Genomic DNA, 72,089 nt, shown 5'->3' on the forward strand with positions numbered 1-72,089 from the left:
TCTTGACCCTGTGCCTCATGGAAACAGTCCAGCCCGAACTGCCAAGCCAAGTCTTCCCTGGACTGGAATCAAGCATCCTAGGACCGGTTTCTGGCTATCAGCCGTCATCAGCCAGGATAGCTTGACTCCAGTGGCGTAGTGAGCACAGGTCCCACGTCTGAGAATACCCATCCCACTTAGGGCGAAAAGCGTTACAACAAACAAATGATGGACGGAATGTTGACAATGCAGACATTCTCCCCAAGTCAAGAGATCTGGGTTAAATTCATCGTTCTTTTGCCCACTACGCCACCCCAGTTCAGACATGGCCATATGAAAATCAGTCTTGACCCTGTGCCTCATGGGAACAGTCCAGCCCGAACTGCCAAGCCAAGTCTTCCCTGGACCGGAATCAAGCATCCTAGGACCGGTTTCTGGCTATCAGCCGTCATCAGCCAGGATAGCTTGACTCCAGTGGCGTAGTGAGCACGGGTCCCACGTCTGAGAATACCCATACCACTTAGGGCGAAAAGCGTTACAACAAACAAATGATGGACGGAATGCTGACAATGCAGACATTCTCCCCCAGTCAAGAGATCTGGGTTAAATCCATAATTCTTTTGCCTACTACGCCACCCCAGTTCAGACATGGCCATATGCAAATCAGTCTTGACCCTGTGCCTCATGGGAACAGTCCAGCCCGAACTGCCAAGCCAAGTCTTCCCTGGACCGGAATCAAGCATCCTAGGACCGGTTTCTGGCTATCAGCCGTCATCAGCCAGGATAGCTTGACTCCATTGGCGTAGTGAGCACGGGTCCCACGTCTGAGAATACCCATCCCACTTAGGGCGAAAAGCGTTACAACAAACAAATGATGGACGGAATGCTGACAATGCAGACATTCTCCCCCAGTCAAGAGATCTGGGTTAAATCCATCGTTCTTTTGCCCACTACGCCACCCCAGTTCAGACATGGCCATATGCAAATCAGTCTTGACCCTGTGCCTCATGGGAACAGTCCAGCCCGAACTGCCAAGCCAAGTCTTCCCTGGACCGGAATCAAGCATCCTAGGACCGGTTTCTGGCTATCAGCAGTCATCAGCCAGGATAGCTTGACTCCAGTGGCGTAGTGAGCACGGGTCCCACGTCTGAGAATACCCATCCCACTTAGGGCGAAAAGCGTTACAACAAACAAATGATGGACTGAATGCTGACAATGCAGACATTCTCCCCCACTCAAGAGATCTGGGTTAAATCCATCGTTCTTTTGCCCACTACGCCACCCCAGTTCAGACATGGCCATATGCAAATCAGTCTTGACCCTGTGCCTCATGGGAACAGTCCAGCCCGAACTGCCAAGCCAAGTCTTCCCTGGACCGGAATCAAGCATCCTAGGACCGGTTTCTGGCTATCAGCAGTCATCAGCCAGGAGAGCTTGACTCCAGTGGCGTAGTGAGCACGGGTCCCACGTCTGAGAATACCCATCCCACTTAGGGCGAAAAGCGTTACAACAAACAAATGATGGACGGAATGCTGACAATGCAGACATTCTCCCCCAGTCAAGAGATCTGGGTTAAATCCATCGTTCTTTTGCCCACTACGCCACCCCAGTTCAGACATGGCCATATGCAAATCAGTCTTGACCCTGTGCCTCATGGGAACAGTCCAGCCCGAACTGCCAAGCCAAGTCTTCCCTGGACCGGAATCAAGCATCCTAGGACCGGTTTCTGGCTATCAGCCGTCATCAGCCAGGATAGCTTGACTCCAGTGGCGTAGTGAGCACGGGTCCCACGTCTGAGAATACCCATCCCACTTAGGGCAAAAAGCGTTACAACTAACAAATGATGGACGGAATGCTGACAATGCAGACATTCTCCCCCAGTCAAGAGATCTGGGTTAAATCCATCGTTCTTTTGCCCACTACGCCACCCCAGTTCAGACATGGCGATATGCAAATCAGTCTTGACCCTGTGCCTCATGGGAACAGTCCAGCCCGAACTGCCAAGCCAAGTCTTCCCTGGACCTGAATCAAGCATCCTAGGACCGGTTTCTGGCTATCAGCAGTCATCAGCCAGGATAGCTTGACTCCAGTGGCGTAGTGAGCACGGGTCCCACGTCTGAGAATACCCATCCCACTTAGGGCGAAAAGCGTTACAACAAACAAATGATGGACGGAATGCTGACAATGCAGACATTCTCCCCCAGTCAAGAGATCTGGGTTAAATCCATCGTTCTTTTGCCCACTACGCCACCCCAGTTCAGACATGGCCATATGCAAATCAGTCTTGACCCTGTGCCTCATGGGAACAGTCCAGCCCGAACTGCCAAGCCAAGTCTTCCCTGGACCGGAATCAAGCATCCTAGGACCGGTTTCTGGCTATCAGCCGTCATCAGCCAGGATAGCTTGACTCCAGTGGCGTAGTGAGCACGGGTCCAACGTCTGAGAATACCCATCCCACTTAGGGCGAAAAGCGTTACAACAAACAAATGATGGACGGAATGCTGACAATGCAGACATTCTACCCCAGTCAAGAGATCTGGGTTAAATCCATCGTTCTTTTGCCCACTACGCCACCCCAGTTCAGACATGGCCATATGCAAATCAGTCTTGACCATGTGCCTCATGGGAACAGTCCAGCCCGAACTGCCAAGCCAAGTCTTCCCTGGACCGGAATCAAGCATCCTAGGACCGGTTTCTGGCTATCAGCAGTCATCAGCCAGGATAGCTTGACTCCAGTGGCGTAGTGAGCACGGGTCCAACGTCTGAGAATACCCATCCCACTTAGGGCGAAAAGCGTTACAACAAACAAATGATGGACTGAATGCTGACAATGCAGACATTCTACCCCAGTCAAGAGATCTGGGTTAAATCCATCGTTCTTTTGCCCACTACGCCACCCCAGTTCAGACATGGCCATATGCAAATCAGTCTTGACCCTGTGCCTCATGGGAACAGTCCAGCCCGAACTGCCAAGCCAAGTCTTCCCTGGACCGGAATCAAGCATCCTAGGACCGGTTTCTGGCTATCAGCAGTCATCAGCCAGGATAGCTTGACTCCAGTGGCGTAGTGAGCACGGGTCCCACGTCTGAGAATACCCATCCCACTTAGGGCGAAAAGCGTTACAACAAACAAATGATGGACGGAATGCTGACAATGCAGACATTCTCCCCCAGTCAAGAGATCTGGGTTAAATCCATCGTTCTTTTGCCCACTACGCCACCCCAGTTCAGACATGGCCATATGCAAATCAGTCTTGACCCTGTGCCTCATGGGAACAGTCCAGCCCGATCTGCCAAGCCAAGTCTTCCCTGGACCGGAATCAAGCATCCTAGGACCGGTTTCTGGCTATCAGCCGTCATCAGCCATGATAGCTTGACTCCAGTGGCGTAGTGAGCACGGGTCCCACGTCTGAGAATACCCATCCCACTTAGGGCGAAAAGCGTTACAACAAACAAATGATGGACGGAATGCTGACAATGCAGACATTCTCCCCCAGTCAAGAGATCTGGGTTAAATCCATCGTTCTTTTGCCCACTACGCCACCCCAGTTCAGACATGGCCATATGCAAATCAGTCTTGATCCTGTGCCTCATGGGAACAGTCCAGCCCGAACTGCCAAGCCAAGTCTTCCCTGGACCTGAATCAAGCATCCTAGGACCGGTTTCTGGCTATCAGCAGTCATCAGCCAGGATAGCTTGACTCCAGTGGCGTAGTGAGCACGGGTCCCACGTCTGAGAATACCCATCCCACTTAGGGCGAAAAGCGTTAGAACAAACAAATGATGGACGGAATGCTGACAATGCAGACATTCTCCCCCAGTCAAGAGATCTGGGTTAAATCCATCGTTCTTTTGCCCACTACGCCACCCCAGTTCAGACATGGCCATATGCAAATCAGTCTTGACCCTGTGCCTCATGGAAACAGTCCAGCCCGAACTGCCAAGCCAAGTCTTCCCTGGACTGGAATCAAGCATCCTAGGACCGGTTTCTGGCTATCAGCCGTCATCAGCCAGGATAGCTTGACTCCAGTGGCGTAGTGAGCACAGGTCCCACGTCTGAGAATACCCATCCCACTTAGGGCGAAAAGCGTTACAACAAACAAATGATGGACGGAATGCTGACAATGCAGACATTCTCCCCAAGTCAAGAGATCTGGGTTAAATTCATCGTTCTTTTGCCCACTACGCCACCCCAGTTCAGACATGGCCATATGAAAATCAGTCTTGACCCTGTGCCTCATGGGAACAGTCCAGCCCAAACTGCCAAGCCAAGTCTTCCCTGGACCGGAATCAAGCATCCTAGGACCGGTTTCTGGCTATCAGCCGTCATCAGCCAGGATAGCTTGACTCCAGTGGCGTAGTGAGCACGGGTCCCACGTCTGAGAATACCCAAACCACTTAGGGCGAAAAGCGTTACAACAAACAAATGATGGACGGAATGCTGACAATGCAGACATTCTCCCCCAGTCAAGAGATCTGGGTTAAATCCATAGTTCTTTTGCCTACTACGCCACCCCAGTTCAGACATGGCCATATGCAAATCAGTCTTGACCCTGTGCCTCATGGGAACAGTCCAGCCCGAACTGCCAAGCCAAGTCTTCCCTGGACCGGAATCAAGCATCCTAGGACCGGTTTCTGGCTATCAGCCGTCATCAGCCAGGATAGCTTGACTCCATTGGCGTAGTGAGCACGGGTCCCACGTCTGAGAATACCCATCCCACTTAGGGCGAAAAGCGTTACAACAAACAAATGATGGACGGAATGCTGACAATGCAGACATTCTCCCCCAGTCAAGAGATCTGGGTTAAATCCATCGTTCTTTTGCCCACTACGCCACCCCAGTTCAGACATGGCCATATGCAAATCAGTCTTGACCCTGTGCCTCATGGGAACAGTCCAGCCCGAACTGCCAAGCCAAGTCTTCCCTGGACCGGAATCAAGCATCCTAGGACCGGTTTCTGGCTATCAGCAGTCATCAGCCAGGATAGCTTGACTCCAGTGGCGTAGTGAGCACGGGTCCCACGTCTGAGAATACCCATCCCACTTAGGGCGAAAAGCGTTACAACAAACAAATGATGGACTGAATGCTGACAATGCAGACATTCTCCCCCACTCAAGAGATCTGGGTTAAATCCATCGTTCTTTTGCCCACTACGCCACCCCAGTTCAGACATGGCCATATGCAAATCAGTCTTGACCCTGTGCCTCATGGGAACAGTCCAGCCCGAACTGCCAAGCAAAGTCTTCCCTGGACCGGAATCAAGCATCCTAGGACCGGTTTCTGGCTATCAGCAGTCATCAGCCAGGAGAGCTTGACTCCAGTGGCGTAGTGAGCACGGGTCCCACGTCTGAGAATACCCATCCCACTTAGGGCGAAAAGCGTTACAACAAACAAATGATGGACGGAATGCTGACAATGCAGACATTCTCCCCCAGTCAAGAGATCTGGGTTAAATCCATCGTTCTTTTGCCCACTACGCCACCCCAGTTCAGACATGGCCATATGCAAATCAGTCTTGACCCTGTGCCTCATGGGAACAGTCCAGCCCGAACTGCCAAGCCAAGTCTTCCCTGGACCGGAATCAAGCATCCTAGGACCGGTTTCTGGCTATCAGCCGTCATCAGCCAGGATAGCTTGACTCCAGTGGCGTAGTGAGCACGGGTCCCACGTCTGAGAATACCCATCCCACTTAGGGCAAAAAGCGTTACAACTAACAAATGATGGACGGAATGCTGACAATGCAGACATTCTCCCCCAGTCAAGAGATCTGGGTTAAATCCATCGTTCTTTTGCCCACTACGCCACCCCAGTTCAGACATGGCGATATGCAAATCAGTCTTGACCCTGTGCCTCATGGGAACAGTCCAGCCCGAACTGCCAAGCCAAGTCTTCCCTGGACCTGAATCAAGCATCCTAGGACCGGTTTCTGGCTATCAGCAGTCATCAGCCAGGATAGCTTGACTCCAGTGGCGTAGTGAGCACGGGTCCCACGTCTGAGAATACCCATCCCACTTAGGGCGAAAAGCGTTACAACAAACAAATGATGGACGGAATGCTGACAATGCAGACATTCTCCCCCAGTCAAGAGATCTGGGTTAAATCCATCGTTCTTTTGCCCACTACGCCACCCCAGTTCAGACATGGCCATATGCAAATCAGTCTTGACCCTGTGCCTCATGGGAACAGTCCAGCCCGAACTGCCAAGCCAAGTCTTCCCTGGACCGGAATCAAGCATCCTAGGACCGGTTTCTGGCTATCAGCCGTCATCAGCCAGGATAGCTTGACTCCAGTGGCGTAGTGAGCACGGGTCCAACGTCTGAGAATACCCATCCCACTTAGGGCGAAAAGCGTTACAACAAACAAATGATGGACGGAATGCTGACAATGCAGACATTCTACCCCAGTCAAGAGATCTGGGTTAAATCCATCGTTCTTTTGCCCACTACGCCACCCCAGTTCAGACATGGCCATATGCAAATCAGTCTTGACCATGTGCCTCATGGGAACAGTCCAGCCCGAACTGCCAAGCCAAGTCTTCCCTGGACCGGAATCAAGCATCCTAGGACCGGTTTCTGGCTATCAGCAGTCATCAGCCAGGATAGCTTGACTCCAGTGGCGTAGTGAGCACGGGTCCAACGTCTGAGCATACCCATCCCACTTAGGGCGAAAAGCGTTACAACAAACAAATGATGGACTGAATGCTGACAATGCAGACATTCTACCCCAGTCAAGAGATCTGGGTTAAATACATCGTTCTTTTGCCCACTACGCCACCCCAGTTCAGACATGGCCATATGCAAATCAGTCTTGACCCTGTGCCTCATGGGAACAGTCCAGCCCGAACTGCCAAGCCAAGTCTTCCCTGGACCGGAATCAAGCATCCTAGGACCGGTTTCTGGCTATCAGCATTCATCAGCCAGGATAGCTTGACTCCAGTGGCGTAGTGAGCACGGGTCCCACGTCTGAGAATACCCATCCCACTTAGGGCGAAAAGCGTTACAACAAACAAATGATGGACGGAATGCTGACAATGCAGACATTCTCCCCCAGTCAAGAGATCTGGGTTAAATCCATCGTTCTTTTGCCCACTACGCCACCCCAGTTCAGACATGGCCATATGCAAATCAGTCTTGACCCTGTGCCTCATGGGAACAGTCCAGCCCGAACTGCCAAGCCAAGTCTTCCCTGGACCGGAATCAAGCATCCTAGGACCGGTTTCTGGCTATCAGCCGTCATCAGCCATGATAGCTTGACTCCAGTGGCGTAGTGAGCACGGGTCCCACGTCTGAGAATACCCATCCCACTTAGGGCGAAAAGCGTTACAACAAACAAATGATGGACGGAATGCTGACAATGCAGACATTCTCCCCCAGTCAAGAGATCTGGGTTAAATCCATCGTTCTTTTGCCCACTACGCCACCCCAGTTCAGACATGGCCATATGCAAATCAGCCTTGACCCTGTGCCTCATGGAAACAGTCCAGCCCGAACTGCCAAGCCAAGTCTTCCCTGGACTGGAATCAAGCATCCTAGGACCGGTTTCTGGCTATCAGCCGTCATCAGCCAGGATAGCTTGACTCCAGTGGCGTAGTGAGCACAGGTCCCACGTCTGAGAATACCCATCCCACTTAGAGCGAAAAGCGTTACAACAAACAAATGATGGACGGAATGCTGACAATGCAGACATTCTCCCCCAGTCAAGAGATCTGGGTTAAATTCATCGTTCTTTTGCCCACTACGCCACCCCAGTTCAGACATGGCCATATGCAAATCAGTCTTGACCCTGTGCCTCATGGGAACAGTCCAGCCCGAACTGCAAAGCCAAGTCTTCCCTGGACCGGAATCAAGCATCCTAGGACCGGTTTCTGGCTATCAGCCGTCATCAGCCAGGATAGCTTGACTCCAGTGGCGTAGTGAGCACGGGTCCCACGTCTGAGAATACCCATCCCACTTAGGGCGAAAAGCGTTACAACAAACAAATGATGGACGGAATGCTGACAATGCAGACATTCTCCCCCAGTCAAGAGATCTGGGTTAAATCCATAGTTCTTTTGCCTACTACGCCACCCCAGTTCAGACATGGCCATATGCAAATCAGTCTTGACCCTGTGCCTCATGGGAACAGTCCAGCCCGAACTGCCAAGCCAAGTCTTCCCTGGACCGGAATCAAGCATCCTAGGACCGGTTTCTGGCTATCAGCCGTCATCAGCCAGGATAGCTTGACTCCATTGGCGTAGTGAGCACGGGTCCCACGTCTGAGAATACCCATCCCACTTGGGGCGAAAAGCGTTACAACAAACAAATGATGGACGGAATGCTGACAATGCAGACATTCTCCCCCAGTCAAGAGATCTGGGTTAAATCCATCGTTCTTTTGCCCACTACGCCACCCCAGTTCAGACATGGCCATATGCAAATCAGTCTTGACCCTGTGCCTCATGGGAACAGTCCAGCCCGAACTGCCAAGCCAAGTCTTCCCTGGACCGGAATCAAGCATCCTAGGACCGGTTTCTGGCTATCAGCAGTCATCAGCCAGGATAGCTTGACTCCAGTGGCGTAGTGAGCACGGGTCCCACGTCTGAGAATACCCATCCCACTTAGGGCGAAAAGCGTTACAACAAACAAATGATGGACTGAATGCTGACAATGCAGACATTCTCCCCCACTCAAGAGATCTGGGTTAAATCCATCGTTCTTTTGCCCACTACGCCACCCCAGTTCAGACATGGCCATATGCAAATCAGTCTTGACCCTGTGCCTCATGGGAACAGTCCAGCCCGAACTGCCAAGCCAAGTCTTCCCTGGACCGGAATCAAGCATCCTAGGACCGGTTTCTGGCTATCAGCAGTCATCAGCCAGGAGAGCTTGACTCCAGTGGCGTAGTGAGCACGGGTCCCACGTCTGAGAATACCCATCCCACTTAGGGCGAAAAGCGTTACAACAAACAAATGATGGACGGAATGCTGACAATGCAGACATTCTCCCCCAGTCAAGAGATCTGGGTTAAATCCATCGTTCTTTTGCCCACTACGCCACCCCAGTTCAGACATGGCCATATGCAAATCAGTCTTGACCCTGTGCCTCATGGGAACAGTCCAGCCCGAACTGCCAAGCCAAGTCTTCCCTGGACCGGAATCAAGCATCCTAGGACCGGTTTCTGGCTATCAGCCGTCATCAGCCAGGATAGCTTGACTCCAGTGGCGTAGTGAGCACGGGTCCCACGTCTGAGAATACCCATCCCACTTAGGGCAAAAAGCGTTACAACTAACAAATGATGGACGGAATGCTGACAATGCAGTTATTCTCCTCCAGTCAAGAGATCTGGGTTAAATCCATCGTTCTTTTGCCCACTACGCCACCCCAGTTCAGACATGGCGATATGCAAATCAGTCTTGACCCTGTGCCTCATGGGAACAGTCCAGCCCGAACTGCCAAGCCAAGTCTTCCCTGGACCTGAATCAAGCATCCTAGGACCGGTTTCTGGCTATCAGCAGTCATCAGCCAGGATAGCTTGACTCCAGTGGCGTAGTGAGCACGGGTCCCACGTCTGAGAATACCCATCCCACTTAGGGCGAAAAGCGTTACAACAAACTAATGATGGACGGAATGCTGACAATGCAGACATTCTCCCCCAGTCAAGAGATCTGGGTTAAATCCATCGTTCTTTTGCCCACTACGCCACCCCAGTTCAGACATGGCCATATGCAAATCAGTCTTGACCCTGTGCCTCATGGGAACAGTCCAGCCCGAACTGCCAAGCCAAGTCTTCCCTGGACCGGAATCAAGCATCCTAGGACCGGTTTCTGGCTATCAGCCGTCATCAGCCAGGATAGCTTGACTCCAGTGGCGTAGTGAGCACGGGTCCCACGTCTGAGAATACCCATCCCACTTAGGGCAAAAAGCGTTACAACTAACAAATGATGGACGGAATGCTGACAATGCAGACATTCTCCCCCAGTCAAGAGATCTGGGTTAAATCCATCGTTCTTTTGCCCACTAGGCCACCCCAGTTCAGACATGGCGATATGCAAATCAGTCTTGACCCTGTGCCTCATGGGAACAGTCCAGCCCGAACTGCCAAGCCAAGTCTTCCCTGGACCTGAATCAAGCATCCTAGGACCGGTTTCTGGCTATCAGCAGTCATCAGCCAGGATAGCTTGACTCCAGTGGCGTAGTGAGCACGGGTCCCACGTCTGAGAATACCCATCCCACTTAGGGCGAAAAGCGTTACAACAAACAAATGATGGACGGAATGCTGACAATGCAGACATTCTCCCCCAGTCAAGAGATCTGGGTTAAATCCATCGTTCTTTTGCCCACTACGCCACCCCAGTTCAGACATGGCCATATGCAAATCAGTCTTGACCCTGTGCCTCATGGGAACAGTCCAGCCCGAACTGCCAAGCCAAGTCTTCCCTGGACCGGAATCAAGCATCCTAGGACCGGTTTCTGGCTATCAGCCGTCATCAGCCAGGATAGCTTGACTCCAGTGGTGTAGTGAGCACGGGTCCAACGTCTGAGAATACCCATCCCACTTAGGGCGAAAAGCGTTACAACAAACAAATGATGGACGGAATGCTGACAATGCAGACATTCTACCCCAGTCAAGAGATCTGGGTTAAATCCATCGTTCTTTTGCCCACTACGCCACCCCAGTTCAGACATGGCCATATGCAAATCAGTCTTGATCCTGTGCCTCATGGGAACAGTCCAGCCCGAACTGCCAAGCCAAGTCTTCCCTAGACCGGAATCAAGCATCCTAGGACCGGTTTCTGGCTATCAGCCGTCATCAGCCAGGATAGCTTGACTCCAGTGGCGTAGTGAGCACGGGTCCCACGTCTGAGAATACCCATCCCACTTAGGGCGAAAAGCGTTACAACAAACAAATGATGGACGGAATGCTGACAATGCAGACATTCTACCCCAGTCAAGAGATCTGGGTTAAATCCATCGTTCTTTTGCCCACTACGCCACCCCAGTTCAGACATGGCCATATGCAAATCAGTCTTGACCCTGTGCCTCATGGGAACAGTCCAGCCCGAACTGCCAAGCCAAGTCTTCCCTGGACCGGAATCAAGCATCCTAGGACCGGTTTCTGGCTATCAGCCGTCATCAGCCATGATAGCTTGACTCCAGTGGCGTAGTGAGCACGGGTCCCACGTCTGAGAATTCCCATCCCACTTAGGGCGAAAAGCGTTACAACAAACAAATGATGGACGGAATGCTGACAATGCAGACATTTTCCTCCAGTCAAGAGATCTGGGTTAAATCCATCGTTCTTTTGCCCACTACGCCACCCCAGTTCAGACATAGCCATATGCAAATCAGTCTTGACCCTGTGCCTCATGGGAACAGTCCAGCCCGAACTGCCAAGCCAAGTCTTCCCTGGACTGGAATCAAGCATCCTAGGACCGGTTTCTGGCTATCAGCCATCATCAGCCAGGATAGCTTGACTCCAGTGGCGTAGTGAGCACAGGTCCCATGTCTGAGAATACCCATCCCACTTAGGGCGAAAAGCGTTACAACAAACAAATGATGGACGGAATGCTGACAATGCAGACATTCTCCCCAAGTCAAGAGATCTGGGTTAAATTCATCGTTCTTTTGCCCACTACGCCACCCCAGTTCAGACATGGCCATATGCAAATCAGTCTTGACCCTGTGCCTCATGGGAACAGTCCAGCCCGAACTGCCAAGCCAAGTCTTCCCTGGACCGAAATCAAGCATCCTAGGACCAGTTTCTGGCTATCAGCCGTCATCAGCCAGGATAGCTTGACTCCAGTGGCGTAGTGAGCACGGGTCCCACGTCTGAGAATACCCATCCCACTTAGGGCAAAAAGCGTTACAACAAACAAATGATGGACGGAATGCTGACAATGCAGACATTCTCCCCCAGTCAAGAGATCTGGGTTAAATCCATTGTTCTTTTGCCCACTACGCCACCCCAGTTCAGACATGGCCATATGCAAATCAGTCTTGACCCTGTGCCTCATGGGAACAGTCCAGCCCGAACTGCCAAGCCAAGTCTTCCCTGGACCGGAATCAAGCATCCTAGGACCGGTTTCTGGCTATCAGCAGTTATCAGCCAGGATAGCTTGACTCCAGTGGCGTAGTGAACACGGGTCCCACGTCTGAGAATACCGATCCCACTTAGGGCGAAAAGCGTTACAACAAACAAATGATGGATGGAATGCTGACAATGCAGACATTCTCCCCCAGTCAAGAGATCTGGGTTAAATCCATCGTTCTTTTGCCCACTACGCCACCCCAGTTCAGACATGGCCATATGCAAATCAGTCTTGACCCTGTGCCTCATGGGAACAGTCCAGCCCGAACTGCCAAGCCAAGTCTTCCCTGGACCGGAATCAAGCATCCTAGGACCGGTTTCTGCTATCAGCCGTCATCAGCCAGGATAGCTTGACTCCAGTGGCGTAGTGAGCACGGGTCCCCCGTCTGAGAATACCCATCCCACTTAGGGCGAAAAGCGTTACAACAAACAAATGATAGACGGAATGCTGACAATGCAGACATTCTCCCCCAGTCAAGAGATCTGGGTTAAATCCATCGTTCTTTTGCCTACTACGCCACCCCAGTTCAGACATGGCCATATGCAAATCAGTCTTGACCCTGTGCCTCATGGGAACAGTCCAGCCCGAACTGCCAAGCCAAGTCTTCCCTGGACCGGAATCAAGCATCCTAGGACCGGTTTCTGGCTATCAGCCGTCATCAGCCAGGATAGCTTGACTCCATTGGCGTAGTGAGCACGGGTCCCACGTCTGAGAATACCCATCCCACTTAGGGCGAAAAGCGTTACAACAAACAAATGATGGACGGAATGCTGACAATGCAGACATTCTCCCCCAGTCAAGAGATCTGGGTTCAATCCATCGTTCTTTTGCCCACTACGCCACCCCAGTTCAGACATGGCCATATGCAAATCAGTCTTGACCCTGTGCCTCATGGGAACAGTCCAGCCCGAACTGCCAAGCCAAGTCTTCCCTGGACCGGAATCAAGCATCCTAGGACCGGTTTCTGGCTATCAGCAGTCATCAGCCAGGATAGCTTGACTCCAGTGGCGTAGTGAGCACGGGTCCCACGTCTGAGAATACCCATCCCACTTAGGGCGAAAAGCGTTACAACAAACAAATGATGGACGGAATGCTGACAATGCAGATATTCTCCCCCAGTCAAGAGATCTGGGTTAAATCCATCGTTCTTTTGCCCACTACGCCACCCCAGTTCAGACATGGCCATATGCAAATCAGTCTTGACCCTGTGCCTCATGGGAACAGTCCAGCCCGAACTGCCAAGCCAAGTCTTCCCTGGACCGGAATCAAGCATCCTAGGACCGGTTTCTGGCTATCAGCCGTCATCAGCCAGGATAGCTTGACTCCAGTGGCGTAGTGAGCACGGGTCCCACGTCTGAGAATACCCATCCCACTTAGGGCAAAAAGCGTTACAACTAACAAATGATGGACGGAATGCTGACAATGCAGACATTCTCCCCCAGTCAAGAGATCTGGGTTAAATACATCGTTCTTTTGCCCACTACGCCACCCCAGTTCAGACATGGCCTTATGCAAATCAGTCTTGACCCTGTGCCTCATGGGAACAGTCCAGCCCGAACTGCCAAGCCAAGTCTTCCCTGGACCGGAATCAAGCATCCTAGGACCGGTTTCTGGCTATCAGCCGTCATCAGCCAGGATAGCTTGACTCCATTGGCGTAGTGAGCACGGGTCCCACGTCTGAGAATACCCATCCCACTTAGGGCGAAAAGCGTTACAACAAACAAATGATGGACGGAATGCTGACAATGCAGACATTCTGCCCCAGTCAAGAGATCTGGGTTAAATCCATCGTTCTTTTGCCCACTACGCCACCCCAGTTCAGACATGGCCATATGCAAATCAGTCTTGACCCTGTGCCTCATGGGAACAGTCCAGCCCGAACTGCCAAGCCAAGTCTTCCCTGGACCGGAATCAAGCATCCTAGGACCGGTTTCTGGCTATCAGCCGTCATCAGCCAGGATAGCTTGACTCCTTTGGCGTAGTGAGCACAGGTCCCACGTCTGAGAATACCCATCCCACTTAGGGCGAAAAGCGTTACAACAAACAAATGATGGACGGAATGCTGACAATGCAGATTGCATATGTCTGAACTGGGGTGGCGTAGTGGGCAAAAGAACGATGGCTTTAACCCAGATCTCTTGACTGGGGGAGAATGTCTGCATTGTCAGCATTCCGTCCATCATTTGTTTGTCTACGCCACCCCAGTTCAGACATGGCCATATGCAAATCAGTCTTGACCCTGTGCCTCATGGGAACAGTCCAGCCCGAACTGCCAAGCCAAGTCTTCCCTGGACCGGAATCAAGCATCCTAGGACCGGTTTCTGGCTATCAGCCGTCATCAGCCAGGATAGCTTGACTCCAGTGGCGTAATGAGCACGGGTCCCACGTCTGAGAATACCCATCCCACTTAGGGCGAAAAGCGTTACAACAAACAAATGATGGATGCTGAGCAACGCGACTCCTGAATCGTTCGTGCTGCTGTGAGCACCGTAAAGGCCCTGCCTGAGCAAAGCAAACAACTGCCCCCTCGAGCCGGAGCTCGCAACGTAAGGAAGAGACTGCCTGTGCCCAAGCGCCGAGCCTCTGCGACCCCCTGGCCGTAGAGACCACTGTGAGGACCGGCGATGCACTGGTTTGCCAATTTGGACCCCCGAGCTGCCCCTCCTGCTTCTGACACCCGAGGTGTGCTGCGACGTCCGGAAGCACCCCACGAAGCATCGTCGTCCACTGCTCAAGCGGGACTGCAACGCGACGTGGGACGCCCCTCAACGGACTTCTGAGGCCGCCACGAACATTGCCCCCAAGAAATAAGGTACTGTGTGCCCCTGTACGACGCGTACTTCCACTCGTACGACGCGTACTTTCCGTGTGCGGCCCGGACCGTACGCTGACCCCAGCGAGAAGCGTGAGACACTGCAGAGGAAGCAGCTTTGGGTGTACGGAGCGTACTGACATCTGTTCGGCACGTACCTTCGCCGGTTTTAAGTGAAGAACTGTATTTTTAAAGCCTGCTTGAAGAACTTTATATAAAGAACTTTATTTTTACAAAATACAGCCTTGTGTCTCTGTGTGGTGGGTTGGTGGTTATTGTGGGACGCTTGACCTAATGCCCTCTGGAATCTAGCCTGACTGCTCGGGCCACGTTACCTAGAGGGTGAGCAGGGGTTATTTTTCAAGAGTAATCCTTTGCCCTGACTTAGAGGAAAGGGTCCCTGCTTGTCGCAAGTGCATACCTGCGCCAACCAGAGACCCCGGATTCTAACATTGGTGGCAGCGGTGAGGATTTACGGATTTGCATTTTTGGTGTCTGCGCAGTGATTACTAGCCATTGCACAGGACAGTCCGGTAGCTTAAGCCACAGAACTTTTAAATTTAATTTCGCTTGCCAAGAAAAGAAGATCCCTTGTGTTTGGAGTCATGCCTCGCCCAAACAGCATTGAGAAAACGACTTCTGAAGCTTCTGAAGTAGGAGAGATGGAATGGGATGAATCAAAGCTGGACAGCTACACAAAAAACCAACTCAAGTACTTTTGCAAGAAGTTCAAGGTTCCGCATGTAGGATGCCGGCTCAAAGGAGAGCTCCACAAGGCATTGAAAGCCTGGATTGAATCAAGGGGTGCAGTTGAGGAAACTGTACCATTGGAGCTAGCAGAGAGCATCAACAGTTTTAGCAGAGGCCTGTCACCAGAGGAGCTGGCAGACAGACAGGCCACCAGGGATCATGAGATAACATTGGCGAAGCTGAAATTAAATGGCCAATTGGAGCTAGAGAGCAAGAAAATGGCTCTGGAAGAAAGAAAGACTCATATGGAGCACGACGCGAGAATGAGGGAGTTGGCGATAAAAGAGAAAAGTTTGGAAAACCCTCCCTCTGGTGGCATGGCAACGCCGGTGCAGGTAGAGTCAAGGGATGTAGTTAAGGAATACTTTAAGAATGATGACATAGATCAATGATTCAAGGCCTATGAGGTAGCCATGTCTTCTCACCGGGTCCCTGAGAGAGATTGGGGAGCGGGGTTGTGGGGACGGTTCCTCAGTGAGGGGCGGGACACACTCTTAGATTTGCCCTCTGACATGTATAATTCTTACCCCCACATGAAGGAAGCTTTAATGACCAGATATGGGCTAACTCCTGAATTATATAGACAGAGGTTCAGGGGGTGTACCAAGATTGCGGGGAGTACGTATGTGGAGTATGTAACCTTTTTCTGCAGAGCACTGGATGGCTGGGTGAAGGGTAGCAAAGTGGATGATTACCAAGGTCTCTTTGATTTAATTGCATAGGAGCACTTGTCGCTTAATTGTTTTCCTGAGCTACGCCAACACCTGATAGATAGCAAGCTGACTAACCCTAGGAAGCTTGCTGAAGAGGTGGACCGCTGGGTCAGCACCAGGGTCCACAAGGGTCAAGTGGGAGACTCCGCCAAGGGTGGGCAGGGTCCCCAGCAGAAGAGTGGGGGGGACAAGGGTAAACAGAAGGGGTTCCAAAAAGGCCCCCAAAGTAATACCCAAGGGAACCAGCAGAAAGGTTCTCAGCCTCCCCCAACCCTGAAGCAGACTGGGGCCCCGACAGGTAAACCTGTTCCCAAGGGGCCCCTCAATATTATAAATGTGGTGAACTGGGTCACTTTGCCAGTGATCCCAAGTGTCGCCAGTATGTGAAACCAGCACCCACTGGTGCTCTACCAAAGCAGATGGCTACAGTAGCCTTTGGGGAGGAGGTAGAAGTCCCAGGTGGGTGGGACCCCGTCCAGCTGACCTTAGTCTCACTAGGAGACAGTGAGATGGTCCCTAACGCCGACTTGCCCTCTAACACTAAGAAATATGGGCAAGTGGTGACCGTCAATGGGAAGAAGGTAGAGGCTCTTCGAGACACAGGCGCCAGCGTGACTGCAGTGCGGCAGCACCTGGTATCTCAAGAGCAGGTTGTACCCCATGCCTATTGTCGGGTTGTCAGTGCTGACAACACAGAGAGTCATTGTCCAATGGCTCAAGTTCCCTTTGAGTGGGGGGGGGTCTCTGGTACTCTGCAAGTCGCTGTGAGAAATGCCATGCCTGTAGACTGTCTCCTAGGGAATGAATTTGAGAGCTCCCCTTGGGAAAAGGTGGAGAAGACAGCTCACCTGCGGATGGTGGGTTTACCTGATTGGGCGTGTGTGACCACCCGGTCAATGGCAGCCAGTAGGGGTGTTGAAGGGACCCTGGAGCCTGAGGGAGAGGCCCAGGAACCGGCCTTAGGGAGAGGGCGCAGGAGGCGCGGGAAACCGGCCCCTAAAGTCCCCACGGCCCAGGAGGAAGCAGACCTTGAGGGGGATGCCCTGGAGCCTACCGGGGAACAGATAGCCGAACTGGGGGACCTGCCTGAGCTGACCCATTGGCAGCAAGAAGGAGGCCCCACCAGGGAGGAATTCTGCAGGGAGCAGAAAGAGTGCCCCTCTCTAGTGGGTATGCGGCAGCAGGCTGCAGCCCAGGCCAATGGTGATCAGTCCGGTACTCACTTAATCTACTGGGAGAATGACCTCCTATACTCAGAGCCTAAGGTTGCTGAACCTGGGTCAGCCCGTGCGCTGGTGGTACCCCAGAAGTTCAGAGCCTTCCTACTGGGGCTGGCTCACGATGTGCCATTAGCAGGGCATTTGGGGCAGGACAAGACCTATGAGAGGCTTGTCACCCACTTTTATTGGCCTCAAATGCACAAGAGCTCAGATGCTCATTGTAGGACCTGTCAGACTTGCCAGGCAAGTGGTAAGAGTGGAAGGAAGCAAAAGGCTCCACTCTAACCTTTCCCTGTGGTCAGTACCTCATTCCAGCGAGTGGGGATTGACATTGTGGGGCCACTGGACTCCAAGACAGCCATGGGCAACAGGTTTATCCCGGTCTTGGTGGACCATGCCACCCGGTACCCTGAAGCCATCCCTCTGAGGACAGTGACGGCCCCCGTGGTGGGACGGGCACTGATGGGAATTTTCTCACGAGTAGGATTCCCTCTAGAGGTGGTGTCTGACAGGGGGACAAATTTCATATCGAAATACATGAAATCCCTTTGGCAAGAGTGTGGTGTGACATACAAGTTCACCACCCCTTACCATCCCCAAGGAAACGTGTTGGTTGAGAGATTCAACCGAACCCTAAAGGGCATGATTATGGGTCTTGAGGAACCCATGAGGCATAAGTGGGACACCCTCTTACCATGCCTTCTCTTTGCATACCGTGAGGTGCCACAGATGTCTCTGGGGTTCAGTCCCTTTGAGCTTCTGTATGGCCACCCAGTACGAGGACCTCTTAGTCAAGGAAGGCTGGGAGCAATCTCCCAGGAAACCTCCCCAGAATGTATACAGTTACATGCTGGCCTTCCGGAACCAGACTAGGCGTTTCAGGCAACTTGCTGAGGCAAATCTGGAAGCCAGCCAGGAGGAAATGAAGCGGTGGTATGACCAGAATGCCACTCTGGTTGAGCTTCAACCTGGTCAAAAGGTATGGGTCCTGGTCCCTGTGGAGCCTTGTGCACTCCAGGACAAGTGGACAGGACCCTTTGAGATTGTGGAGCGCAAGAGTCCTGTCACCTACTTGGTGGACTTGCAGTGTCCCAGGAACCCCTTGAGGGTCCTACATGTCAACCGACTAAAGCCCCACTTGGAGAGGTCCGAAGTGGGCATGCTCTTGGCCACAGATGATGGGGCGGAGGAGGAGTCTGAGCCTCTTCCTGACCTCCTGGTAGCCTCAGAGCGAGACGGGTCAGTGGATGGAGTTAACCCCTCACCCACCCTGACCCCTGAGCAACAGGATGACTGCCGCCAGCTGCTGGGGCAGTTTCCTGACCTGTTCTCCCTGGTTCCTGGTGTCACAGATTGGTGCGTCCATGATGTGGACACAGGAGACAGTTTGCCTGTGAAGCACAAGGCTTACAGAGTAACTGACAGGGTCAGAGCCTGCATCAAAGAGGAGGTCTCAAAGATTCTTGCTCTAGGGGTGGTTGAGTCCTCCAGCAGTACTTGGGCCAGCCCAGTGGTCTTGGTCTCAAAGGCTGCAACGCCGGGTGCCACACCCGAACTCCGGTTCTGTGTGGACTACAGAGGACTCAATTCAGTCACGAAGACTGACGCGCACCCCATCCCCAGAGCTGATGAGCTCATCGATCGGTTAGGGGCTGCTGTTAGACGGCGACCTCAGAGGAGCCCGGAAAGGGGTCCTGACTACCCTGAGACCCACCCTCAAAGTATCGTAGCCGGGCACTGGCGGGAGATTCCCCAGGGGGAGGACTCTCGCAACTAGGATCGTACTTCTGGCACCACACGACACAGAGGGACCACACTGGGTATTCTCAGAACAAGTTTTATCAAACAGGTATCACTGCAAATATGTACAAGGTGAGCACGGGCTCAAGAGTCTCGGAAAGGTAGGGGGTAGCGGGACTGTCTCTGGTAACGGTTCAAAGGAGGGACGTACCCGGCGCACAGCTCACAATCCTCGAGCTGGGGGGTAGGCTGGTTGTCGTGGGGTCCGGCGGGACCGGTGGCGTCTGTGGAAGCCGCGAGTCACTCAGCGGGCTCAGGTACAAGTTCGGAGGTCTTACGATCTTCAGGGAGCCGCGAGTCACTCAGCAGGGCTCAGGTACAAGTTCGGAGGTCTTACGATCTTCAGGGAGCCGCGAGTCACTCAGCAGGGCTCAGGTACAAGTTCGGAGGTCTTACGATCTTCAGGGAGCCGCGAGTCACTCAGCAGGGCTCAGGTGAGTTCCAGTTCCAGGAGCCGCGACCACGTCAGCAGGCTCTCGTTGTTCCAGCGTCGAATCTGCCGGACAGCCCCAGAGCACCCCTTGTTATAGTTCGACCCCTCTTTGATGTCCGGAGTCTGTGCAGGCAGGGGTCTTGTCACCTGGGGGTCGCTTGTCGGGATTTCCTGCTATAGTCTTTTGATTCTTTCAGGGCCGGGTCGGGAGGAGTCCCAGACACCCAGCAGGCGTGGAGCCAGCCCTCAGGGAGGCCGGAGGGCCGATCGAAACCCATCGTCCCGGGGGAGTTCAGAGGTGCGATAGAAACTGCTCCTCCCTCTCTCATCCCCTGGAAGCGGGATGTCCTCCAGCCGGAGTGGCGCCTCTATGCCCGGGTCGCGCTGGGGCCGGGCGGCCATCTTGGTGCATGAAGTGGGCACGCGGGCCCGGGGTGGCCGAAAGGGGAGAGGCCAGGGACGGGGATGTCCGGGTCGGTGCGTGTGTCCTGGTGGGGAGGTTCGGCGGGGCCGGGGGCTTGGGCTGTATGTACCAGGTTTCGGTGGTGCGGGGGCACGGATGGCCATTCTACGAGGCCGGTTCCAACACGCGTCCCCCCCAGCTGAAAGCCGGAGAGAACTGCCCATCAGCTTGGGGGGTTCTCTTCGCTGAGGCGGAAGAACCGGGAGAGGCCGTCAGCATTGGCGTGGTCCGTACCAGGGCGGTGTTCCACGGTGAAATCCATCCCCTGGAGGGAGATTGACCACCGCAGTATCTTGGGGTTTTCTCCTCGCATCTGCATGAGCCAACGTAAGGGCCGATGGTCAGTTTGGACTCTGAAATGGGTGCCAAACAGGTAGGGTCGTAGCTTTTTGAGTGCCCAGACCACGGCAAAGGCTTCGCGCTCTATGGTGCTCCATCTTTGTTCTCGGGGCAACAGCCGCCGACTGAGGAAGGCGACGGGCTGGTCTAGGCCTTGGTCATTTACTTGGGACAGGACGGCCCCAATGCCATGCTCGGAGGCATCGGTTTGGACTATGAACTCCTTGGCGTAGTTGGGAGCCTGGAGGACGGGGGCAGTACACATGGCCCTTTTTAGGGCATCGAAAGCTTCCTGGCAGGCAGCCGTCCACTGCACTTTCTTTGGCTGTTTTTTAGACGTGAGTTCTGTGAGAGGGCCGACAAGGCTGCCATACCCCCGAATGAATCTTCGGTAGTAGCCCGTGAGTCCCAGAAAGGCTCGGACCTCCGTCTGGGTGATGGGTGGTTCCCAGGCCAGGATGGCGTCGATCTTTGGCTGTAGCGGGGCGACCTGGCCACTCCCGACCTGGTGGCCCAAGTAGACCACGGATCCTTGCCCGATCTGGCACTTGCTGGCTTTTACTGTGAGGCCTGCCTGGCGCAGGGCGATTAGCACCCTTCGGAGGTGCTGGAGGTGCTCACTCCACTCTGAACTGAAGACAGCGATGTCGTCCAGGTATGCCGCGCTGAACTGTTCTAGCCCGGCCAGGACTCTATTCACCAGTCGCTGGAAAGTGGCCGGGGCATTTTTCATCCCGAAGGGCATTACGCGGAAGCGGTAGTGCCCATCGGGGGTGGAGAAAGCGGACCGCTCTTTGGCCCCTTCGGTGAGCGCAATCTGCCAGTATCCGCAGGTGAGGTCGAATGTGCTGAGGAACCGGGCTGCCCCTAGTCGGTCAATGAGTTCGTCGGCTCGTGGAATGGGGTGGGCATCGGCTCGGGTAACGTCATTGAGCCCCCGGTAGTCCACGCAGAATCGGAGCTCGGGGGCGACACCGGGGGCCGCTGCCTTCGGGACCAGGACCACGGGGCTGGCCCAGGGACTGTCGGAGGGCTTGATCACCCCCAGGGTCAACATCTTCGAGACTTCCGCTTGAATGCAGGACCGGACCCGGTCAGGAACCCGGTAGGCTCGGTGTCTCACCGGCGGGCTGTCCCCGGTGTCCACATCATGAACACACCAGTTGGTGACCCGGGGGGTCAGGGAGAAGAGGTCAGAAAATTGTCTTAGGAGCTGGCGGCAGTCCGCTTGTTGCTGGGCAGTGAGGGCTGGGGAGAGGTTCACTCCTTCCACGGAGCCATCCTGCTCCTTGATACACAGGAGGTCCGGGAGGGGATCCGACTCATCTTCGGCCCCGTCATCGGTGGCCAGCAGGAGGCTCAGTTCTGTCCGCTGGAAGTGAGGCTTGAGGCGGTTCACGTGCAGGACCCGGAGGGGATCCCGAGGCGACTGGACGTCCACCAAGTAGGTGACTTGGCTCTTCTTCTCGACCACTTTGTAGGGCCCAGTCCATCGGTCCTGGAGAGCGCCAGGCTTCACGGGGGCCATGACCCACACCTGCTGGCCCGGCTGGAACTCGACCAGAGTAGCATTCTGGTCGTACCAGCGCTTCATTTCTTCTTGACTCGCCTCCAGGTTGGCCTCGGCCAGTTCTCGGAACCTCCTGGTCTGGTTCCGGAGGGCCAGGACATATTGGAACACATCTCGGGGGGTGGTCTGGGGTGCTGCCTCCCACCCTTCCTTAACTAAACTGAGGGGACCTCGGACGGGGTGCCCATAGAGTAATTCAAACGGGCTGAACCCTAAGGACTTCTGGGGGACCTCCCGGTAACCGAACAAGAGGCAGGGGAGCAGGACGTCCCACTTACGCCGGAGGGGCTCTTCTAGGCCAGCGATCATCCCTTTCAAAGTCCTATTAAACCTCTCTACTAGGCCGTTCCCTTGGGGATGGTACGGGGTGGTGAACTTATAGGACACCCCACATTGTTGCCACAGGGACGTCATATACCTGGATATAAAATTAGTGCCGCGATCGCTCACGACCTCGCTAGGGAAACCCACCCTGGAGAAGATCTCCATCAGGGCCCGGCCCACCACGGGGGCCGTAATGGTGCGTAGGGGAATAGCCTCTGGGTAGCGGGTGGCGTGGTCCACTAGGACCAAGATGAAACGGTGACCTTGGGAGGTGGGGGGGTCCAGTGGCCCCACGATGTCGATCCCGACTCGTTCGAAGGGGGTACTGACGACCGGGAAGGGTTGGAGGGGAGCCTTGCGCTTCCCCCCACTCTTCCCACTGGCTTGGCAAGTGGGGCAGGACTTGCAGTGGGCCTCTACCGCTGCTTTCATCTTAGGCCAATAAAAATGGGTCACGAGACGGCTGTAGGTCTTGTCCTGACCCAGGTGACCGGCGAGGGGGACATCGTGGGCTAAGCCCAGGAGGAAATCCCGGAAGCGGAGAGGTACCACCAGTACCCGTCCGGATCCCAGCTCCACTGATTTCTGCTCACTATACAGGACGTTATTCTCCCAATAGATTCGATGCGTTCCGGTCTGGTCACCGGCGGCTTGGCCCTCGGCCTGGCGCCGCAGCCCGACCAGGGAAGGACAGGTGGCTTGTTCCTGGCAAAATTCTTCTCGGGTGGGCCCGCGCTCGTGGCGCCAATGGGCCAACTCGGGTAGATCCCCCAACTCGGGGACCGGGGCGGGGTCGGATGGTGCGGGTTCGTCGCTGGCGACGGACCCTTCCGATGGGGGAACGGGAGGACCCTCGGCGGGGACGGTGCTGGCTACTTCGACCGGGGTGCTCTCGATTTCTCTCCGGGGAGTGAGTCGGGCTGTCATAGATCGGGTGGTGGCACACACCCACTCGGGGAGTCCCATCATTCCTAGGTGGGCCTTGCGCTCTACGTGCTTCCAGGGAGAACTCTCCAGGTCGTTCCCTAAGAGGCAGTCGACCGGCTGGGAGGTTCTTACGGCCACCTTGAGTTTACCTATCACCCCTCCCCACTCAAATGGCACCAGGGCCACCTGACACATACTTTCCCTGTTGTCTGCAGATATCACGGGGCAAAAGACATTGGGGAGGATCTGCTCCTCGGGAACTAGGTGCCTGAGGACACCGGTGATACTGGCCCCGGTGTCCCGCAGGGCCTCTACCTGGTGGCCATTGATCTTGACGAGCTGCCCATATTTCTGTGTGTTGGACGGTAGGAGGCTACCAGGGATCATTTCCCTATCTCCCAGGGATACTAGGGCCATCGCGGCTGGTTCCCACTCCTCGGCTTCCTCAACCTCCTCCCCTAGGGCCACGTTGGCTATCTGTCTCGCAGGGGTGACTTGGGTGGCCATGGGGCACTCTGGGTCATTGGCGTAGTGCCCGGGTTTCTGGCAGCGGAAACATGTGACGGTCACCCGGTGTCCCCGTCTCCCAGGGGGCCCTGTTACTGGTGGGAGGGGCGCCGGGAAAGGTGGAGGTGGTGTCTTCGGGGTGCTAGGCTGGGACTCCCTCGGCCCTCCCTGGTTCCCTCCCCCTCTCTGGCGGGGTGGTCCCTGACTGGTTCGGGGGTACTCTCCTACCATGCCCCGGGAGACCCGGGTGTTGGTCCAGCGGTCGGCCTCCACGGCCAGCTTCCGGGGATCTGTGAGCTTGCTATCCAGCAGATGTTGACGTAGCTCTACGAAGCAGTTCGCAGCCAGATGTTCCCATAACATGAGGTCAGTGAGTTCGGCAAGGGTGGTGACTTTGCTGCCCTTGACCCACCCATCGAAGGCCCGACTAAAAAAGTTTACATACTCCACCCAGGTGGTGCCCGGGATCTTCCTGCAGTCCCGGAACCGTTGGCGGTACATTTCTGGGGTGAGGCCGTATCTTGTGAGGAGAGCCTCTTTCATGTGGCTGTAGGAGGTCTGCAGGGAGAGGGGTAGGTCGAGCAGGGTGTCCCTTCCTTCACTCAGAAACCGTCCCCACAACCCCGCCCCCCAGTCCTTCTGTGGAATCCGATGGGAGGTCATGGCGACCTCGTAGGCCCGAAACCATTGCTGAATGTCATCGTTTTTATAATATTCTTTGACCACATCCTTGGGGATGTGGACCTTCTGTTCCGCTGGGGGGGCCGTCTCTCGGTTCCCCGAGGGCCTCCCGTCCTCATTTCGGGCCTTGAGCTCGAGTTCCTTTAAGCTCCGTTCGTGCTCCAGTTGGAGCTTTCTTCCTTCGTGCTCCCGTTGGAGCTTCTTTTCTTCCAGTTCGCCTTGTACACGCATTTGCTCTACTGCTAGCTTCTTCTCCGCTAACTTCAATTCGCCCTCGATTTTGAGTTTGGCTAACTCGAGTTCATGACTGCGGCTTCTCTCTCTGTCCGCGAGCTCTTCCGGGGATAGGCCCCCGTCTGGTACGATGCCTCGCACCTGATTGCTACTGCTTTCACTTTGGGGGGGTTCGGCTTCGTCGGGGCGCTCCCCCGTGCCTTCCGGGCGGGAGGCCCCGGTCTCCACCCAAGTTTTCAGTGCTTTCTGCAAGTCTTCCTTAGTGTTGAGGCCAGTGGTAGCGATTTTAAGTTCTTTGCAAAATTGTTTTAGCTCTTTGTGTGTGTATTCTTCTAGATGCTCCACCTGGAACACTCTGTTGGCGTTGGTTTCTGCGGAGCTCGTGGCGCTTCCTTCTGCCATCTTTGTTGGTCGTGCGTCCGTCGTTTACTGTACGATCTCTAGGTGATGGGCCCGAATCCCGTCGCTTGCCACCAATGTTAGACGGTGACCTCAGAGGAGCCCGGAAAGGGGTCCTGACTACCCTGAGACCCACCCTCAAAGTATCGTAGCCGGGCACTGGCGGGAGATTCCCCAGGGGGAGGACTCTCGCAACTAGGATCGTACTTCTGGCACCACACGACACAGAGGGACCACACTGGGTATTCTCAGAACAAGTTTTATCAAACAGGTATCACTGCAAATATGTACAAGGTGAGCACGGGCTCAAGAGTCTCGGAAAGGTAGGGGGTAGCGGGACTGTCTCTGGTAACGGTTCAAAGGAGGGACGTACCCGGCGCACAGCTCACAATCCTCGAGCTGGGGGGTAGGCTGGTTGTCGTGGGGTCCGGCGGGACCGGTGGAGTCTGTGGAAGCCGCGAGTCACTCAGCGGGCTCAGGTACAAGTTCGGAGGTCTTACGATCTTCAGGGAGCCGCGAGTCACTCAGCAGGGCTCAGGTACAAGTTCGGAGGTCTTACGATCTTCAGGGAGCCGCGAGTCACTCAGCAGGGCTCAGGTACAAGTTCGGAGGTCTTACGATCTTCAGGGAGCCGCGAGTCACTCAGCAGGGCTCAGGTGAGTTCCAGTTCCAGGAGCCGCGACCACGTCAGCAGGCTCTCGTTGTTCCAGCGTCGAATCTGCCGGACAGCCCCAGAGCACCCCTTGTTATAGTTCGACCCCTCTTTGATGTCCGGAGTCTGTGCAGGCAGGGGTCTTGTCACCTGGGGGTCGCTTGTCGGGATTTCCTGCTATAGTCTTTTGATTCTTTCAGGGCCGGGTCGGGAGGAGTCCCAGACACCCAGCAGGCGTGGAGCCAGCCCTCAGGGAGGCCGGAGGGCCGATCGAAACCCATCGTCCCGGGGGAGTTCAGAGGTGCGATAGAAACTGCTCCTCCCTCTCTCATCCCCTGGAAGCGGGATGTCCTCCAGCCGGAGTGGCGCCTCTATGCCCGGGTCGCGCTGGGGCCGGGCGGCCATCTTGGTGCATGAAGTGGGCACGCGGGCCCGGGGTGGCCGAAAGGGGAGAGGCCAGGGACGGGGATGTCCGGGTCGGTGCGTGTGTCCTGGTGGGGAGGTTCGGCGGGGCCGGGGGCTTGGGCTGTATGTACCAGGTTTCGGTGGTGCGGGGGCACGGAGGGCCATTCTACGAGGCCGGGTCCAACAGCTGCACGGTACCTCAGCACGTTTGATTTAACGTCTGGGTACTGGCAGATCGCCTTAACTGATGGGGCCAAGGAGAGGTCAGCATTTTCCACACCAGATGGGCATTTCCAGTTCTGGGTTATGCCATTTGGGATGAAGAATGCCCCTGCCACCTTCCAGAGGTTGGTCAACCAGGTGTTGGCTGGGCTGACCGAGTTCAGCGCCGCCTACCTGGATGACATCGCAGTGTTCAGTGGCACATGGAAAGAACACCTGCAACATCTCTGGGAAGTGTTGATGGCACTGCGCAAGGCAGGCCTCACGATCAAGGAAAGCAAGTGTCAGATCGGGCAGGGATCCGTGGTGTACTTGGGACACCAAGTGGGGAGCGGCCAGGTGGCGCCCCTACAACCCAAGATTGAAACCATCCTGGCTTGGGAGCCCCCAAAGACCCAGACCGAGGTGAGGGCCTTTTTAGGACTCACAGGGTACTACAGGAGGTTTGTCAATGGGTATGGCAGCATTGTTGCCCCCTTGACAGAGCTGACTTCGAAGAAGCAGCCCAGGAAAGTGATAAGGACTGACACCTGTCAGAAGGCTTTTGACATCCTGAAAACTGCCATGTGCACGGCGCCCGTGCTCTTGGCTCCTGACTTCTCCAAAGAATTCCTAGCGCAGACAGACGCATCAGAGCATGGTGTAGGGGCTGTTCTCTCACAGATGACTGAGGAGGGCTGGGACCAACCTGTAGCTGTCATTAGTAGGAGGTTACTTCCACAGGAACAAAGGTGGAGTGCAATCGAGCGAGAAGCATTTGCTGTGGTCTGGGCGCTGAAGAAGCTAAGACCCTACTTGTTTGGGTCTCACTTCCGGGTTCAGACCGACCACAGGCCCCTCAGATGGTTGATGCAAATGAGGGTTGAGAACCCAAAACTGTTGAGGTGGTCCATCTCCCTACAGGGTATGGACTTTACGGTGGAGCATCGCCCTGGCACAGATCACGCCAATGCTGACGGTCTGTCCAGGTTTTTCCGCCTTAGTGAAGAGGAGCTCCCTGGGGTAGGGTAGTTCCCCCCACATTTCAGCTGGAGGGGACACGTGTTAGACCTGGCACCTTGGCGTGAGTTTACCTCCCACTTTTTGCTGATGTGCCTCATGTGTTTTGTTGGTGTTAGCTGCTCAGGGCACTGTGCCACTGCTAATCAGTGCCACAGTGCAAGTGCTCCCTTTTGAAAAGTGTATACATTGATTGGTGTCCATGTTTGGCTTATTTGGTTTACTATCAGCCCCTCGTAAAGTGCACCAGGAGTGCCAGGGCTTGTAAATGCAAATGCTGCTGGTGGGCTGCAGCACTGGTTGTGCCACCCACAGAAGCGGCCTAGTAAAATGAGTCTAAGGTCTGCCATTGCAGAACCTGCGTGCAGTCTGGTACTGTCGCGTAGATTGCGTAAGTGCACCTGCTTGCCAGTCCCTAAACCTTCCCTTAACTACATATTAGTCACCCCTCTAGTAGGCCCAAAGGCAGGGTGCATTGTAGGCATAAGGTAGGACATGCCCTGATGTGTGTGGCATGTCCTAATAGTGAATTACAGCCATTTTCGTTTTTCACTATTGAAGGCTACCTGCTCTCCATAGGCCAGAATGGGCTGCTGGAATTATTACATGCTATAATCCCAGGGGACTCAGAGAGCATGGTAGAAAGTCAAGTTTAGTATGCCTGAACTCAGAATAATAAAATACTTCTTTAAGTAAAGTTTATTTTATTATCCTGTGTTTGTAAATACTACTTTTAAAAAGTTAGTATTTACTTGCTTAGCCATTTCAGCCCGCCTCTGCTTTGTGTGTGTGTGTGCTGCCTAGTTTCAGTGAGGGGCAGGGCTGGGGAATTCCAGGAGACAGGCTGGCTGCCAGGTGGTGGGTAGAGAGATTACACCAGGATGGGTGGGAGGAGTACACCTTGACTCTGAATAGACCTGTGCTCTGCCATCACAATGCTGGCTCTGCCCCCTGTGGAGCGGCTGATGTCTCTGCCCTCTGCGCTGAAAGGAAAGGGCAGAGTCACCACAACAAAGTGCTCCAGAACCAGACTGAGCCAGGCAGAGGCCCCCTGGCGACAAAGAACAAAAGAAACTTGCTATAAAAGAAGGAGCCCTGCTCCTAAGAAATCAGATCCTGTTTGCGCCAAGAAGAACCTCTGCCCGAAGAGAAGGACTTGGCAAAGCTGCATGGAGGAGTACTGTCTCTAAGCCTGAGAGACTGGCCTGTGGTGGGTGCCTTGCTGCTGAAGGAGAGGAGGAAAAGACTGAGAAAGACTTTGAAATCAACTTGTGCTTTTGAACAATCTCCAAGGGCTTGCTTGTGAACTTGCCCCCTGAACTGCGCCCCAGGAACATTGGGCGCTACCCTCCCCTGGAAGAAGAGGAAGCTGCTGTGGGTGGATTTGCAACGCTGACCCCAGAGAACCTGTGTGCCCCCTCTCGCTGAGCAACGCGACTCCTGAATCGTTCGTTCTGCTGTGAGCACCGTAAAGGCCCTGCCTGGCCTGAGCAAAGCAAACAACTGCCCCCTCGAGCCGGAGCTGGCAACGTAAGGAAGAGACTGCCTGTGCCCAAGCGCCGAGCCTCTGCGACCCCCTGGCCGTAGAGACCACTGTGAGGACCAGCGGCGCACTGGTTCGCCGATTTGGATGAAGCCGACAGCGCGCCGCGCTGAAAAATCACCCCCGAGCTGCCCCTCCTGCTTCTGACCCCCGAGGTGTGCTGCGACGTCCGGAAGCACCCCACGAAGCATCGTCGTCCACTGCCCAAGCGGGACTGCAACACGACGTGGGACGCCCCTCAACGGACTTCTGAGGCCGCCACGAACATTGCCCCCAAGAAATAAGGTACTGTGTGCCCCTGTACAACGTGTACTTCCACTCGTACGGCGCGTACTTCCCCTGTGAGGCCCGGACCGTACGCTGACCCCAGCGAGAAGCGTGAACAACTGCAGGGGAAGCGGCCCTGAAGGTACGGAGCATACGGACATCTGTACGGCGCGCACTTTCACCTGGGCGGACCGGACTGGCTGTCCCGTACGCTGACCCCAGCGAGAAGCGTGAGACACTGCAGAGGAAGCAGCCTTGGGTGTACGGAGCGTACTGACATCTGTTCAGCACGTACCTTCGCCAGTACGGTCCGTACAGCATACACCGATTCACGCGGGAAGCGTGAGCAATCGCAGGAAGCGTCCCGAAGACTGTACGGCCCGTACGAAGAGTGGTACGACGCGTACCAACACATGTACGAACCGTACGAAAGACGCTCCGAAGAGCACAGACCTTCAGAAAGTGCAGATTGCACTTAAGATTGCCTTTTAAGAACTGTGGCCTCATGGAATATTGAGTACAAGTAGCTGGAACTTCATTTTAAGTGAAGAACTGTATTTTTAAAGCCTGCTTGAAGAACTTTATATAAAGAACTTTATTTTTAAAAAATACAGCCTTGTGCCTCTGTGTGGTGGATTGGTGGTTATTGTGGGACGCCTTGAATGCTTAACCTAATGCCCTCTGGAATCTAGCCTGACTGCTCGCGCCACGTTACCTAGAGGGTGAACAGGGGTTATTTTTCAAGAGTAATCCTTTGCCCTGATTTAGAGGAAAGGGTCCCTGCTTGTCGCAAGTGCATACCTGCGCCAACCAGAGACCCCGGATTCTAACATCTGGGCACTGCTGGGAGTTATAGGCACCCACCCCTCATATGTCTGGGCACTGCTAGGGGTCCTCTGCACCCACCCCTCATATGTCTGGGCACTGCTGGGAGGCCTCTGCACCCACCCCTAATTTGTCTGGGCACTGCTGGGAGTGATAGGCCCCCACCTCTCATATGTCTGGGCACTGCTGGGAGTGATGGGCACCCACCCCTCATATGTCTGGGCACTGCTGGGGGTCCTCTGCACCCACCCCTCATATGTCTGGGCACTGCTGGGAGTCCTCTGCACCCACCCCTCATATGTCTGGGCACTGCTGGGGGTCCTCTGCACCCACCCCTCCTATGTCTGGGCACTGCTGGGAGTGACAGGCACCCACCCCTCATATGTCTGGGCACTGCTGGGAGTGATAGGCACCCACCCCTCATATGTCTGAGCACTGCTGGGAGTCCTCTGCACCCACCCCTCATATGTCTGGGCACTGCTGGGAGTCCTCTGCACCCACCCCTCATATGTCTGGGCATTGCTGGGAGTCCTCTGCAGCCACCCCTCATATGTCTGGGCACTGCTGGGAGTGATAGGCACACACCCCTCATATGTCTGGGCACTGCTGGTGTCCTCTGCACCCACCCCTCATATGTCTGGGCACTGCTGGGAGTGATAGGCACCCACCCCTCATATGTCTGGGCACTGCTGGGAGTGATAGGCACCCACCCCTCATATGTCTGGGCACTGCTGGGGGTCCTCTACGCCCACCCCTCATATGTCTGGGCACTGCTGGGAGTGATAGGCACCCACCCCTCATATGTCTGGGCACTGCTGGGGGTCCTCTGCACCCACCCCTCATATGTCTGGGCACTGCTGGGAGTCCTCTGCACCCACCCCTCATATGTCTGGGCACTGCTGGGAGTGATTGGCACCCACCCCTCATATGTCTGGGCACTGCTGGGAGTGATAGGCACACACCCCTCATATGTCTGGGCACTGCTGGGAGTGATAGGCACCCACCCCTCATATGTCTGGGCACTGCTGGGGGTCCTCTGCACCCACCCCTCATATGTCTGGGCACTGCTGGGAGTGATGGGCACCCACCCCTCATATGTCTGGGCACTGCTGGGAGTGATAGGCACACACCCCTCATATGTCTGGGCACTGCTGGGCGTCCTCTGCACCCACCCCTCATATGTCTGGGCACTGCTGGGAGTCCTCTGCACCCACCCCTCATATGTCTGGGCACTGCTGGGAGTCCTCTGCAGCCACCCCTCATATGCCTGGGCACTGCTGGGAGTGATAGGCACACACCCCTCATATGTCTGGGCACTGCTGGGGTCCTCTGTACCCATCCCTCATATGTCTGGGCACTGCTGGGAGTGATAGGCACCCACCCCTCATATGTCTGGGCACTGCTGGGAGTGATAGGCACCCACCCCTCATATGTCTGGGCACTGCTGGGGGTCCTCTTCGCCCACCCCTCATATGTCTGGGCACTGCTGGGAGTCCTCTGCACCCACCCCTCATATGTCTGGGCACTGCTGGGAGTGATAGGCACACACCCCTCATATGTCTGGGCACTGCTGGGGGTCCTCTGCACCCACCCCTCATATGTCTGGGCACTGCTGGGAGTGACAGGCACCCACCCATCATATGTCTGGGCACTGCTGGGAGTGATAGGCACCCACCCCTCATATGTCTGGGCACTGCTGGGAGTCCTCTGCACCCACCCCTCATATGTCTGGGCACTGCTGGGAGTGATAGGCACCCACCCCTCATATGTCTGTGCACTGCTGGGAGTGATAGGCACCCACCCCTCATATGTCTGGGCACTGCTGGGAGTGATAGGCACACACCCCTCATATGTCTGGGCACTGCTGGGGGTCCTCTACGCCCACCCCTCATATGTCTGGGCACTGCTGGGAGTGATAGGCACCCACCCCTCATATGTCTGGGCACTGCTGGGGGTCCTCTGCACCCACCCCTCATATGTCTGGGCACTGCTGGGAGTGATTGGCACCCACCCCTCATATGTCTGGGCACTGCTGGGAGTGATAGGCACACACCCCTCATATGTCTGGGCACTGCTGGGAGTGATATGCACCCACCCCTCATATGTCTGGGCACTGCTGGGGGTCCTCTGCACCCACCCCTCATATGTCTGGGCACTGCTGGGAGTGATGGGCACCCACCCCTCATATGTCTGGGCACTGCTGGGAGTGATAGGCACACACCCCTCATATGTCTGGGCACTGCTGGGTGTCCTCTGCACCCACCCCTCATATATCTGGGCACTGCTGGGAGTCCTCTGCACCCACCCCTCATATGTCTGGGCACTGCTGGGAGTCCTCTGCAGCCACCCCTCATATGTCTGGGCACTGCTGGGAGTGATAGGCACACACCCCTCATATGTCTGGGCACTGCTGGGAGTGATAGGCAGGTCATTCTTTTTGGTAGAGACAGCGAGCTCTGGGGAGACCAATGGTGGTCTCCTGAATTGGGTCCTATCCCTACTCCAGTCGCCGAAGTCAGAAACTTGGGCGTATGGCTTGACGATCAATTGTCTTTTATTCCCCACATCAAGCGTGTCGCGGGAACTTGTTTTGGTGCTCTACAATGCCTACGGCCTATTTTTAAATTTTTTGACGCAGACACCAGGCAGATCATAGTCCAAGCTCTGGTGCTGACCAGATTGGACTACGCCAGTTCCCTGTTTCTGGGTGTTAATCAAGCTGAGCTTGCCCGCCTTCAGCGGGTACAAAATGCGGCGGCCAGGATGCTGGTCGGCCTCCCTAAATTTGTTTCTGCTCGCAGCACTATCCATGATCTCCATTGGCTCCCAGTAGGCCAAAGAATCAAGTTCAAGGCTTGTGCCTTACTTTTAAAATTCTCAATTTGGCCTCCCCTCCTATTCTCACCCAGACCATTCTCCATTATGTCCCCTCAAGAGCTCTTCGGTCTGCAGGGTCCAATCTGGCCATTGTTCCTCGTTTTAAAAAGTCCAGAATGGGTGGACGCTCCTTTTCGGTGATGGCGGCTACATTATGGAACTCTTTGCCTGCCTCACTTTGTTCCATCCACGATTTGTTTTCGTTCAGGAAACAATTAAAAACCCATTTATTCTCCTCTGTATAGTTCAGTGTTCTGGTCTTCATTGTTGTGTTGTGTGTTCCATCTCCTAAAGCGCCGGGACGCCTCTTGGCTGCGGCATCTGTGCGCTATATAAGAAAATAATAACATAACATAACATAACTGCTGGAGTCCTCTGCACCCATCCCTCATATGTCTGGGCACTGCTGGGAGTGATAGGCACCCACCCCTCATATGTCTGGGCACTGCTGGGAGTGATAGGCACCCACCCCTCATATGTCTGGGCACTGCTGGGGGTCCTCTTCGCCCACCCCTCATATGTCTGGGCACTGCTGGGAGTGATAGGCACCCACCCCTCATATGTCTGGGCACTGCTGGGGGTCCTCTGCACCCACCCCTTTTATGTCTGGGCACTGCTGGGAGTCCTCTGCACCCACCCCTCATATGTCTTGGCACTGCTGGGAGGGATAGGCACACACCCCTCATATGTCTGGGCACTGCTGGGGGTCCTCTGCACCCACCTCTCATATGTCTGGGCACTGCTGGGAGTGATAGGCGCCCACCGCTTATATGTCTGGGCACTGCTGGGAGTGATAGGCACCCACCCCTCATATGTCTGGGCACTGCTGGGAGTGATAGGCACACACCCCTCATATGTCTGGGCACTGCTGGGGTCCTCTACGCCCACCCCTCATATGTCTGGGCACTGCTGGGAGTGATAGGCACCCACCCCTCATATGTCTGGGCACTGCTGGGGTCTTCTGCACCCATCCCTCATATGTCTGGGCACTGCTGTGAGTCCTCTGCACCCACCCCTCATATGTCTGGGCACTGCTGGGAGTGATAGGCGCCCACCCCTTATATGTCTGGGCACTGCTGGGAGTGATAGGCACCCACCCCTCATATGTCTGGGCACTGCTGGGGTCCTCTACGCCCACCCCTCATATGTCTGGGCACTGCTGGGAGTGATAGGCACCCACCCCTCATATGTCTGGGCACTGCTGGGGGTCCTCTGCACCCACCCTTCATATGTCTGGGCACTGCTGGGAGTCCTCTGCACCCACCCCTCATATGTCTGGGCACTGCTGGGAGTGATGGGCACCCACCCCTCATATGTCTGGGCACTGCTGGGGGTCCTCTACGCCCACCCCTCATATGTCTGGGCACTGCTGGGAGTGATAGGCACCCACCCCTCATATGTCTGGGCACTGCTGGGGGTCCTCTGCACCCACCCCTCATATGTCTGGGCACTGCTGGGGGTCCTCTGCACCCACCCCTCTGGGCACTGCTGGGAGTGATAGGCACACACCCCTATGTATCTGTCCACTGATGTGGATCGTAGCACGACACCCACCCACCCGCCCACACGCTCTGAAGCCCTGGGTACGGGCCGTACCACCATTGTTGGGGTGCCGTAGAGGTACGGCCCGTACCCAGGCCTGAAGAGCGTGGGTAGGGGTCGCACCTCACGTACCCCTACGTCACCCCAACAATGGTGGTACGGCCCGTACCCAGGCCTGAAGAGCGTGGGTACGGGCCGTACCACCATTGTTGATTTCGACCGATTGGAATGTTGACTGACATCTAACCACCAATCAGAATTACGCTCGTGGACATTTGGTGTGCGCCCCGTGCGAACACCAGGCGCGCACGGTGCGCACATATAGATATTTATGTACTTTTAACTGCAATTTTCTCAGGGACTACTGAACAGATTGACACCATATATGCAAAAGGCACATGCCTGACCTGAGGACTACCTCTTTGCCAAATTTCAAGTAATTCTGTTCAGCCGTTCGGGCTGTACCTTCGACTAAAGGTCCTATGGGAAAATCATTGGGGAAAACGCGTTTTGGGACCCCCCTTTTTTCTCAGCCCCCGCTTGACGAATCACCTCGAGACTTTCAGGGTAGGAGCTGAGCGGAGCGCCCCATTAGTTTTGAAAATTTCACGAAGATAAGTCAACCGGCGCCAAAGTCATTTAAAATAGAATTTTCAGATTTCCTATGGGAACTATGGGCCAGTAGATAATATATATAGATAGATAGAAATATATACATTTGTTTATATATATCTATATATATATTCACTGAAAAAACCATAGGTTTCTCACAAGTTATAGTTAGCAGTACATTTCACTCGTAAAAAACCAATGAAATTCCACGTTATAGTTAGTGCAGGCAACTATAACTCACGCGACCGCAATCCTCTGCTAATGACATATGTGTCTTTATGAAAAAAAAATATTTGTCATATATGTATAGCTAAAATTTAATGGAAGAAGACATGGGCAAATAAGTGTCTAAATACAGTATTAGCATCAGCAGAGGATTGCGGTCGTGTGAGTTATAGTTGCCTGCACTAACTATAACGTGGAATTTCATTGGTTTTTTACGTGTGAAATGTACAGCTAACTATAACTTGTGTGAAACCTATGGTTTTTTCAGTGAATTTGCAAGGTTTTTTAAATGCTAATTCCTAACTATAACGTGTGTGAAACCTATGGTTTTTTCAGTGAATTTGTACGGTTTTTTAAATGCTAAGTTACTTTACGCCGTTCGTGCCGTGCGCGCCCACTTCACGCAGTTCGTTCCGTGCGCTCACGGTGCGCTTCGCGCACCGTGCGCCCACTTAACGCAGTTAGTGCCGTGCACGCACGGTGGGCACGCGGTGCGCTACGCGCACCGCGTGCCCACGTTACGCTGGATGGGCCCTGTACGCACGATGCCCTTCGCGCACCGTCCGCACACGGAGGACATATTATGCACTTCGTTGTGAAAGGTTTTCTATTAAATGTTGAGTGCAGGCACCTTTTGCACACGGGGGGGGGAATATATGGATTTTGGGTTTTTTTTTTTTTTTTTTTACCGTATGCGTACGGTAAGCGTATTCGGCGTTTTTTCAAAAAAAAAAAAAATATATTTTTTGGCTTTGGAGGGCCTTCTGGCACACCATAACCAAGGCTAGGTGGTTAGGAGCAGTCTAGCATGCCCCCTTTTTATGATATGCAACTTTGTTTTTCCTCCCCCCCTCAGAGTGCGAGAGAGAAAATGGCGGCCGACACTTCCTGGTTTCGACCGATTCGAATGTTTCCTAAGATCTAACAGCCAATCAGAATCGCGCTCGCGCACGGCACCGTACGCGTACGGTAAGCTTACGGTGCGCGCTTGGAGCGCGCTTCAAGTATATATATTGATTTAAATGCTATTTTCTCAGGAACTACTGAACAGATTTACACCAGACCTACAAAAGGCACTTCCTTGACCTGAGGACTACCTCTCTGCCAAATTACAATTAATTCTGTTCAGCCGTTCGGGCTGTAGCTGTGTCTAAAGGTCCTATGGAAAAATGCATGGGGAAAACGCGTTTTGGGACCCCCCTTTTTTCTCAGCCCCCGCTTGACGAATCCCCCCGAGACTTTCAGGGTAGGAGCGGAGCGTAGCGCCCCATTAGTTTTGAAAATTTCGCGAGGATTCGTCGACCGGCGCCAAAGTTATTCCAAATAGAATGTTGCGGATTTCCTATGGAAACAGGGTCCTAACTATAACTACCTACTGGCGACCGCCAGTAGGTAATATAAATGTGTATACATACAGAGGTGAGATAGTCTTTTTCTAAAACCATTATTTTTTAATTAAATACTATTTAAACATCTTTCAAATTAAATTGAACACTTAAATCAGTGCAACAGTAGGAAAACTGTTGGATAGTATAGGGTTACCCGAAAACTAGTCACCCTCGAAATAAGTGTATCAATAGGGAAAGTGTTGAATAGTGGAGGTCTACAAATTACTATTCACACTCAAGTCAGTGCAATAATGGTGAAAGTGTTGTATAGCGGAGGTGTAAAACTTACTATTCCTACTACAGAGAGTGTAACAGTAGGAAACATTTTGGATAGCGGACGTGTACAAATTATTATTCAAACTCTAATGAGTGCAACTGTAGGGAAATTTTGTAGAGAAAAGGGGTAAAACTTACTGTTCACACTCCAGTGAGAGCATGAGTAGGGAAAGTGTCGGATAGCGTATGGGTAAAAATTATTTTGCCCACTCAATTGAGTGCAACAGTAGGGGAAATGTTGTATAGCGGAGGTGTAAAGCTTAGTATTAACACTTCAGAAAGTGTACTAGTAGGTAAAGTTTTGAATAGCGGAGGAATACAATTTATTTTTCCCACTTCAGTGAGTGCAACAGTAGTGAAAGTGTTTGAAAGAGGAGGGATAGAAATAAGTATTCACCCTTCAGTGAGTGCAACAATAGAGAAATTGTTTGATCGCGGTGGTGTAAAATGTACTATTCTCACTCTGGTGAGTGTACCAGTAGGGAAAGTGTTGGATATTGGACCTGTAAAAATGTGTATTCCCGCTGCAATAGATAGTGGAGGGGTAAAACTTACTGTTCCCACTACAATAAGTGAAACAATTGGGAAATAGTTGAATAGCGGACAGATAAAAATTCCTATTCAAAATCCAGGGAGTGCAACAGTGAGGAAAGTGTTGGATAGTGGAGGTATAAAATTTAGTATTCAAACTCCAGTCAGTGCAACAATATGGATAGTGTTAAATAGCAGAGGGGAACATTTACTATTCACCATCCAGCAAGTGCAACAATATGGAAAGTGTTGGATAGCTAGGGGTAAAAATTAATATTGCCACTCCAATAAGGGGCCGATTCCGATCTCTGTCGGAAGGGCAACGAATTGGGTTCGGCAGTAGCGGATCCGATTCCGATGCTTCTTTTCCGACCGATCCATAAACGGGTCCTGGCGACAAAGTACAATGCGAAGATGCGCGAATTCTCCGACCGACTTGTTCCCCGCTCTGACCCGGTCCGTCCAACTAAGTCGCACGCAAACCGACACGCACAATGGAGACAATTCTCGACCAAACGAGTATGATGCTCGAATCAAACAGCTCAAGTCGGAGCATCCGGCTCGCAAAAGCTCTCAGAGTAGGACTTCGGGGGTGCGCGTCGGACACATGGGTCTCCCCCACACAGGCATGTACGGCGCTGATGGCACTGGCGAATACCCACTGTAGGGGGTGCACTTGTTCGAGACGTACCCATTCAGTCAATGGGAGCGCATGTACGTGTCATACAACTGGCTCCCATTGACTTCTATGGGAGTCTGACCAAATCAAGTCCGACAGCATACGTGCGCATCGTACTCACTCGGTCGGACTGTAGGGGTCCGGCTTGGTCAGAAAACACTCCGGATCCGACTAGGTCGGAGTGCTTTCCGGACCAACTAAGTGTAACAGATGTGAAAGTGTTGGCTATCGGAGGAATACAATTAACTATTAACACTCCGAGTTGCTCCACAGTAGGGAAAGTGTAAAATACAGAGGAGTAAAAATTATTATTCACACTAAAGTGAGCGCAAATCTAGGGAAAGTGTTGGATAGTGGAGGTGTAAAGGTTACTAATCATACTCTAAACAGTGCAACAGTCGTGCTACTATTGGATTGCTGAGGGGTTAAAATTTATATTCTCAATACAGTGAGTTCTAAAATTAAAAAAAAAAAAATCATCAAGAACTTTTTGAAAAGAAAAAAGCTACAGCAATATATAAAGAATTTAAAAATTAAAAAAGAAATATATTTAAGATTCCAAATGTAAATTAAACATATTATAATGGCAAATGCAAATGACACATACCTAGAGATATTAAAGAAAATTAAATCCAAAAGTATATATATTTAATTTGAAATTAATTATATATAAAAATCTTATTTCATTACCTACATTTAATTTTTATATTTCATACCCTATAACACGACACGATTCACATGACAGATATAAATTTAAAAGCTAGGAAATTACTTCAATAAACTATATAATAAATATTGTAAGAAATATCAATCATGAAAAATAATTAAAATAGACAATGTTAACAAAGTTTAAAGATATACCAACCACAAACCACATCTAAAATTATACTTTTTCAAAAAAAATGTACATATTTCAAATAATGTTTCATTTAAAAAAAAAAAAAAAAAAGATTTAATAAGTAATTAAAAGGAGGTTAAAATTAAATGACTCCACACACTCTGCCCTATATAAATGAAAAAGCAACCCCAAAAAATATAAGTAATTGTGCTAATTAAATAGCCATAAATATTTAATATCAACGATCAACAAAATATTATAAAAATAAACATAAATTAATTACCAACCTTAGCGCCTATCAACCACACAAGCCACACATAGAGAAAAATGTGAATATTTCAGTATTTTTTGTTCAATTAATTATTATTAATTATGAACTATTAATGTGAAAAAATTAGTTACTGGCATTTATAACTTTCAAACCCTGAACCCACAAATAAAATTAATCACACAATGTACGTAATACATTTCCAATCAATTAATTATTTTGTAACAAATTAATAATTAATCAAAAAAACATAACTTCCCAAACTTTACCCCTATAAACCACAGAATAAGTATAAAACAAGTTACACAATTAGCATTATTAATTAGCAAGTAATTAATATTGACTAACTATAAATTTATAAATAATGAATAATAAATAAAGTCCCAAAATTAACAGTATGAAATTTAAAGTAAAAAAATAAAATACATTAAAACATAAACCTTGAAATTACTATAATGAAAATACTTCACACCCTATTCCACCATTAAAACAAGAACCCGCAACGAAAGTAAAATAAAACAAATTGAAATTACTAAAACTATAACACATTTATAAAAAAAAAACAGTTCTTATACCAAAAAAAGACGCCACTTAAATTTAAAATCTATAGTAAAATACATAACACTAATTATGACTTATACATTTTATACATGCATTTTTTAGGAAACACTATTGAATATATCTATATATTTAAAAACTATATTAATTAAATTAAAAATGATGTTCATGAAGACAATATTCTTGATGTTGAGATTTCTGAGTCACGACATTTAGTACTCAATATTTCTAGAGTTGGACATTTGGAACTTGCTATTCTGTCTGCACACCAAAAACCTAAAAAGGTATTCCAATTTATATTTTATAAAATATATCAATCAGAAATTTGAAACTAGAAACCCAAAATAAGTATCATCTTTGTGAAATTTGTAAAAAAGAAAATTACAATTCCCTTGTTAAATAGCTTAAATACAATAAATAAAATAATCATTTATAAAATAGTTACTACTTAATTCACATTCTACCCTACATTTCTGCAAACCATATAAGACATTTCACAATAAAAAAATGAAAATACATTCTTATGAACAAGTAACAGAATGCAATATTAATAAACATAATAACAAATATTTATTTTAAATATAATAAATAAATACAATTTTCAAAATTTTCAAAAAGAACTTTTAATGATAAAAAAACACACAACAAATGTAAATGAAAAAAAGTCTTATCACCATGATTTGAATAAAATATTAGAAATATTAGAAATTAATTTTAAATAATAACAACAATAAATCTAGTGTATTTCAATAATTTTGAAAAAAATGGTACAACTGAAACTTACTACATAAAACAAAAAGTATATTAATTATATACTGAACAGAAATATTATTTATGTCAATATTAATTTAATAATATTAGTCAATTTCAAAACAGTTTTTACCATTCATAAAATAGCACAAAAGAAGATCATAAACACAATGTACAAAATGTAATTTAATATTTAAGAAAAAAAAATGTATGAAAAATTGAAACTAATTTACACCCCTTACACATACAATACACACAACCTGTACTAAAAACATTAAACCCAAATATATACTTTTAAAAATAAAATCAATAAGTATCCCTGAAATATATATGACCCGATTATGATGTGGATCAGATTTTACTTTAACTGAAACGGGTATGGTGTGTGAACCGGCCGACCGTAGATCGGCAGTTCAGATTGACTAAGAACAATGCGAGCAGACTTGGAGGTCCATTAGGATGACGGGCGGAAAAGCACCCCGACCACCATGGTAGCGGGAAAACACTGCCTGCCAAAACCACAGGAAAACCGCTGGTCCAATTATGCTACGCAGTGAGAATCCAACCGCGGCAGTCAGATAGCGGTGGTTAACATTGTGGCGGGTGGTGCTGCCAGCGGCACCGCCGCGATGTCCAAACAAGCATGTCCTGCATGTCCCTGCACTGTGTTGCAGGCACTGCACAGTGCCTGGTACAGGGACATGTAGGGGAGGTACATGGTACCCCCCAGTGCACCCACACACATCCCCAAAACATTGGGGATCCGCAATGGACCCCCGGAGACATTCTCCGCATGCCTTTTCAAAGCGGTTCCACCGCCGCGAAAAGCTGGCTACCGCCGGCATCATAATCGTGCCGGCAGTGCTTGGCCCTGATCCGCCACAATTGTAGCGGTCCAGCTCCGCACACCAGGCAAGTGGGTGGACTGCAACCGGCGGAAAAGTGACGGGCGGGAAATCACACCGCTGCTGTCATGACCGCAATGCTAATCAGGGCTTCGATGGCTGGTTGGATGTCCGCCACCGCTCCGGCAGTTGCTACCGCCCGCCCGGCAGAGGACATCCGCCCTCCATCCTAACGGACCCCATAGTGAGGTTGCAAACTGCTATATCTCTATAGTAGTGTGTGCGGTGTTCAAAACAGGCCGCAGCACAATGTCTCATAGAGAAATGGGAGTTTGTGGAAATACATGCACCGTGTAGCAGGCACCAATGGATGCCAGCCACACGGTGCAGGGATTTCAAGGGGGGCACATGACCAACAACAGTACTCCGCTGAGGAAAGGGAGCCCTGCTACAGGCCACAAAAGCGACTTTCTGACAGTCTTTCCATGCCAGAAAGGCCTGAATTGAAAAGATGTAAAACAATGTGATCCTGATAATGAAAGCACAGTCCTTTAGGGATTACATTGCATTTCAAAATGGACGACAGGCTCCTTGATCAGGTTGAAAGCCAGCCGAAACGACCATGTGTTTTACACTGAAAGCGCAAACATCTTAAATTGAAAGGTCAAACTGTAAACCTGCCATGTCAGTCTATAAACCTCCAAGTAGCGTCCATACACAAGAGTTCTTATACACTAGAGCATTCTACATATACGTACAATGCATTTGAATGAATAAGGAACCTATACTCACAATTTAGGTGCCAATTACGATCCGGCAAAAAAATTCCCCGTCCGACTCGTATCCGGTCTTTTTACCGTACGAATCGTACAAGTGCCGTACAAACTGGCAATCACGATTCGCATGGTAAAAAGTCCATACGAACCGCAGTTGGAATAATTCCCCACACGTCCTCGGGTCGGAAAATGTGTCCGACACGTCCTCGGACGATTTACCGTACAAATGTGAAAAGTCAAGTCCGACCGAGGAATCACGATCCAACCCGTGCGTCCGATCTCACAACCGTATGGTAAAAACACCGTCCGCACCGAACTCCCATTGCAACCATGGAGACATGTCCCCGCATACGCGCCCAACACTCCCCCCAGCACCCATACGTTCGAGTCGCACTCCCCGTTAATGTACACACCCCCCCTGTATGTACACCCGTGTACGTGTCGAACCCCCACCCATGTATGTACACCCCTGTACGTCCGAGTCGTACCCCCACCCCTGTACGTGTCCTACCCCCGTGCATGTACACCCCTGTACGTTCGCATCATACCCCCACCCCTGTACGTTTCCAACCCCTGTGTATGTACACCCCTGTACGTTCGCGTCGTACCCCCACCCCTGTACGTGTCGTACCACCGTGTATGTACACCCCAGTACGTTCGCGTCGTACCCCCACCCCTGTACGTGTCCTACCCCCGTGTATGTACACCCCAGTACGTTCGCGTCGTACCCCCACCCCTGTACGTGTCCTACCCCCGTGCATGTACACCCCTGTACGTCCGAGTCGTACCCCCACCCCTGTACGTGTCGTACCACCGTGTATGTACACCCCAGTACGTTCGAGTCGTACCCCCACCCCTGTACGTGTCGTACCACCGTGCATGTACACCCCAGTACGTTCGAGTCGTACCCCCACCCCTGTACGTGTCCTACCCCCGTGCATGTACACCCCTGTACGTCCGAGTCGTACCCCCACCCCTGTACGTGTCCTACCCCCGTCTATGTACACCCCAGTACGTTCGCGTCGTACCCCCACCCCTGTACGTGTCCTACCCCCGTGTATGTACACCCCAGTACGTTCGCGTCATACCCCCACCCCTGTACGTGTCCTACCCCGTGTATGTACACCCCAGTACGTTCGCGTCGTACCCCCACCCCTGTACGTGTCGTACCACAGTGTATGTACACCCCAGTACGTTCGCGTCATACCCCCACCCCTGTACGTGTCCTACCCCCGTGTATGTACACCCCAGTACGTTCGCGTCGTACCCCCACCCCTGTACGTGTCCTACCCCCGTGTATGTACACCCCAGTACGTTTGCGTCGTACCCCCACCCCTGTACATGTCGTACCACCGTGTATGTACACCCCAGTACGTTCGCGTCGTACCCCCACCCCTGTACGTGTCCTACCCCCCTATATGTACACCCGTGTACGTCAGAGTCGCACCCCCACCACAACCTCCTAAGTACGGAGCGCACCCCAGGCCCCAACATCACAACCGCATGTATGAGTCGTACCAAGCCACTCACAAGGACAGCACCGTACAACCAAATGGCCCATGTACACACCGTACACACGCTCAAAACGCACGTACACAACCAGGACAAAACAAAACAACACAAGAATACACTATTCGAATGGCACAAAGCCACTAAACATGGCCAACAAACACTAAAAAAACACATTCACTGACCTGCAACTGCCAAAAACAAACAGAGGCCCAAAACACCACCACTCCTTATAACACACTCACCCAAACTTCAAACACAGCCACACCCACCAATGGACCAATAAAAAGGGCCCACACACACAAACCATGAGCCTTTGCAACAGACTCACTGCTGCCAGACACCACAGAACCATCCTACAAGCTTCACCACACCTTACACTTGCACACCTTCACACAACCACCTTCACAAACACCCCCTCATCACATTCACACACACACACCTGCACAACCACACCCACACACCCACAACCATCCACACCCCCCCCACCATCCACACCCACACCCCTCACCATGCCCACTAACAAGAATCCAAAGTTCAGTAACCGAGAGTTGGAGGTCCTTGTTGATGAAATCCTCAGAGTCGAGCCACAGCTCTTTGGAACATTGGTCAGACAGACCAGCATTGCAGCAAAAACAGCCATGTGGCAGACCATCGTCGATGCTGTGAATGCTGTTGCGGACACCAGAAGGACCAAGCCAGGTGGTACGATCTGCGGAGGAGGGTCCGAGCCAAGATGCTGAAGGAACACAACCAGGCCAACGCCACTGGAGGAGGGCCCTCCCGCAGACCCGTACACTACCAGCCCTGGGAGGAGAGGGTGATGGCCATACAGCCGGTGGAGGCAGTCGAAGGATTAGGAGGACTCCGAGACCCGGGTGAGTACACAAACAACGCACCTCACATGGGGGAACGTCATCCACAACCAAAATCACTAACAGGCACGCAACCACCCCAAGCTATCGCATGACTCAACCACACTCCATGAACACGCACATGCCACTGCCGCCACCATGCCCCATGCACCCAGCTGGACAATGTCAATTCACAGGCCACAGAAGACACCAACACATGACACGGTAACCCGGATGGCGGGAGGGTGGGCCCCAAAATTCACATAGTGCAACTCAGAAGCAGACAACAATGCCCTCTGCCCATATGGCCTAGGTCACAGCCATACAAACACTGTGTCCCCACACAGGAAAGACTCGCCAGCAAATGGCGGACGCCTTGCATCAACACATGGGGGTGAAGGCACTGTTTTGCACATGACAGCAGCTAATGAACAGCCAACATTGTGAAAGAGTGGCAGCACACACCACCACAGCAGCAGCGCAGAGACACACACTACACCCAATGGGTGCCTGGAGATCAGAAACAAACTCACATCAACAAGCCAAGGGCCATTCAAAGATCTGCTAACAGTGTGTGCCCAGGAAGCTGGGCTGAGGTGACAGAGGGTGACACACAGAGGGAGGGAGAGGGGGATAGAGAGGGAGGGAGAGGGGGACAGAGAGGGAGGGAGACACAGGGAGACGTACAGAGGGAGGAGGCTGAAACACGGAGGGAGGGAGAGGGGGACAGAGAGGGAGGGAGACACAGGGAGAGCAAATCAGCCGTGTGGTGTGTGGGAATGTCTGCTCGCCAGCAGGTAGACTGCGTGCATGTAGCCAAGGGTGGCCAGTGCCAGAACCCCCCCTCTTCTCCATGGCCAAACACAGGGCCATCTCACAACCTGTTCACGAGCACAACGACAGCTACCTGCATTATATAAGTGTGTGGACCCACTCCATGTGCACATGGACAGTGCTACACGGAAGGCGCCAATGCATGGCTCGCCACACCTGCCCACTCCACTGCTGACTGCAGTCACACTTGACGCAGCAAGTAAGACTGTGCCACACATAGTTAAAGGGGCCAAAGTGGTGCACAAGGGACACACCCATGCACAAGTGCACTGTGAGTGGAATGCAAGACAGATCCTAATTCCAAGAGGAAATGTGCCAACGTTGAAACTGATGAAACATGGATGTTGCATGGACCAAAATTAACATTGTCTCTCTCACACACAGGTCAACGTCGTGGTTCACCCCCCAACACTGGGGGGGAAGACTCACAGGACCCGGATCTGCGGGAGGCCGATCCCACCGGCAGCGACAACTCTCACCACTCTGTGGACGACCCCGACCAACCTGGCCCCTCTGGTGTCCAACCACCTGCAGCACCTGCGTCAGGTACAACGGGGCCAACCACCACCCCCACTCCTGCCACATCCCAGGAGACACCCAGGATCCCTGCCCCACCACCACAAAGCAGCCAGGCTGGCCAGGAGGGACACGGTGTCCCGGGCACCCAGGAGGAGGCAGGCGACAACGCAAATGCCACCCCTCAGGGGTCCCGGAGACCCGATGTGCCCACAAGGGCAGGCCAGGTGCAAGTGGGCAGGGGTGGTGGGAGTGGAGGACGACGGAGGCGCCAGCCTGACCAGTTGGCTGCGGAACCGGTGTATTCCCATGTCCGAAACATCCTGGACACATACCGGCAGGACACCACGGGCCTGGCCCAGGTTGTGTCCGTCCTCGAGGGGATCAAGACCCAGCAGGCCCAGCAACATGCGGAGCTACATGCCTGTCTACTGCAACACCAACGGATGATGGAGGACGGACAGGCTGAGCTCGTGACGGCGTACACGGGAATTCACGATACACTCCGTCGGATGGCCGACAACATGGCCGACCCTCCCTGTGCCAGAAGGCGGAGAACATCACCCCCCACAGGGAGGGATCAGGAGGAGGAGGAGGAAACATCCGATGGAGCATCCCAGACATCGTCACGGCCTGCTTCTGAGGGTCCCCGCAGGAGGGCGGGTCGTACACGGAAAAGACCGTGAGGGTCGGCGCAACATCACCATCTCCCAGGACACCTGGCCTGGCACCTGGCCCACTGGAGCAACAGCATCACAGCATCAAGAGACATTCTCTGCCACATGGCCTTGCTGGTCACTGTCTGACCAATGTAGACAAAGACTGTGGCATGGACTCTGAGGACTTCCAATGGCAAGGACACCAACTCCCCTACTGAACTTTGGATTCCAAACTCCCGGAAAGCCCCTCACGTCATACCCCCCCCCCCCAAAAATAAAAATTCACACCATGAAGAGAAGATGCCTGCTGGTTGCATTATTACCTTACATGTGTCTTGTAAAGTCTAAACATGCCAGAGCTCTCTTTTGACTTCAACCATCCACACCCTGGGGCCTGAGTCTGGCACAGGACACACGGATCACAGTGTATTAGGCAAGACAGACATGGAGCACCACACACACCCGTGATGGGCCCAACCAGCTGAGGGGGTGGCCGAACAACCGTGCTGACAGACACATTGAGTACAGCAACAGTCATGCGCAGAGGTCAGGGATCCAGTCCAGTGTCCTGGGGGGCACCCAGGTATGTGTAGACAGGTGGCAGAACCATGTCCTACAAGCTTGAGTCCGGTGGATGCAGAGAATGGGGGCCTGGCCAACGTTGGATGCATGGGGATGGCACATGTCACAATACCCACACAGTCATGGACATCATGCATAATACATAGTCTCAGCCAACACACACAGCTTGCATCTTGCTACTCAACACATAGACACATAGCCTCTATCAGGGGAAACCATGCCAAACATGCTGGATGCACCGTGGCAACACACCAGCATTGACTGAGAAGAGGCCCCTTGGAGGCATAGGGACACCTTTATTAGTCATGTTTTCGGGATTGCAGAGGCAACTTGAAGTACACATGAACAGTTCATGTGGAGTAACATGTTGGTCCAACACTGGCACCCCCCTTCTGCAGCACAAATGCGTGATAGCCATGGAACTGGCACACAATTGTTGGCCAACAGCTAAACAGCCACAGCTGCTCACGGAGATCCTGCCATACACCATAGATCCGCTGATGTAGAAGTCCCACACCATGTCAAGCCAATGCAAACCGTATGTGACCGAGGGCAGTGTTACACACATTGATGCCATCATCACAATCCACTATCCCATCACTGATGACTGTCAACAAGTCTGACCATCTATTCAGGTGTACCCAGCTGCATGTTATGTGTACCATGGTGATGCTACATGTCTGCAGAGGAACCAAACATCGACAGGGGCAGTGTGCATACATCGTGAACAACTGCCACACCCAATACACCCCTGATGCATCCCTTAGCCTATGGAGACTTCCAAACGTGTCCGTGCCTGTAACGCTGAGTCAGCACACGATGACGTGTCCATGAGGAATAGCAGTGCCACAACAATGCAAGCAGCAGACGGCATGCGCAAGTACCTGGGGAAGAGAAAAACACAAGAAGTCAGCCACAAGAAGCACAGCCACTTGCATGTGCATTTACTCGACACATGTATGGATGACAACATGCTAGGTCACAATTATGACTGGGGAAATACAACCATCACTGGCACCATCACTCCAGTGACACACCCACACACACCTCTGACTCACGTGCCATACATGCAGGTGGAGACACACATCACAACACATGCCACACGGGGACCAATGCGTGCACACTCAGACACTGGTACTCACCACTAAGCAAAGAAGTCGCGTATGAGCCGAGTCCGGATGTCCTCTTGCGGCTCCACATCCTCCACATCACTAGCCCCATTGCCAAGCCCTTCGTCCTCCACGGGTGGATGGTCCTCGTCATGTTGATCCAGGATGAGTGGCACAGCTTTCTCAACTGCCATGTTGTGCAGCATGCAGCAGACCATGAAGATTTTGCAGACCTTCGCAGGGGCATATGGGAGCGCGCCGCCGGTCTTGTGGAGGCACCGAAATCGGCTCTTCAGCAGGCCAAACGTCCTCTCTATCACTCGCCTTGTCCGGCCATGGGCGGTGTTGTAGCGGAGCTGGGCCGGCGTGATGGGGTTGCGGAGAGGTGTGAGCAGCCATGGCATGTTGGGATAGCCAGCGTCCCCTACATGGGAAGCACATGGACATCGTTAGAAGTGGTGAAGCGGTCGTGCTGGTAGGCTATGCAAAATACAGGACAGACAGACTGTACCCACCAACAACACATGCTCGTTCGTTGCGCAGCTGCATCATCATTTCAGGCATCCTGCTACGCCTCATGATGTAGGCATCGTGTGCTGATCCTGGAAAACGAGCACAGACATGTGAAATCACCATGTTGGACAGACACACCACAAGGGCATTGATGGAGTGGTAGTGCTTCCGATTGCGGTACGCTACCTCCCGTGCGTGTGGTGGTACCAAAGCTACATGTGTCCCATCTATGGACCCAATGACATGGGGCATCCCTCCCAGGGCATAGAATCCACGCTTGACCCCAGTCATCTGTTCAGGGGTTGGGAACTTGATGAAGTCATCCAGGTGAATCAACATGGCCTCTAAGAAATCATGCAGCACACGGCAGAACATGCTCTGGGACATGCCACCAACATGAGCTATGGTATTTTGAAATGTACCCGTGGCTAGAAAATGTAGGGCTGTCTTTACCTTCAGCTTGGGTGTCAGTGCCGTAGGATACCTGTGCAGCGGTTGCAGGTGTGGTGCCAGTCTCGCCGTCAACTCCAGAATCAACCGTCGTGGGAAGCGGTAGCACCGGATCCGATCATTCTCCCGCATGGCAGCCAAGTCCGGCATTGCTAGGGGAAGAGGCGGCGCTCTGCAGTAATTTGGAAGTGACAAGGAAGAGTGAGTGCACCACAACAACAAATCATTTGTACTGAGCACATGTTATTCTGTCTATACACATATGCTACATACAGAGTGAGGTATGTGCCACATGCCCTGGACACGTATGCCTGCCAGGTGACACTCCTACCAAGACCCAGCTACACACGGAGATTGAGAACCTCCCCATGCCATGCCATGGGATTAGCTGTGTCCCAGTGCAAGTGAACAGCCAGACGCAAGACAGGAGTGACATACACCCACACATCAGCAGAAGTAGGAGGCCGATTGCAGAGACTGGTAGCGGAACACTAGAGCCACAGGTCACATGACATTACACTAGGACAGCCCACACACCTTGCCATGAAGGTGCACATGTCATGACTCACCACACATTCATTGAGAGGATGCAGACATGTCCTTGTCACGCTACTCCGTGTCCCATGCATACATGCGCACCTCACATCCGAAACCACATGTGGCATGGTGTGCGGAACAGTGTGCAATGTCAATCTACACACAGACACATGTTGGTTGCTGCAACAGCTGCAGCTTTTGAGGGTGCTCCAACATCAACCAAATGGGAAGCCCCCACACATACATGACATAGTCACATCGTGCACCGTGGGTAGTGACAAGTCAGGTGTGGTAACCCCTGTAACGGGCATCAGGGGACACTTCCGTGTGTTGGTGTCCGTGCCATGCCAGTGTCGGTCATCCCAAGTGTGAAGTACGACATGCACACATGTCCAAGGAGTCAAGGGCATGCCTGGCACACATTGCACCGTCACACATTACATCTGTACACATCTCATCATACATCTGGTGCCTTCTCGACTCAGGAGTAATGTGCCACATCACAGCCTGTCACACCTGTGCCCCACACATGTAGTAATGCACAGACAATGCCTTGATGTCCATTCATGGACAAGTATGTCCATCCATGGACAAGTATGTCCGCCCTATTCCTTCCTGTGTGCTGCCTGTCACCACTGTGATGTGTGAAAACCGCCGTACTGCTGCTAAGAGGGCCTGTGTACGTTCCCATATCACTATGGGAGTGCTGCCGTATGTGTACCCATCGTGATGGCGAGCGTACAGGCATGTGTACGGTCCGTACCACTATGAGTACGCATACGCAAGAACACCCATAGTGGTACGGGCCGTACACACGCCTGTACTCTCCCTATCACTATGGGTGTCCTCGCGTATGCGTACACGTAGTTGTATGGGCCGTACACACGCCTGTACTCTCCCTATCACTATGGGTGTCCTCGCGTATGCGTACACGTAGTGATAGTGAGCGTACAGGCGTGTGTACGGCCCGTACAACTACGAGTACGCATACGCAAGAACACCCATAGTGGTACGGGCCGTACACACGCCTGTACTCTCCCTATCACTATGGGTGTCCTCGCGTATGCGTACACGTAGTTGTACGGGCCGTACACACGCCTGTACTCTCCCTATCACTATGGGTGTCCTCGCGTATGCGTACACGTAGTGATAGTGAGCATACAGGCGTGTGTACGGCCCGTACAACTACGAGTACGCATACGCAAGAACACCCATAGTGGTACGGGCCGTACACACGCCTGTACTCTCCCTGTCACTATGGGTGTCCTCGCGTATGCGTACACGTAGTTGTACGGGCCGTACACACGCCTGTACTCTCCCTATCACTATGGGTGTCCTCGCGTATGTGTACACGTAGTGATAGTGAGCGTACAGGCGAGTGTACGGCCCGTACCACTATGAGTACGCATACGCGAGGACACCCATAGTGATAGGGAGAGTACAGGCGTGTGTACGGCCCGTACAACTACGTGTACGCGTACGCGAGGACACCCATAGTGATAGTGAACGTAGGCACGCGTGTACGGGCCGTTGCTATGCATTTGGGGTGCCCTAGGGCCCCGGAACGCACCGTACCTATGTTTGAAGCTCCAAATTACATAGGGGACACATGAGGGACAAGTATTAAGGCCTACATGCATGCTGGTTGTCATGGAGACCAAGTTCAAATTTTGATTTTGTTCAGGAAGGTGCACAGCAGAAGTCAGTTGGAATGTATCTACTTTGTTGCAATGTGTTTGTGGGGCTGACATCATGCAGGAGAAAAAAACAGATTGAGAACCCACAGACTGCTAGGTTTGAAGGGATTGGAGGAAACATAGGATGCATATGTGAGTGACCAATCACTCTGTACTCCTGTGCATGAGATGGGCCAGCAAGGCAGATATAAGGCAGCCAGGTCCCATGAGGGAGCACTTGCCTGCACATCTCTGTATTCCACGACCCAGCTGCTGCTACTGATTCCCTGGAACCATGTCAAGGGCTGTGGAGAGGTCACAGCCATTCACCCTGGAGGAGAACATGGCTTTGGTGGATGTGATCCTCCCACGGTACCCCATGCTGTATGGGCGACCAGGTTATCAGGGGAGTTCAGTGTCCACTGGCACAGACTGTGTCCCTTTTTTGTGACTGTGACTTCTGCCATTGTGTCCAGGTGTGACACACATGCTATGTACTGTAGGGGGGGTCCCAGGGGGGGAATGCCTGATGTCTCCCAGCAGTGCCCAGAGACAGGAGGGGTGGGTGCCTATCACTCCCAGCAGTGCCCAGAGACAGGAGGGGTGGGGGTCTATCACTCCCAGCAGTGCCCTGAGACAGGAGGGGTGGGGGCCTATCACTCCCAGCAGTGCCCTGAGACAGGAGGGGTGGGTGCCTAACACTCCCAGCAGTGCCCAGAGACAGGAGGGGTGGGTGCCTAACACTCCCAGCAGTGCCCTGAGACAGGAGGGGTGGGTGCAGAGTCCTCCCAGCAGTGCCCAGAGACAGGAGGGGTGGGTGCCTAACACTCCCAGCAGTGCCCTGAGACAGGAGGGGTGGGGGCCTATCACTCCCAGCAGTGCCCTGAGACAGGAGGGGTGGGTGCAGAGTCCTCCCAGCAGTGCCCTGAGACAGGAGGGGTGGGTGCCTAACACTCCCAGCAGTGCCCAGAGACAGGAGGGGTGGGTGCCTAACACTCCCAGCAGTGCCCTGAGACAGGAGGGGTGGGGGCCTATCACTCCCAGCAGTGCCCTGAGACAGGAGGGGTGGGTGCAGAGTCCTCCCAGCAGTGCCCTGAGACAGGAGGGGTGGGTGCAGAGTCCTCCCAGCAGTGCCCTGAGACAGGAGGGGTGGGTGCAGAGTCCTCCCAGCAGTGCCCTGAGACAGGAGGGGTGGGTGCCTAACACTCCCAGCAGTGCCCAGAGACAGGAGGGGTGGGTGTGATGCACAGTGTGAGCCTGGATCATTGCTTGTGTAGTTGCCCTCATTCCACCTGTGTCCTTTAAATGGCACGTACTGCTTTTGGCCTTCCCCCAGAGGATCATGTCCCTATGACAAAGGTGCAATGCGTTGGATGCATACTATGCCTTGTTGTAAACAGCAAATGTGTTATAATCTGTGTCCCTGTGACATGTGCCAGGTGTATTGAGGTAGTGTCACTTGTCCATCCTCACAGGTAGACGCCTCTGCCAAGGAGAAGATATGGCTGGACGCCGTCAGCGCTGTGTGGAGTGCGGATGGTCGGAAGCGGCGCCTGCCCCAGGTGAGGAAACGCTGGCAGGATATCCGGTGCTGGACGCGGAGGATCGCACGGGTCCTGCTGGGGGACTCACCTGAGAGCCATAAGAACCGCGGGCGCCGCCGTCTCTCCCACATCCAGAAACGTGTGCTGGCGGTGGTCTTTCCTGACTTGGACAGGCGCCTACAGGAGATGCAGCAGCCGGAAGGGGGTAGGTACATGTGTGTGTTTGTTGTGTTTCACCAGCATTTGTAAGTGCACTGTTCCATGGATACACTTCCAGGGTTTATGGTGCTGTGCAGATCCTGTTACCCACAGTGTTGCAGGCCTCTCCTGCCTCCCTTCCCCACCTTGCAATGTGTTCACTGGTCTCTGTGTAGTCACTCCATCACAAAGTTATGTAGCCTGACACATTCTCCAAGTGTACAATGCCTGCAGCATCATGTGTGGGGGTGGTGTGTAACAGGTTTAGTGACCTTGCCTGTGCCCTGTCCAGTTCTGGACTTGTGGGTTCCATGTAAGTTGGCACTAATGCTGATTGCAGACATGGGAGTTAATCTCTTGAGTGCGAGGCCTTCCAGCAGGCATGTCCCATGTGGTGGCCTGTGACATGATGTGCATGAGTGTGCGTTACGCATAGTGCAGGGATGTTAGCGTGTGTTGCAGTCATTTCCATTCAGGAGCATGGAGTTGTGTGGCCACTACTGTCCCCAGGGGCATCTTTTCCTAGGTATCATGTGTGTAAGCCGAGAATGTCGACAATCTCTGTGTCTACAGCATAGTCATTGTCCCCTGGCACCATGTTTATTGACGTGAGATGTATTACAAGTGTCCACTGTCCAGCCTGACCTGATTTTCCAAGTACATACTCACGGTGGCCATTGCCTGTGTGTCTTGTAGCAATCATCTGATGATGCCCATTTGTACATGATTATTTGGACAGGCGCACCTTGGGTATTTGGTGTGCAATCTTGAATTATTGCATCCCATGTGTATTTCACCCAGACTAAGAGATGTAAGTGCTTCCTGTGTCTCCACAGATTTGTCTCATGTAGGGGGTGGGTGGTGCGGCCATGGCCTACATGTCAAGACCTGTAATCTCCTTGCTCGGACTGGCCAGTGTGTGATGTTTGTCTGGACATACACTCAAGGTGCAGCGTGCCAGTCAGGGTGGGCATGTTATCAGTATTACCTATGCTGCATGTGCCTCTAGTTCCTGGATATGGTCCCTGCTCATCCCAATTTCCTGCCACGCTGTGTGGTGCAGATGCAGTGCTGTATTGTCCCCAGGGCCTTGCTCCTCAGTCAAAATTCCATGTCATCTCATTTGCTATTGTGTCATGCTCTCCATAGTTTTTCCATGGCATGGTGGGTCACACAACTGTGTCTTGCAGGGCCTACATATGTATTTGTTTTGTAGTTGTAACTCATCCTTTGTTTCAGGCTATGCACTGTAACCTAAGTAGATTTGACTCATGTGACATATGTATACAGGTGTATGATTAATTTCTGTCTCTTCACCCTGCCCACAGCATCGTCGGGGGACACGGAGGGAGACATGGACACAGACGGCGCGGAGGGACCGAGCACCAGTGCCAGCGGTGACATCGGGGCTGGCACTTCGAGTGGGACTGAGGCGGAGGAGAGTGAACCCGGGGACCTGTCGACTGGCACAACAGAGTATGAAGCTGACGGGTCCGAGGATGATCTCTCCGAGTGGGCGGTGGCTGCACCACCATCTGACAGCAGCCCTACATCTGGCACCGCCCCCTCCATTGGCATCAGCCGCCTCCCACGTGCTCGTGTCCCTTCCCAACGTGCCCGGTCACCACATGTCTCCTTCCTGCCAGGCACCGCACCCCCTGCCCCTGTCTCCACTGCTGCCGCCAATGCTGAGTCTGTGGACATCCAGCGGCAGTTGCAGATTGGTCAGACTGCGATCCTTAATGTCCTCCATGCCCACAGCCAGGTCCTCAACAATATGGAGGCATACTTGGAGGGCATTCATTCATCGCAGGCTGACCAACGCAACTTGCTGAGGTCCATAGACTCCACACTGACTGCAGCAGTGGGTCTCCTGCAGCGCTACGTCCCACCCCCTACCCCTGCTCCTTCCACACTTCCCACTCCCATGCCTGTCCCACATACACCCAGATGTAAGCATGCACCCACCACAACAGACACAGGCACCACACCAGCAGGGAAGGTCCGCTGCACACCTCCTGACACGCACACACAGGGTGAAGTAGGCACACCCACTGGGTCGGAGGGCAAACGTGTGACACGCAGCCAGAGTGGGAGTCCGCATTCCACCCAATCCACTCCCTCCAAATCCCCTCCCCTCAGCTCTCCTGGCCACATCTCCCCCAAAGACTCCTTCATGGCCGCTCTGTCCCTGAGCCCCACAGTGACACCACCCCGCAAGCGGTCAAGGAGGTCCACGGTCAGGGTGCTTGAGTCCCCCCCCTGTCCACACCCTCCCCCAGTGGCGCTGCGACCCATCCCTCTGACCCCCCCCTCCTTGGGGCCTGTGGTTCCTTCGGGTGCAGGGGAGTCCCTGGAGGACCTTGCCGAGGTGTGCAGCGCGCTCCTAGAATCCACCTTTGGCCCTGCCCCACCCCCTGTGGTGGAGTTCTCCATCCCTGCACCCACGTCGCCTACCCTTCGCCCTCCTGTCCCTGCGGTGCCTGTTCCTTCCCCCCAACATGATGCCCTGACCCCTGTGGAAGACAACGGCTTGTAACTGTGCAGGCATGCTAGGGGACACGCATCCCACTGTGTCCCCCATCCAGCTGGGACTCCTGGACTGCCCTATGGGCTTTGTTAATGTTGGACCCGGCCTCGTAGAATGGCCCTCCGTGCCCCCGCACCACCGAAACCTGGTACCTACAGCCCAAGCCCCCGGCCTGGCCGAACCTCCCCACCAGGACACACGCACCGACCCGGACATCTCCATCCCTGGCCTCTCCCCTTTCGGGCACCCCGGGCCCGCGTGCCCACTTCATGCACCAAGATGGCCGCCCGGCCCCAGCGCGACCCGGGCATAGAGGCGCCACTCCGGCTGGAGGACATCACGCTTCCAGGGGATGAGAGAGGGAGGAGCAGTTTCTATCGCACGTCTGAACTCCCCCGGGACGATGGGTTTCGATCGGCCCTCCGGCCTCCCTGAGGGCTGGCTCCACGCCTGCTGGGTGTCTGGGACTCCTCCCGACCCGGCCCTGAAAGGATCAAAAGACTATAGCAGGAAATCCCGACAAGCGACCCCCAGGTGACAAGACCCCTGCCTGCACAGACTCAGGACATCAAAGAGGGGTCGAACTATAACAAGGGGTGCTCTGGGGCTGTCCGGACGATTCGACACTGGAACAACGAGAGCCTGCTGACGTGGTCGCGGCTCCTGGAACTGGAACTCACCTGAGCCCTGCTGAGTGACTCGCGGCTCCCTGAAGATCGTAAGACCTCCGAACTTGTACCTGAGCCCTGCTGAGTGACTCGCGGCTCCCTGAAGATCGTAAGACCTCCGAACTTGTACCTGAGCCCTGCTGAGTGACTCGCGGCTCCCTGAAGATCGTAAGACCTCCGAACTTGTACCTGAGCCCTGCTGAGTGACTCGCGGCTCCCCCAGACTCTCACGGTCCCGCTGGACCCCACCTCCGACCACGTATCCCCCAGCTCGAGGATTGTGAGCTGTGCGCCGGGTACGTCCCTGCTTTGAACCATTACCAGAGACAGTCCCGCTACCCCCTACCTTTCCGAGACTCTCGAGCCCGTGCTCACCTTGTACATATTTGCAGTGATACCTGTTTGATAAAGCTTGTTCTGAGAATACCCAGTGTGGTCCCTCTGTGTCGTGTGGTGCCAGAAGTACGATCCTAGTTGCGAGAATCCTCCCCCTGGGGAATCTCCCGCCAGTGCCCGGCTACGATACTTTGAGGGTGGGTCTCAGGGTAGTCAGGACCCCCTTTCCGGGCTCCTCTGAGGTCGCCGTCTAACATTGGTGGCAAGCGACGGGATTCGGGCCCATCACCTAGAGATCGTACAGTAAACGACGGACGCACGACCAACAAAGATGGCAGAAGGAAGCGCCACGAGGTCCGCAGAAACCAACGCCAACAGAGTGTTCCAGGTGGAGCATCTGGAAGAATACACACACAAAGAGCTAAAACAATTTTGCAAAGAACTTAAAATCGCTACCACTGGCCTCAACACTAAAGAAGACTTGCAGAAAGCACTGAAAACTTGGGTGGAGACCGGGGCCTCCCGCATGGAAGGCACGGGGGAGCGCCCCGACGAAGCCGAACCCCCCCAAAATGAAAGCAGTAGCAATCAGGTGCGAGGCATCGTACCAGACGGGGGCCTATCCCCGGAAGAGCTCGCGGACAGAGAGAGAAGCCGCAGTCATGAACTCGAGTTAGCCAAACTCAAAATCGAGGGCGAATTGAAGTTAGCGGAGAAGAAGCTAGCAGTAGAGCAAATGCGTGTACAAGGCGAACTGGAAGAAAAGAAGCTCCAACGGGAGCACGAAGGAAGAAAGCTCCAACTGGAGCACGAACGGAGCTTAAAGGAACTCGAGCTCAAGGCCCGAAATGAGGACGGGAGGCCCTCGGGGAACCGAGAGACGGCCCCCCCAGCGGAACAGAAGGTCCACATCCCCAAGGATGTGGTCAAAGAATATTATAAAAACGATGACATTCAGCAATGGTTTCGGGCCTACGAGGTTGCCATGACCTCCTATCGGATTCCACAGAAGGACTGGGGGGCGGGGTTGTGGGGACGGTTTCTGAGCGAAGGAAGGGACACCCTGCTCGACCTACCCCTATCCCTGCAGACCTCCTACAGCCACATGAAAGAGGCTCTCCTCACAAGATACGGCCTCACCCCAGAAATGTACCGCCAACGGTTCCGGGACTGCAGGAAGATCCCGGGCACCACCTGGGTGGAGTATGTAAACTTTTTTAGTCGGGCCTTCGATGGGTGGGTCAAGGGCAGCAAAGTCACCACCCTTGCCGAACTCACTGACCTCATGTTATGGGAACATCTGGCTGCGAACTGCTTCGTAGAGCTACGTCAACATCTGCTGGATAGCAAGCTCACAGATCCCCGGAAGCTGGCCGTGGAGGCCGACCGCTGGACCAACACCCGGGTCTCCCGGGGCATGGTAGGAGAGTACCCCCGAACCAGTCAGGGACCACCCCGCCAGAGAGGGGGAGGGAACCAGGGAGGGCCGAGGGAGTCCCAGCCTAGCCCCCCGAAGACACCACCTCCACCTTTCCCGGCGCCCCCCCCACCAGTAACAGGGCCCCCTGGGAGACGGGGACAACGGGTGACCGTCACATGTTTCCGCTGCCAGAAACCCGGGCACTACGCCAATGACCCAGAGTGCCCCATGGCCACCCAAGTCACCCCTGCGAGACAGATAGCCAACGTAGCCCTAGGGGAGGAGGTTGAGGAAGCCGAGGAGTGGGAACCAGCCGCGATGGCCCTAGTATCCCTGGGAGATAGGGAAATGATCCCTGGTAGCCTCCTACCGTCCAACACACAGAAATATGGGCAGCTCGTCAAGATCAATGGCCACCAGGTAGAGGCCCTGCGGGACACCGGGGCCAGTATCACCGGTGTCCTCAGGCAGATCCTCCCCAATGTCTTTTGCCCCGTAATATCTGCAGACAATAGGGAAAGTATGTGTCAGGTGGCCCTGGTGCCATTCGAGTGGGGAGGGGTGATAGGCAAACTCAAGGTGGCCGTAAGAACCTCCCAGCCGGTCGACTGCCTCTTAGGGAACGACCTGGAGAGTTCCCCCTGGAAGCACGTAGAGCGCAAGGCCCACCTAGGAATGATGGGACTCCCCGAGTGGGTGTGTGCCACCACCCGATCTATGACCGCCCGACTCACTCCCCGGAGAGAAATCGAGAGCACCCCGGTCAAAGTAGCCAGCACCGTCCCCGCCGAGGGTCCTCCCGTTCCCCCATCGGAAGGGTCCGTCGTCAGCGACGAACCCGCACCATCCGACCCCGCCCCGGTCCCCGAGTTGGGGGATCTACCCGAGTTGGCCCATTGGCGCCACGAGGGCGGGCCCACCCGAGAAGAATTTTGCCGGGAGCAAGCCACCTGTCCTTCCCTGGTCGGGCTGCGGCGCCAGGCCGAGGGCCAAGCCGCAGGTGACCAGACCGGAACGCACCGAATCTATTGGGAGAATGCCGTCCTGTATAGTGAGCAGAAATCAGTGGTGCTGGGATCCGGACGGGTACTGGTGGTACCTCTCCGCTTCCGGGATTTCCTCCTGGGCTTAGCCCACGATGTCCCCCTCGCCGGTCACCTGGGTCAGGACAAGACCTACAGCCGTCTCGTGACCCATTTTTATTGGCCTAAGATGAAAGCAGCGGTAGAAGCCCACTGCAAGTCCTGCCCCACGTGCCAAGCCAGTGGGAAGAGTGGGGGGAAGCGCAAGGCTCCCCTCCAACCCTTCCCGGTCGTCAGTACCCCCTTCGAACGAGTCGGGATCGACATTGTGGGGCCACTGGACCCCCCCACATCCCAAGGTCACCGTTTCATCTTGGTCCTAGTGGACCACGCCACCCGCTACCCAGAGGCTATTCCCCTACGCACCATTACGGCCCCCGTGGTGGGCCAGGCCCTGATGGGGATCTTCTCCAGGGTGGGTTTCCCCCGCGAGGTCGTGAGCGATCGCGGCACTAATTTTATATCCAGGTATATGACGTCCCTGTGGCAACAATGTGGGGTGTCCTATAAGTTCACCACCCCATACCATCCCCAAGGGAACGGCCTAGTAGAGAGGTTTAATAGGACTTTGAAAGGGATGATCGCTGGCCTAGAAGAGCCCCTCCGGCGTAAGTGGGACGTCCTGCTCCCCTGCCTCTTGTTCGCTTACCGGGAGGTCCCCCAGAAGTCCTTAGGGTTCAGCCCGTTTGAATTACTCTATGGGCACCCCGTCCGAGGTCCCCTCAGTTTAGTTAAGGAAGGGTGGGAGGCAGCACCCCAGGCCACCCCCCGAGATGTGTTCCAATATGTCCTGGCCCTCCGGAACCAGACCAGGAGGTTCCGAGAACTGGCCGAGGCCAACCTGGAGGCGAGTCAAGAAGAAATGAAGCGCTGGTACGACCAGAATGCTACTCTGGTCGAGTTCCAGCCGGGCCAGCAGGTGGGGTCATGGCCCCAGTGAAGCCTGGCACTCTCCAGGACCGATGGACTGGGCCCTACAAAGTGGTCGAGAAGAAGAGCCAAGTCACCTACTTGGTGGACGTCCAGTCGCCTCGGGATCCCCTCCGGGTCCTGCACGTGAACCGCCTCAAGCCTCACTTCCAGCGGACAGAACTGAGCCTCCTGCTGGCCACCGATGACGGGGCCGAAGATGAGTCGGATCCCCTCCCGGACCTCCTGTGTATCAAGGAGCAGGATGGCTCCGTGGAAGGAGTGAACCTCTCCCCCGCCCTCACTACCCAGCAACAAGCGGACTGCCGCCAGCTCCTAAGACAATTTTCTGACCTCTTCTCCCTGACCCCCCGGGTCACCAACTGGTGTGTTCATGATGTGGACACCGGGGACAGCCCGCCGGTGAGACACCGAGCCTACCGGGTTCCTGACCGGGTCCGGTCCTGCATTCAAGCGGAAGTCTCGAAGATGTTGACCCTGGGGGTGATCGAGCCCTCTGACAGTCCCTGGGCCAGCCCCGTGGTCCTGGTCCCGAAGGCAGCGGCCCCCGGTGTCGCCCCCGAGCTCCGATTCTGCGTGGACTACCGGGGGCTCAATGACGTTACCCGAGCCGATGCCCACCCCATTCCACGAGCCGACGAACTCATTGACCGACTAGGGGCAGCCCGGTTCCTCAGCACATTCGACCTCACCTGCGGATACTGGCAGATTGCGCTCACCGAAGGGGCCAAAGAGCGGTCCGCTTTCTCCACCCCCGATGGGCACTACCGCTTCCGCGTAATGCCCTTCGGGATGAAAAATGCCCCGGCCACCTTCCAGCGACTGGTGAATAGAGTCCTGGCCGGGCTAGAACAGTTCAGCGCGGCATACCTGGACGACATCGCTGTCTTCAGTTCAGAGTGGAGTGAGCACCTCCAGCACCTCCGAAGGGTGCTAACCGCCCTGCGCCAGGCAGGCCTCACAGTAAAAGCCAGCAAGTGCCAGATCGGGCAAGGATCCGTGTTCTACTTGGGGCACCAGGTCGGGAGTGGCCAGGTCGCCCCGCTACAGCCAAAGATCGACGCCATCCTGGCCTGGGAACCACCCATCACCCAGACGGAGGTCCGAGCCTTTCTGGGACTCACGGGCTACTACCGAAGATTCATTCGGGGGTATGGCAGCCTTGTCGGCCCTCTCACAGAACTCACGTCTAAAAAACAGCCAAAGAAAGTGCAGTGGACGGCTGCCTGCCAGGAAGCTTTCGATGCCCTAAAAAGGGCCATGTGTACTGCCCCCGTCCTCCAGGCTCCCGACTACGCCAAGGAGTTCATAGTCCAAACCGATGCCTCCGAGCATGGCATTGGGGCCGTCCTGTCCCAAGTAAATGACCAAGGCCTAGACCAGCCCGTCGCCTTCCTCAGTCGGCGGCTGTTGCCCCGAGAACAAAGATGGAGCACCATAGAGCGCGAAGCCTTTGCCGTGGTCTGGGCACTCAAAAAGCTACGACCCTACCTGTTTGGCACCCATTTCAGAGTCCAAACTGACCATCGGCCCTTACGTTGGCTCATGCAGATGCGAGGAGAAAACCCCAAGCTACTGCGGTGGTCAATCTCCCTCCAGGGGATGGATTTCACCGTGGAACACCGCCCTGGTACGGACCACGCCAATGCTGACGGCCTCTCCCGGTTCTTCCGCCTCAGCGAAGAGAACCCCCCAAGCTGATGGGCAGTTCTCTCCGGCTTTCAGCTGGGGGGGACGCGTGTTGGACCCGGCCTCGTAGAATGGCCCTCCGTGCCCCCGCACCACCGAAACCTGGTACCTACAGCCCAAGCCCCCGGCCCGGCCGAACCTCCCCACCAGGACACACGCACCGACCCGGACATCTCCGTCCCTGGCCTCTCCCCTTTCGGCCACCCCGGGCCCGCGTGCCCACTTCATGCACCAAGATGGCCGCCCGGCCCCAGCGCGACCCGGGCATAGAGGCGCCACTCCGGCTGGAGGACATCACGCTTCCAGGGGATGAGAGAGGGAGGAGCAGTTTCTATCGCACCTCTGAACTCCCCCGGGACGATGGGTTTCGATCGGCCCTCCGGCCTCCCTGAGGGCTGGCTCCACGCCTGCTGGGTGTCTGGGACTCCTCCCGACCCGGCCCTGAAAGGATCAAAAGACTATAGCAGGAAATCCCGACAAGCGACCCCCAGGTGACAAGACCCCTGCCTGCACAGACTCCGGACATCAAAGAGGGGTCGAACTATAACAAGGGGTGCTCTGGGGCTGTCCGGCAGATTCGACGCTGGAACAACGAGAGCCTGCTGACGTGGTCGCGGCTCCTGGAACTGGAACTCACCTGAGCCCTGCTGAGTGACTCGCGGCTCCCTGAAGATCGTAAGACCTCCGAACTTGTACCTGAGCCCTGCTGAGTGACTCGCGGCTCCCTGAAGATCGTAAGACCTCCGAACTTGTACCTGAGCCCTGCTGAGTGACTCGCGGCTCCCTGAAGATCGTAAGACCTCCGAACTTGTACCTGAGCCCTGCTGAGTGACTCGCGGCTCCCCCAGACTCTCACGGTCCCGCCGGACCCCACCTCCGACCACGTATCCCCCAGCTCGAGGATTGTGAGCTGTGCGCCGGGTACGTCCCTGCTTTGAACCATTACCAGAGACAGTCCCGCTACCCCCTACCTTTCCGAGACTCTCGAGCCCGTGCTCACCTTGTACATATTTGCAGTGATACCTGTTTGATAAAGCTTGTTCTGAGAATACCCAGTGTGGTCCCTCTGTGTCGTGTGGTGCCAGAAGTACGATCCTAGTTGCGAGAATCCTCCCCCTGGGGAATCTCCCGCCAGTGCCCGGCTACGATACTTTGAGGGTGGGTCTCAGGGTAGTCAGGACCCCCTTTCCGGGCTCCTCTGAGGTCGCCGTCTAACAGTTAATATTGGACTTACTTCATACTAGTTTTTTGCTCATGCTGAATAAAGCTATTTATTTTTTGCCCTTGGAACACTCCTGCTTTGCTGGCATTGCTGTTGGTGGGGCTGCTACATGGTTGTGGGTGTTGGTCATGTGTTGGGTGTGTGGGAAATGTAGTAGTGTGCTGCTCATAGGGGGGACCCTGGGATCTGTGTGCCATCACACGGTGTTAGCTACCTTTCTCCATTCATGTAAGCAGTTGCTGCATGTTGCAATTGTCCCAAGGTGTATTCCTTCCTCTGTGTACCCTGACTTCTTCCCTGCAGGGTGTCCCCTGACTTTAGCGCAGAGCTGTGTGTCCATTAGCTGGGTGTGTGATGTAGTCCTTAACCTTTGCACATGCATGCTGAGCCATTTTCCACCTGCATCATTCGTGGCATCCTTGGTAGTCATTGTACTTGTGTATGTGGCCTATTGACATGACTTCATGTGGACATGTTTTCTTTTTGGCCCTATGCATGCGTATACTCCCAGCCTCGCACACATGTGGTACATGTACTACAGGGTCTTTGTGCACCTGACTGGCATTTGTGGGCATGGTATCTGTGGCTACTCCACCCTTTGCGTTCCATGGGCACTGCTGGGAGTGATGGGCACCCACCCCTCCTGTGTCTGGGCACTGCTGGGAGGACTCTGCACACACCCCTCCTGTCTCAGGGCACTGCTGGGAGTGATAGGCCCCCACCCCTCCTGTCTCTGGGCACAGCTGGGAGGACTCTGCACACACCCCTCCTGTCTCTGGGCACTGCTGGGAGTGATAGGCACCCACCCCTCCTGTCTCTGGGCACTGCTGGGAGTGATAGGCACCCACCCCTCCTGTGTCTGGGCACTGCTGGGAGTGATAGGCCCCCACCCCTCCTGTCTCTGGGCACTGCTGGGAGGACTCTGCACACACCCCTCCTGTCTCTGGGCACTGCTGGGAGTGATAGGCCCCCACCCCTCCTGTGTCTGGGCACTGCTGGGAGGACTCTGCACACAGCCCTCCTGTCTCTGGGCACTGCTGGGAGTGATAGGCACCCACCCCTCCTGTGTCTGGGCACTGCTGGGAGGACTCTGCACACACCCCTCCTGTCTCAGGGCACTGCTGGGAGTGATAGGCCCCCACCCCTCCTGTCTCTGGGCACTGCTGGGAGTGTTAGGCACCCACCCCTCCTGTCTCAGGGCACTGCTGGGAGGACTCTGCACCCACCCCTCCTGTTTCAGGGCACTGCTGGGAGTGATAGGCCCCCACCCCTCCTGTCTCTGGGCACCGCTGGGAGTGATAGGCACCCACCCCTCCTGTGTCTGGGCACTGCTGGGAGTGATAGGCCCCCACCCCTCCTGTCTCTGGGCACTGCTGGGAGGACTCTGCACCCACCCCTCCTGTCTCAGGGCACTGCTGCGAGTGATAGGCCCCCACCCCTCCTGTCTCTGGGCACTGCTGGGAGTGATAGGCCCCCACCCCTTCTGTCTCAGGGCACTGCTGGGAGTGATAGGCCCCCACCCCTCCTGTCTCTGGGCACTGCTGGGAGGACTCTGCACACACCCCTCCTGTGTCTGGGCACTGCTGGGAGTGATAGGCACCCACCCCTCCTGTGTCTGGGCACTGCTGGGAGGACTCTGCACACACCCCTCCTGTCTCAGGGCACTGCTGGGAGTGATAGGCCCCCACCCCTCCTGTCTCTGGGCACTGCTGGGAGTGTTAGGCACCCACCCCTCCTGTCTCAGGGCACTGCTGGGAGGACTCTGCACCCACCCCTCCTGTCTCAGGGCACTGCTGGGAGTGATAGGCCCCCACCCCTCCTGTCTCTGGGCACTGCTGGGAGTGATAGGCACCCACCCCTCCTGTGTCTGGGCACTGCTGGGAGTGATAGGCCCCCACCCCTCCTGTCTCTGGGCACTGCTGGGAGGACTCTGCACACACCCCTCCTATTTCACAATATGTACGCTCATGACATACACGGATGTGGGTACGCTCCATGCATTCGAGGTGGGGGTACGTGTCGTACTTACACTGTTGGGGTGGGGGTACGCTCCATACGTATGCGGGTGGGGGTACGGGTCGTACTTACACTGTTGGGGTGGGGGTACGCTCCATACGTACGCAGGTGGGGGTACGGGTCGTACTTACACTGTTGGGGTGGGGGTACGCTCCATACGTACGCAGGTGGGGGTACGTGTCGTACTTACACTGTTGGGGTGGGGGTACGCTCCATACGTACGCGGGTGGGGGTACGGGTCGTACTTACACTGTTGGGGTGGGGGTACGCTCCATACGTACGTGGGTGGGGGTAAGGGTCGTACTTACACTGTTGGGGTGGGGGTACGCTCCATACGTACGCGGGTGGGGGTACGGGTCGTACTTACACTGTTGGGGTGGGGGTACGCTCCATACGTACGCGGGTGGGGGTACGGGTCGTACTTACACTGTTGGGGTGGGGGTACGCTCCATGCATTCGAGGTGAGGGTACGGGTTGTACTTACACTGTTGGGGTGGGGGTACGCTCCATGCATACGGGGTGGGGGTACGGTCCGTACATATCCGTCCCCATGATATGTGATGCTTGTGCGGCCCGTACCCAGGCCTTTGCCACGTGGGTACGAGCCTTCCCGCCATTGTTGGGGTGACGTGGGTGTGGGCGTGGTACGACTCGTACCCACGCTCTTCAGGCATGGGTACGGGACGTACCTGTCTGGTTGTGTTTCCGGTTCGCATCGTGAAGGACTTCCGTTGTGGCGGTCGCTGGCTTAGCTGGACACGCCCCCACCCCCTCGTAGTGACCAGGGCCTGGGAGTCAGGTATGTCCAGGGCATGTGTGCTGTGTGACTTTGGTGGGGGGTTTGTGGCCTGCCCTGGTCCTGCCACCCCCCCCCCACTTTCCCCCCTCCCTTAGTTGTTCTGACCTTCTGCGGCGTCAGCGTCCGAACCTGTAGAGGAGGTCGACTGCTATGAGGGCCGGGATGACACGTAGGTTCGGGTCCATGTCTGTCCGTCGCGTACGGGTACTCCTTGTTCGCGTCGTCCTGTCTGTCCGTCGCGTACTGGTCCTCCTTGTTTGCGTCGTCCTGTCTGTCCGTCGCGTACTGGTACTCCTTGTTCGCGTCGTCCTGTCTGTCCGTCGCGTACTGGTCCTCCTTGTTCGCGTCGTCCTGTCTGTCCGTCGCGTACTGGTAGTCCTTGTTCGCGTCGTCCTGATTTCCCGGCAGTTTTTGGCAGCCGGAAAATATTCACTGTGCGGGATGACGTCGGTGCGAATCGTAATTCCTGGTTCGTGAATGGCAGGCTGCGAGCGTCCCGACGTCAGGTCGGCGCTTTCCCGGATCGCATTTGTAGGTTTATTTTGTTCGGTCGGGGTTTTTTACGATTCGTACGGAAATGGTGTTCCCGTGCGAATCGTAATTCCATGTTTGTATATTTTGCCGACCGGGTACGCGTCGGACGGAGAATATGCTCCGTCCGACGGTTCGTACCCGGTTTTTACAGGCTCGTGATCGGCGCCTTAGTATTTCTCAGCGTAACAACAGCAAGTCTTTAAAGAGGGTGCACAGTTTCACAATTAACATGCTTTGTGGCAATTAGAAAGAGCACAGTAAACATTTATCATTACATGGAGTTGTACTTGTAGACCGCCGAAAAAGGTTAGGCTAAAAAAATGAAAAGTCTAAGAATAAAAACATAAATGAACAACGCAGATGTGAACCAGAAACTTACAATGCCATGGTTAATAGACAATCTTGTGCAAATTTTCTGAAATACAATACTTAAGCAGTTGTTGGACTGTTGTGAGGACCTCCAGAAGTTTCAAGTTCTACTGGAAAATTATGGACAATGTTAATGACATTGCTGATGCCTTCAAGTTCTTTCAAGTGAAATGGAGGAAGGTGGGAGTGACAAAGTAAAATAGTTATGTGGCGTTTGTTTAACTGAGCGCCATATTAAGTAAGGTCCACCAAGGGAAGTTATAGGAGTTGCTCATTGGGACTGTACTTGATTAGGCTAATCGCTGAGGGGAATGTTCTCTAATTATGGTGTAGCCTTAAAAAAAGTAACACAAGGCTTTAGTGTAAACCAAGATGTACGTGGAGTCACCGGGTCAGCAGTCTAGCTGCTACCCGTGTCTAATTAAACCAAAGCCATGCCCGACGCACAGCGGGTGTGACACCAGCGTGCCAAAGGGAAGCCCTTCAGCGCCCGTCAATGCACAGCTGTTTCCAGGATCCAGGAACCATGCTACTTCCAAACCAGGGGTTAGCAGGCACCAGAAATTTAATTCCACAAGCAAATAGCTTATTGCACTAAGATGGGCAAGCCCTTCAAAATGTTCCTCCAAAACCCTCCCAGAGGAGGAGGGACCCATAGCATGTAGTAAATGCAAAATCCATAGCACAGAATTGAGACATGAACAATTGTACTCTCTGATACCGGACCCTGGTAAGAGACACTGAAATGCGGAGCTTAACAACTTACCTCACCCCCAAACACCTCTATTAGGAAGAGTAGCCGATACTGGTTTCTGGCAAATGTTATATCATTGACCAAGCATGCTATCAAAATACGGGAATTGATTTGTTGAAGGAACAACAAAATAGGTTTACTGAACGAAAACCTGTGCAAAACCTAGCTCCATCACCACTATTAAGGTGGAAAAATCCGATGGCTAACGTATACAATGACTTGATGTGCAGTACAAGATTGTCGTAGGTATAGCCATTGCTCATAAAGACTCTACTAATGTATCCATACTTGAACAGTGTAGTGGGAAGGAAATAAAAATCATTTTTCTTTTTTTTTTAAATCAATTTTCAATCCAACTGCTGTTGGAAAGGTGCACATATATAACGACCCACAGGACCCCTTCAGGATTTCTAGCCACTACTTATGGAACTAATTGCCCCACATATTATCTCAACTAAACACTTCTTACTTTTAGGAGACTTCTATATACCTACCGAGATTAACAGCACTGCGGATACCGCAATGGTTTTATCGGACTTAACTGCCTTAGGACTAGAGATGATCAATGTAAAGCCCACACATCTTGCAAGTCGTACTATAGATCTAATTCTGACCAACTCTCATAACATCGGTTGTGAGGCCTTCTGACCTCTTACATGGTCTGATCATTCACCACTTATTTTTCAAAGCAAAGGTTCTAAGGCCACTCCTGCTTCCAGCAAAACCTCATGAAGCCTTCAAAGACAATGGAATAAAATGACGCAAGATCCCTTCGCAGACAGCCACCCCGCCCAATGTCAAAGTAACATTAAAAAACAGTGAGGAAGGTTATGATATTTACCAGACCATAGTAGAAGCAAAAGTAGATTGATTGGCCACTTTCAAAGCATGCTCCAATTTGACATGAAGCATGCATGCAGCATGGTTCTCTACTGATCAAAGGAAGTAAAAACGCATTTGGAAACAGGTTAAAAGACGCTAGTGTGTCACCCATGACGCAAATAACAAAATTTAGGAACAAGATCTGTACAGACCAATATCATAACCTAAAGAATTAGCGTAAAGCATACATTAAGGTGTCGATTCTGATCCGTCCCAAAAAATTACCGTCCGACTCGCATCCGTATTTTTTTACGTACGAATCGTACAAGTCCCGTACAAACAGCGAAGTACGATTTGTACTTGAAAAATCCATACGAATGACTTCGGGAAAAGTCTACGAGACGTCCCCGGACATTTTTACATACAAATTGTAAAAGTGAAGTCCGAGCACGCAAGTACGATCCGTACCGGCCGTCCGAAAACACAAGCGCATGGGACTCCGTACGGATCGAACGTCGTACCACTCGTATCCGGGTAAACTTGTGCCCGGGATACGAGTCGTACAGCCCCCCCACAAGTCTGCCTCGTACCCCCCCCCATGTCCGCACTTTACCCCAGCCCCATACGTGTACGCACCGTACCCCACCACCGTACCTCAGCCCCGTATCCCAGCCCCGTACATGTGCACACCGTACCCCACCACCCCACCCCAGCCCCTAACTTGCACGCACCGTACCCTACCACCTTCCCCCAGCCCCTTACTTGTACGCACCATACCCCAACACCGTCCTCAGCCCCATACTTGTACGCACCGTACCCCAACACCGTATCCCAGCCCCGTACAGGTACGCACCGTACCCCACTACCCTACCCCAGCCCCTTACTTGTACGCACCGTACCCCAACACCGTCCCCCAGCCCCATACTTGTACGCACCGTACCCCACCACCGTACCCCAGCCGCGTACTTGGATGCACCGTACCCCACCACCGTACCCCAGCCGCGTACTTGGATGTACCGTACCCCAGCACCGTACCCCAGCATCCCGTATATATGAACCGTACAACAACATTGCATATGTGAGCACTGTACAACAACATCACGTATGTACGCACGTTACATACGCTAAAACGACTCGTACAGAACCAGGACACTGCAAAACAGCACAAGGAGGGTCAATTCGAATCACACAACACCACAAAACACATCTACAGTACTAAAAACATCTAAAAGACTGACCTGGCACATCCAAACAGGCAAACAGAGGCCCAAACTCACAACCTCCTCTTATAACATACCCACCAAAATTTCAAACCCAGCCACACCCACAAATGGACCTATTAAAAGGGCCCACACTCACAAACCATGAGCCTTTGCAACAGATTCACTGCTGACAGACACCACACACAAACAACAGCACCCATACACCTTAACTTACACACCATCACACAACCTCCTTACCACATACCCCCTCTACACATTCACACACACACCTACACATTCACACCCACACACCCACAACCATCCACACCCACACCCCACACCATGCCCACAGACAAGAATTCAAAGTTCACAAGGGAGGAGCTGGACATCCTTGTCAACGAAGTCATCAGAGTCGAGCCACAGCTCTTTGGAACATTGGTCAGACAGACCAGCATAGCCGAAAAATCACGCCTGTGGCAGAGGATCGTTGATCGGGTGAATGCTGTTGCGCCCAACAGAAGGACCAGGAATGAATGCCAAGCCAGGTGGTACGATCTGCGCAGGGCAGTCAAGCGCAAAATGAACGAGGACTACGCCCAGAGTAACATCACAGGAGGTGGGCTGCCCCGCAGACCGGTACATTACCATCCCTGGGAGGAGAAGGTGATGGCCCTGCTTCCGCCGGTGGGAGTACACGGAGTCGAAGGAGTTGCCGAGCCTGGTGAGTACACAAACAACTTACGTAACATGGGGGTATTGGCTAAGCCTGGGCAAAGCACTACGCTACGCTTGCGTAGTTTGCGAAGTTTGCGCTACTTTGCACTACGCGAATTGCACGTAGCACAGTGCAAACATGCGTAGAGTAGCGTTGCGTAATGCAGCAGTCATTTTTTGCTTGCTTGCGGTCCTCAACATCAAGTTGGCGACCGCGAGCAAGCAAAATGACATCCCGGCGAGACTTTTTCCTTGTTCGCGATCAGCAATATCAAGTTGCCGATCGCGAGCATGGAAAATAAACATCCCGGCGAGATTCTCAACTCGGGAGGTCAGGTTTCTCATTGCGAGTGGTCGCGTATGCTCGCGACTGCTCGTGATGAGAAACTACCAGTCTGCGTTGAGAAAGCTGACGCTCGAGTAAAAATCTAATCGAGCGGCAGAAAACTACAGCTCGCACTGTGCAAGATGCCGTTTTCAATGATTGCACAGTGCCAGATGCTTGTCCGCACTGTGCAATCATTGAAAACGCCATCTTGCACAGTGCGAACAGGGTACTAGGCAGTTCGCGAAGTGCTACGCGTAGCTCGCGTAGTGCAAAGTGCACTTTGCGTAGCTTCGCGTAGTGCTACTTCGTGAACTGCGCCCAGGGTTAGTAATGGCATCCACACCCCAACTACAACAAATGCACACACCTACCCCCAAGCCCTCACCGGACACAACCACACTCAAAAACAACGCTCATGCCACTAACATGTGTATGCCCCATTCACAAAGCAAGACCATGCCATGTCCCAGCCTACACAAACCACAAACCCAAGACTGGATGTCCGGGATGCTGGGAGGGCGGGGATCACTAAACATATTGTACAACTCAGAAACAGACACCATTGCCCTCAGCCCATATGGCCCAGGTACATACCCATGCACCATGCGCAATGCACAGGGACTGGCAAAGTACTGACAAGGTAGCTGACACTTTGCCCTGCTGTAGGCAGCAAAAGGCCCTCCTGTGACAACTGCAAAATCTAACACAAACACAACCAGCTCAGATATCTAGGACAGGAACTCACACTCACTGACATGGCAGCATGCTCCATGGGGGGACAGATACATCACCTGGGAGACCCACTGCCAAATCACACTACACCCACCAGCAGGCACCGTCAATCAATCAACAATTAATCAGGGTACTTGTAAGGCGCGCTACTTACCTGTGAGGGTCTCAAGGTGCTGAGGGGGGGGGTTCCACTACTGCTCGAAGAGCCAGGTCTTGAGGAGTCATCTGAAGGCAAGTAGGTCTTGGGTCAGTCGTAGATGGGTTGGGAGGGTGTTCCAGGTCTTGGCGGCGAGGTAGGAGAAGGATCTCCCACACGCGGTCGTACGTTGGATGCGGGGGATAGCTGCGAGGGCGAGGCTGCCGTAGCGGAGCTGGTGGGTGGGGTTGTAGAAGCTGAGTCTGATGTTCAGGTAGGCTTGTCCGGCGTTGTGGAGTGCCTTGTGTGAGTGGGTGAGGAGCTTGAAGGTGATCCTCTTGTCGATGTGGAGCCAGTGCAGGTCACTCAGGAGGGGGAGACGGCGTTGACATGCTTGGACATGGAGAGGGAGGATGCGAGGATCAATCCTAGGTTGCATGCGTGGTGGGTGGGTGTCGGTGCTGTCACCAGAGCGATCGGCCACCAGGAGTCGTCCCAGGCTGAGGGTGCGTGTCCCAGGATGAGGACCT

The sequence above is a fragment of the Triturus cristatus genome, chromosome 1_1 (genome assembly GCF_964204655.1).
Source record: "Triturus cristatus chromosome 1_1, aTriCri1.1, whole genome shotgun sequence".
NCBI lineage: Eukaryota > Metazoa > Chordata > Amphibia > Caudata > Salamandridae > Triturus > Triturus cristatus.